The following is a 61791-nucleotide window of genomic DNA, read 5'->3' as shown; positions in this document are numbered from 1 at the left end:
CTTAATTAATAGGTTCTTTTACTCGTCAGAAAATGGCTTCATCTCTCTACTTGAAATATGACCAACAGTGTAGGTAGCAATACCATCGAATCATTTTGTGGTCTCATTTGGTAAATATTCCAATAGATCCTCCAATCACTGGGCATAGTTTAATCTTTTATTTGCGACTCAAAGCCAAGAATGCCGTCATATTTTTTATAATGTCATTTTTTATGTTGTTGTTTTAATAAAGAGCCAAATTTTCTTTATAAAATAAATATTATTATTATTATTATTATTATGTTATTAAGTAAAGATATCCTCACTTTTCCTGGTAGATTCTACAGTCAGAGTTGCAATTCATAAACACACCAATGTTAAAAATCATGATATTAAACCATCAGAGAAAAAGTGAGTGCTCAAGCGTAGGTAAAGTTACATTTTGTGTGTGTTTTGGAGGGAGATTTCTGCACTTAGTACCGAAGTCTCGGGCCAAATTAGACCCGCATCTTGGGCATCACTGGGTTGGATGATGTGCTATCAGCACAATCATTACAGTATAATTGAACAGTCCATACTAACGGATAACACTATGAATGATTATCGCTTATTGTTTACTCATACTATTTATTTTATTTGTCTAAAATAGTGTATACGTACCGTAATGAAAGAAAATATAAGACCAAAGTAAAAACAACCATATTTGTATAATAACAACTATAAGACCACTTTTACATTGCTTACAAATAATATAAATAATAATAATAATAATAATAATGAAAATAGTATTAAAACATGTAAAATTTAAATAAAACATTGCATTGACAAAGTTACAAGTTTATCTTCCCTTAATAGATTTCATAATACATTAATAGATTTAACTTCGACTAGCTACTTTACTTGTTCACTACAGGTGTTATTTAATACGAATATAACTAGACGGATATGACCTGCGGCCTGCGAACCTTAGTTTTGGTATTACTGATTTACTGGTTTGAATTTAGATCTATGTTAAACATATATCTTATCTTATCTTATATAATGCAGACGTTACTTCAAAAAAAAAAGATGATTATGTCCTACGCGTCATGCATTTAGTCATGCATATTAGCCACTGGCCTACATTCTGCCAAGTCTCTGGTTTTCCTAGCTAGCTTAGGCAACCCATTTCATGCTCTAATAGCACTAGGGAAGAAGGAGCATATATATATACTATAATAATAATATATATATATATAATAACTAGCGTTATACACGTTAGGTCCGTTGACTAATTCCCAGACTATATACTGTTTTTTTTTCCGAATTTATAACAAACACGGGAAGGCCCACATGTATAAGCTCACCCACTCCGCTCTTTTTTGCATTGCTTTGGCACGAGAATTCTACTCACTATTTAGTTGGATTGGAAAAGTACGTACATTTAAATTACAGCTCCTCCCCCCCCCTCGCCCGCTTTATGACCCGATATAGGTTTTTTTTTATAAACTCTTCTTCTTCCCTTACGTCTAAAGGCCTCTGTCAACTAGATGATAATTCAATCTTAACACGGGTAACGGTCCCTTAGGCTTAATCGACACTGTGATGGATGTTTAACTCTTTCTCTCCGTACTTATTTTTACACGATTCATTTTGCTCATTGCTATTTCACTGCACTGTTATGATTAAGCTTCAATACCTTTGTTGTTAGTAATCCGAAAATGTTTTATTTGGTATAGAATTAAAAGGGAAACGCATGCTCTTTTTATGTAACACAAAATAAAGTTTATAAAATTATGTAATAATTTAGTATAATGAGGTCAAATCAACGATGGTATCGTCAATTAGGAGAGAAAGAGTTAATCTGTATTGCTGTCAACTATATGACAAATTACTCAGCAAATGTTTGAGATTCTTGTTCGCGTGTATTCCAGTGCAGTAGACTAACAGCACAAATTAACACCACCGATTTTAACGAGAGAAAAGATGTGGTCAATACTGATGGACAGTGAATATAATGTTTAATCCAAGAAAAAGGCCACAGTCAAGGTCTCTGTCAAATAAAACACGTCTTTACAATAGAGAATCCTATTGCTAACTGATTTTCCAATCTCTAACCCAAAATATCCCAAGCGTCACTAGTCCCGTTCAATATACGTCTTCTATGGTGCGTCTCTAACTAACTAATAATATAAACTAAGTGCCTAACAGATTCCTCCTTAAGCAGATGCCGGAGGCCGAGCCCACGAGGCGAAAAGCTTAAAAATTACTATACTTTATCATCAACGCCCGTACGGTCTTAAGTGGGAAACCCGACTAGAGCAGAAATATGTTCACTGAGCGCTTTAAAGCAGCATTGCGTCACGGAAACTTCTCCCAGATACTCCCTCCTCCACTGGTCCTCAAAATATATTGGACAAACTATTTTTCGAAACCCCAGCACCCCATTGTTTTATATCGAACTTTCAATAATAATGCTCCCTCTTTTGGTCAGTAAAATCTTGTGCTACGTTGACTCGGTGCGGCTGGCAAACACAAAAGACTTCGAGCCTGTGAATTTTAGAATCATTTCTCTCTCTCTCTCCCCCCTTTCAAGAACACACAGAATCTTCACACGCATTCCTTCCTACGCTGAAGGCATTCAATAATAGTCTATTACGAAATACCAGAAAGCGGCATCGGAACAGTTATGGTCAGGGTCGGATCTTAGTATATGGAGGCTCCAGGTAAAAAAAATCTTTGTGGAAACCCCTGACACTTTCGAAACCTTTAATACAAATGTACTTATTGATAATAATACTGTTATGGCACGCTTAGGAATCTGGCGGGAAAAGTTATTAGTTTCATAAATAGGGCAAGTTTTGACTTAGAGACAATGGCGCGAAAAGTAAAAAAACGAGACGAGGATTTAAGGAAGAAAAGCGAAAAGTGGAATGCCAGCAGACGACTTTTGACGGCTTTAGAGAGAGGCAGGTTTTAGGAAGCGTAGAGATTTCGCTCGACTGTTTCTTTGCGTTATTACTTCCCTTCATGTTTGACATTCGCTCTCGGCGTGGACTATTTTATACTAAGTTGGCCTTTCGCCTGTGTTATTAGATTTTTTATTTGAGTGTTACTTCCCTGCCTCCGGTTGATTTATCTGCATAGGAGCGGGAGCGCCTAACAAAACTAATATCTGTCACAGTCTCGGTTGACATTGCCTATTGTATGTTCAATTCGGGTCAAGAGAATCATCTGACATAGAAAGAGAAAGTAAGAATGACTAAATTGACGTTTTTTTTTTAATTTTCATTCTCAAACACCCTTACTTTCTCTGTGTACTGATAGCAATATATATTTTTTTATCTGCTTTGTTTTTCATTACTGTCTTGGATCCTATTTCATCTAGGAATATCATATATTGATATTCCATTTTAAATACTCAAATCAATTACAGTTAACGCATTCTAAGTAGATTTCATGATGAAGCGGTTAAGCACCTGGTTTCCGAATTTGAGGACTCGGTCTCGAACCCCGGATAAAAGAGGGATTCCTTATCTTGGGTGCCATTCTGTCCACCCAGCTCCAATGGGTACCTGACATTAGTGGGGGAAAAATAAATGCGGTTGGTCCTTGTGCTGGCCGCATGACACCATCATTCACCTTGGACCACAGAAACAGATGACCTTTACATTTTTTATCCTGAGGTGTAAGATATTCAGATTTTTTTTCCCCAAGCAAGGACGAGGTCACTCTGTCTCTGACAGTTCAGAGTATGGAAAATGATATCACTTAAAGACTTGCACAAAACGTGTGGATAGGAAAGGTGCACAAAACTAGGTGATACGAAAGGTGCACACAACTAGGTGATACGAAAGGTGCACAAAACTAGGTGATACGAAAGGTGCACAAAACTAGGTGACATGAAAGGTGCACAAAACTAGGTGACACGAAAGGTGCACAAAACTAGGTGACACGAAAGGTGCACACAACTAGGTGACACGAAAGGTGCACAAAACTAGGTGATACGAAAGGTGCACAAAACTAGGTGATACGAAAGGTGCACAAAACTAGGTGATACGAAAGGTGCACAAAACTAGGTGATACGAAAGGTGCACAAAACTAGGTGGCACGAAAGGTGCACAAAACTACGTGATACGAAAGGTGCACAAAACTAGGTGATACGAAAGGTGCACAAAACTAGGTGATACGAAAGGTGCACAAAACTAGGTGGCATGAAAGGTGCACAAAACTAGGTGATACGAAAGGTGCACAAAACTAGGTGATACAAAAGGTGCATAAAACTAGGTGATATGAAAGGTGCACAAAACTAGGTGATACGAAAGGTGCACAAAACTAGGTGATACGAAAGGTGCACAAAACTAGGTGATACGAAAGGTGCACAAAACTAGGTGATACGAAAGGTGCACAAAACTAGGTGATACGAAAGGTGCACAAAACTAGGTGATACAAAAGGTGCATAAAACTAGGTGATATGAAAGGTGCACAAAACTAGGTGATACGAAAGGTGCACAAAACTAGGTGATACGAAAGGTGCACAAAACTAGGTGATACGAAAGGTGCACAAAACTAGATGACATGAAAGGTGCACAAAACTAGGTGATACGAAAGGTGCACAAAACTAGGTGACATGAAAGGTGCACACAACTAGGTGATACAAAAGGTGTACAAAACTTGGTGATACGAAAGGTGCACAAAACTAGGTGATACGAAAGGTGCACAAAACTAGGTGATACGAAAGGTGCACAAAACTAGGTGACACGAAAGGTGCACAAAACTAGGTGATACGAAAGGTGCACAAAACTAGGTGATACAAAAGGTGCATAAAACTAGGTGATACGAAAGGTGCACAAAACTAGGTGACAAGAAAGGTGCACAAAACTAGGTGATACGAAAGGTGCACAAAACTAGGTGACATGAAAGGTGCACAAAACTAGGTGATACGAAAGGTGCCCAAAACTAGGTGATACGAAAGGTGCACAAAACTAGGTGATACGAAAGGTGCACAAAACTAGGTGACATGAAAGGTGCACACAACTAGGTAACACGAAAGGTGCACAAAACTAGGTGATACAAAAGGTGCACAAAACTAGGTGATACGAAAGGTGCACAAAACATGGTGATACGAAAGATGCACAAAACTAGATGTCACGAAAGGTGCACAAAACTAGGTGACACGAAAGGTGCACAAAACTAGGTGATACGAAAGGTGCACAAAACTAGGTGATACGAAAGGTGCACAAAACTTGGTGATACGAAAGGTGCACAAAACTTGGTGATACAAAAGGTGCACAAAACTAGGTGACACGAAAGGTGTACAAAACTAGGTGATACATAAGGTGCACAAAACTAGATGATACGAAAGGTGCACAAAACTAGATGTTTTCATCAATGAGGATGGAGGGTGATGTTGTAGCAGGTAGCCCCATAACGTTTGTTTTCTACGTGCTAATATGTAGCTTTTGTTTTGACACTTAATTTGGTCATATTCAAAAGTTCGACATGGAATCTGGAATCAATGTACAGAACGGGGGGCGTAGCTAGGAATTTCCCATCGTTTGGGTGCCCGGGGAGCTTGACTCATCGTGGGCCCCTGCATTTTGCGTAATATTTAATTTCAAATGTGAAAAACACTTATTAAGAGGGCCCGCTTAAGTGGGTGCCTGGGGGGGGGATTTTCAAAAATTTCCCCTCTCCTCCCCCCACCCTAGAAACGCCACTGGTACAGAGGCGACCTTAGTAGTGCTTAGTAGTGCTTGCGGCACTGAGAGAGTGTTAGTCATATCAGGGCTACGAATATGATGGGCTTACGGACTGTGACGGTGAAAAAAAGATTCTCTTTATAAAGGCCTCCCCCCCCCTGAGGCGTGGGGCCTGGGGTGTTTGTCCCACTTGCCACTCCTAAAGCCGCCTCTGGGAAATGGATGTATCATTTTATAATATTACTAAAGTGTACTACATTTATTTTATTTTATCACAAATTGAATTTGTCTATATTATAATTAAAGTTATATTTAATATTGTCCACAAAGAAGTTATTTACGTTAACATATGATACGCTCACTGCGGTTTAGTTGTCTACCAGCAGTTGGAAACAACAAGTATTAACAATACAATTGCGATACATTATGGTTAATGTATTCCATTCGCTATCGTTTGATTAGAATTGTCTTAGGCTGTTAAGCTGCCAACAATTATTTACGACAGGTGCTCATGTTTATATTTATGTAGAGATGAGTGTTCAGACTATAAGAGACTAAACATACTAAACATTATTCATCTTAACATAGAGATGACCTAGTCATAATTAACTAAACATACACTTCCGCAGAAAATTTCATTAAAATATAAAAGAAGTGTGAAATGTGTTTAAATTTTTTATTTTTGAAACAATATGACAAAAAATTTGATAATTTGTTATATTAATAATTACAGATAACCCACCGAAATCAATGCAGTTACTTCCCGTTTTTAGTATCCTTTTTTTTAGCTTTAATGGGAATTAGTAATGCAATTATAGGTTTTGTGAGGTCTTTCTAACGTTCTAAACCAGTGTTGCCCCAAATACGACCCGCGGGCATGATTCCATACGGTCCCCCGAAATGTAGGCACAGTGTAGAAAATTCCCCCCCCCTCCATTTTTTTTTTTTTTGCACTAAAAAAAAAGATGGCTGCCTGGTCGTGCGGTTTTGTACGCTGGACTGTCGTTCGGATTTATCGACGGTCGAGGGTTCAAACCCTGCCCGCTCCCATCCCCCGTCGTCCTGCGGGAGGTTTGGACTAGGAAGTAAACTATCTTCAACTCTGAAGGAACATCCGAAACATGTCAAACATTTTACAAACAAACATTTTACAAGGTTGAAAAATGTATCTTTATCTACGTTAGGGGGTTAGAGCCCTCAATGTTTCTCTGATGGATTGGTGCCATGACATTTAGCATTTGTGCGTTTATAAAATGGGACTCTGAATGTAGACTCTACGCTTTCTACAAGGACAAATGAACGGATCTTTACTTATTTTGTGGTACATGATAATAAGCCAACATATTTGATTTGTGAAGAAAGTGGGGCTTTAAAACACAACAACAATATATATATAAGAAATATGACAACGTCCTTGGTTTGAGACGCGAATAAAAGATTGTTAAAGTACGCCAAGAGATTGGAAGATTGATGGGAATATTGACCCAAAAAACACAAGAAAATAATTCGGTTGTAAAGCTAACTACAATGTTGCTCATATTTGAAGTAGAGAAATGAAATCATTTTTTTTCACGCGTCAAAAAAAAATGAATTTCAAATATCCGATTGATAAATGAATCACTGGATCCACGGGTTTTGAATCAAATAGTTTCAGGTCAATTTCATTTCGTTTTTGTAGGCCAACGTTTTCGTTGAAGTGGCCCGTGACACGAGTGTTGAAGATTAAAATGGCCCGCAAGTCGAATTAGGCTGGGCATCACTGTTCTAAACATCTCCCTATCTTTTTATCTCTCCCTCCCACTCTTTCTCTTTCTTCCTCTCTTTCTTTCTCCATCTTATTCAGCTTCTGTTTTTTTTAAATTCCTCTCTTACTTTTGTTTGTTTCTCTTTCTGTCAATCTTTTATCTTAATAGTAATATCTGTACTGTAAACCAACGAAAAAGCATTTATTGAAAATGTTTTAATTCTTGTGTTGTATTTAAAATACTTTTTAGCGCGCTAAAATGGACGGAATGTTAACGCGACATTAAAAGTGACGTAATTTTAATAGCAAAGTCTAGATAATTATAGTAACATACAAGACAGACTAGAACTGTCATGGAGGTAATCAGCACCACAGACCTACATATTATGGCTGCCTGGTCGTGCGGTTTGCTCGCTGGACTGTCGTTCGGATTTATCGACGGTCGAGGGTTCAAACCCTGCCCGCTCCCATCCCCCGTCGTCCTGCGGGAGGTTTGGACTAGGGAGTAAACTATCTTCAACTCTGAAGGAACATCCGAATTATGTAAAACATTTTATTTTTATATCTAGACTAGACATGGAGATCTCTTTTAACACTACAAATAATGCGAATTTATTTTTATTAAACCCGAGTTGATGTGTGTTTTTTATAGGTTGCACCACTCGGTGTTTAGGAGTAACATCCCCTGTAACAGTGGTTGTCAACCAAGATCATGGATGGCATACCAGCTGATTTTGGTGTGTTTAGCTTTAGGCACTTTAGCTTATAAAATCTTAGATCTAGATCTAGAATCTATCTTTTTTTCACGCGCTGTCTCACGAAGATTTAAAATAATTATTAGATCTAGAACTTGTTGATGCAAATAAAGCAGCGTTCCTTTCAATGTGTCAGTTTATTTCTAGACTCCAAACTTAAACTTATTATAATAATTATTCATATTGTTTTTGTTTAGTTCTAATTCATTGACATTGAGTCACATTACTACACTTAAAGAGACAAATAAAAATGCAGTTTTTTGGATTATGGGTGATTTCAACCTACCTGATATAAATTGGAAAACACTAACCATAGATAAACACCAAAACCTTAAGGACATAAATGAGCTTTTCATAGAAACTTTACACAACCTAAGTTTAGATCAAATCATTAAAAAGCCAACTAGATTAAACAACACATTAGATCTCTTCTTAACCAACAGACCTGGATTAGTAGTTGATTATGATATTATCCCTGGTCTATCAGACCATGAGATCATAAAAATACACAGTCAGATAAAAGCAGTAGCCAATACAAAACCCAAAAGAAAAATATTACTCTGGAATAAATGTAACCTAACACAACTACACCAAGCTGCATTAAACTTTCAACAAACATTCTTATTAGAAAAAGACATTAACCAACCAGTCGATGACCTCTGGAATTTCATTAAAAACCATCTTAAAAGCATTATAGAAAATCATATACCAACTAAATACACATCAAACAAAATAAATAAATGCTGGTTTAATAATAGACTAAAGAAGCTTTGTAAACAGAAGGAAAACCTATATAGAAAATTTAAAGAAACTAATGCAGAAAGAGTTTACAAAAAGTATATAAAAATTAAACACTTAACCCAAAAAGTAAGCAGACAGCTGCAGAGTGAATACATAAACAATGTAATATCTAAAGATAACAACAAAAACCTATGGTCATACATTAAGTCTAAGAAAATGGAAACAACAGGCGTAGCGCCATTAAAAGATGAACATAACATAATACATAATGATAATGAAACTAAAGCAAACATCCTAAACAAATACTTTGCATCAGCATTCTCAGCCCCAGGAGACAAAGACATATTACTGAATTTGAACCAAGTAGACAACATAGAAGATATAGTAGTACAAGAAAATGGAATTCAAAAACTATTAGCCAACACCAAACCAAATAAAGCTTCTGGACCTGATGGTATTCCAGCTAGATTACTCAAAGAACTAAGTAATGAGCTAGCCCCAGTGTTCAAAATACTCTTTCAGGCTTCTCTTAACCAGGGCAGAGTACCAAAGGACTGGAAAGAAGCTAATGTCACCCCCCTATTTAAAAAAGGAGAAAAATCTGACCCAGGAAACTACAGACCAGTATCACTTACCAGCATCACATGTAAAATCCTAGAACACATAATATGTAGCAACATCATAAACCACTTAGACAAACATAATGTCCTCACACCATACCAACATGGCTTTAGGAAATATAGATCATGTGAAACACAACTAATAGGACTAATTGATGATTTTTCAAAAGGTTTAGATAATAGTGAACAAATAGATGCTATCTTACTAGATTTTTCTAAGGCTTTTGACAAAGTTCACCACCATAGTTTGCTTAAAAAATTAAAATATTTCGGCATTAATGGTCCACTGCATCAGTGGATTAAAGATTTTCTGATAGGGAGAGAACAAACTGTAATAATAAATGGCTCTAAATCAACACCGATAACAGTAAACTCAGGTGTACCTCAAGGAACAGTCTTGGGTCCTCTACTATTTTTAATTTACATAAATGATTTACCAAATTGCATTAGTTCAGGAACAAAAGTCAGATTATTTGCAGACGATTGCATAATATATAGAACAATAAAAACAACACAAGACACAGATATTTTACAAAGAGAATTAGATGAATTACAGAAATGGGAATCAAATTGGAGCATGTCTTTCCACCCAGAAAAATGTCAGTTGTTAAGAGTAACAAAAAAACTAAAACAAATTAATTCCACTTATCTTATTCATGGCAAACCAGTAACACAGACTAAAAACGCAAAATACCTAGGTGTTATAATAAATGAAAAACTGTCATGGAATCCACATATTGATGAAACTACAAAAAAATCAAACAAAGCATTAGGATTTATTAAAAGAAATTTCTATAAATCAAATAAGAACATAAAACTAAAATGTTATTTAACCTTGGTTAGGCCAATAATAGAATATGCATCCTCTGTTTGGGACCCCTCAACTCAAGAAAACATTAAGAAACTAGAACAGACACAAAATAGAGCAGTGCGATTCATAACAAACGAATATTCACATTTGACTAGAGTAACACCTTTAGTAAAATCACTAAATTTAGAAAGCCTTCAGGACAGAAGGCTCAAAAGTAAAGTAGCAATCATACATAAAACACTGAACCATAATCTTCAAATACAAAAACAAAATTTAATAAAATACTCTGAAAGACACAAAGATAAAGGCACATTCCTCGTCCCATATGCTAGGACAAATTTGTACAAATACTCCTTCTTTCCTAGTGCTATTAGAGCATGGAATGGGTTGCCTGAGCTAGCCAGGAAAACCAGTGACTTGGCAGAATTTAAGTCATTGGTTAATATGCATGACTAAATGCATGACGCGTAGGACGTAATCATCTTCTTTTTTGAAGTAACGTCTGTATTATATAAGATAAGATAAGACATTCGTGACATTGGCATTGGTCTTCAGTAGACAGTCATAAGTGATAGACATAGATCTAGTATATATACACATCTGATCATATCTAGATATAGAAAACAAGACTAGATTCTAATGCAGATTTACATAAATTTGTGGTATCTGACAATTCAGACATGCTCTCATGATGACTCATCTCTCTTGTTCCATGTCAACCGATGTTAGGTCAAAACCCCACAAAAAAAAAAAATCATAACTTTCTGTTAAACTTACAGTCATAATTTATACACCATTGGAAAGTTCTGTTAAAGTATTTTAAATGTACTAACGAAAAATTGTTTTTTTCAAAGATAATTTTTTTATTTCTCATCCCTACTATTAGTGTCACTCTATCAGAAGCTTCTTTTATGTCATACCATACATCCTAATGCTCCCCTCCCCAAGCCATGAATTTTAGTATCCCATGCCTCCACCTGCAACAAAATTTTAAAGCCCTACAATGGACTACATACATTTCATTTTGTTTTTAATAATTAGTTATGAGTCAGTGGTATATGGTATATATAATATATATACAATCTAAAATTCTTGGTCCTGACCACAAATGCATTCACTCATTAAATCAATAATTCTCACACTTGCAGTGGATGATAAAATACAAATATTTAACCTATTCTTTTTAACTGAAGCCTTAGACAACTAAGCTATTGTCTAGATCGAAACTGCAGGGGCTAAATTTACCATTAAAATTTTATTTGCAATTTCTACAAGCTTATCTATAGCCAATTTTAGAGCCAGCATTTTAAACTTTTTTTTGTTTTGTTTTTTAATCTGTATGAAAGCATGTGTGTGTGTAAAAAAAACTTTTTTATGACTAGAAGTAGATCTACTTTATTCTAAAGCAAAAATTTAAAGTCCTAAAAATTGTCACAGTGAATATAAGGGCCTGTTAAAAGTGTAAGTGTGTATGTGTTTGGTAGGTGGTGGTATAACACAGTTTGTAAAGATGGGTTATTCTAAATAAGGTGCCTCTCTAGATCCATATCTATGACAAAATAAAAATCAATAAGTAAAGAGTTGACTAAGTAGCAAATCAAGAAATGATTGCAGTACTGGCTGTTCCACTGAATATACAAGGGCCAAAAAGTGTAGTGTTGGGGAAGGGGGTGTTTCTTTAAAAATATCATATGTGTGTTGGGGAGCATTTTAATGTAGGTAGATAAGACTACTACTGATGAACCTAAGAAGAGTTTGTGCATATTCCATAATATGGGTTTTCAGGCCATTCGATTGAATGATCAAAGAGACAAAAAATAAAGGTGGCTTATAAATCTGAGGGCTAGAAAATTGTGTTAGTTGTGGGGTAGCATTTTTATGCAGGCTTTTTTATTGATGGATTCAAAAGTGTTGAAAGGGATATACATATGTAGCAACTATTTTAACAGTAGCGCAGCATGCGTATTAGATATAGCTATGTGTTTCTAGAATTTGAGGACAGCTATTTCATAAGATTATCTACAATGGCCAAACTGATAGGCCTAACAAGTGTTAGTGTTTTTGTTTGTAAAAAATAATAGTAGTTAAGTAGTGAATAAATTTTTTTTTTTTTTTTTTTATTGTAATAGGGAAAAAATGAGCAGGCCAAATCTACACTTATCTTGTAGTTAGTTAAGCACCACTAGTGATCTACTGAGTAGTTCTATTAATTTCTTTTATATTCCAGCCATCTCCCCTCATTGTTAGCCATCCATTCTTGAAATTCTTTTGTTTTGATCTCTTGCTTTGTCACTTCCTGAAAGTATCACAGATCTCCAGTGGCTAGGAAGTGGAGCTCAGGGAGCTGTATTTCTTGGCAAACTCTGTAATGAAGAAGTAGCAGTCAAGAAGGTCAGAGATGTTAAAGAGACAGACATTTGGAACTTAAGGAAACTGAATCACCCAAACATTATAGCCTTCAAGTAGGTTCTATTGTAGTATTTTTGCATTTTCCATTGTCTTTTAACTCATTGACTGCAGTGTTTTTTTTTTGTTGTTGTTTTTTTGTAAAGACACTTTTTTAGAAAATGTTTTTTCCTAACATGACTAAAACAAAAATTTGTAATATAAGTACTAGCAATAACAATCGACACCAGTACTAAATCTGTCAGACTTCTTTTTTTATTTAAAACAATAAGTTTTAGACATTCCTGCTAAAAAACAAACATTATTGTTCCCTGGATGTGATCAGTGACAGCTGGGTTTAAAGTCAATTTAAAATTTATCTTTTTAAAAATGTATGCAAAGCAGCAAGTTATAATTTTCATTATATATTAAAAAATCTCTAAGCTGTATATTTATCTCTGTATATCATCCTCACCTGTCCCTTGCCTTGAATAGAATCTTTTCAGTGACAGACCCATCCATTCTTTAATGTTGTCTTCCCATCACTTTCTCCTTCTGCCTCTTCCTTTTTTCTGGTGCTGTTCCTTGAAGAGAGAGTCTTTGCAAACCCTGAGAACCTTGTAATTGGTCATTAAGTTTTAGTACCCATTTTTTGACTGTAGTCAGCAGGTCATTGTGAGTGTGATCCAGTTTTGAATCTTCTCATAGAAAATAGTTGTTTTTTTTAATTGTGTTATAAACCAAGGGAGGTGATGGGGTAGACAGGAAATTAGGAAAAATAACTGTACTGGATAGACACAAGACAACATATTTCCTTCTGCATCAGTAAACATTGTCAGATGTCAAATGAGAATATTTTACTTTCTGAAGTTTTGAGTAATTAAGCAGCAGTAAGGACCCACATAAGATTGGAATCTTGATTAGATTGTATCACATTCTTAGCTGTATGGTTGGATAATTTTATTTGCACAACTATACATGCTATGTTTTTTTTATCTTAATCCTCTAAATCTGTTTATTTGAATCTATCTCCAAACCTCTATATTATATTATAAAAGATGTCATAGTAATAGCAATAAGTTTCCTATGCTGAAAGCTAAGTTTATTTTGTTACAAAAACATATTGTTATATTAATTGTCCTATGCAGGAACTTAACAGATTATATTCTACAGTAGCTATGTTCCTTTGTCAGAGATTTTCATTCATACTTGAAAGTGCAGAGAGAAACATCCTTCTTGTTTTAGAAATTCTTTAAATTCTTTAATGATGTAGTGGTAAATTGTTTACGTTTTACCTGAAACTGGGTTTTTCTCTTAGTGCAATTAGCTAGAACTAATATGTGTGTTTCTACCTACTTTTGGAATGCTCTCTCTACCAACCTCTCAGCAATCATTTTGTGATTATGTTTAAAAAGAATTATTTCAAAAATTGTTTTGTTTCGTTTTGTCTGCAGTGTTCTTGTGGCATCCAATGATATTGTCAGGAACCAGCCGAGAGTGGAATGAAAAAAAAAAGCACTAAAATGTCATTTGCTGGCACTGTGACCTGAATGGCATCAGAAGTCATTTGAAATAAATAAAATGTGCAGTGAAATGAAAAAGTAGACATTTGGTAAGTAGCCTGGTGCGATTTCTCCTGCCTAAAAAAAATAATTTACCTGTATTTTATGATATGACTTTATGGTCTTAGGTGTCCACACTCATAATCACAACAAATTTCCGTACGGATCAATAAAGCAGATATGATTCCTTAAGTTTTCATCATTTTTTGTGTGTTGTTGCTGTAATTTCTTTTTTTCGATAAAGATGTATATATAATTTCAATGACATTGTTATAAAGCCAGTCAGAATAAACATTATAATTGACATTTTAGAACTAAAAATGAGAAATAAGATGTTTAAGATGACCCAAAAATTTAACCAGCGACACAGCTGTACATTAGTTTTCATGTCTGAAATCTTTATCATGTGTGATACTTTTATGCAAACAAGGTTTACTACTATTAATTGACTAAAATATATGCAATATTTACCACACTCTCTATATAAATGAAATTTATAAAATCATCAACACACTCCTTAAAAAAAAAAGACCATCACCAAAGAATAGTAAATATCTTTCTCTTTTTTCAGGAGTGCAAAGCTCAAAAATAGACCATCATTTAGACAAATTCTCATGCACCTTGAGATTGCCTCTGCTAAATTACTTTGGTTCAGTCAGGAGGACTTTTCTGAATCTCAATGAAGTCCTTAACTGAAAGACACAGAGTCTGTCATTATCATCAAGATATTCTAAGAAAGGATCTGAGGTATTCTCATTTTCTAATTACAATATATGGATAAAAAACCTGCAAACAACAACACCGCCTATCGATAACATACTAACCTCTAGACCATCGGAATGTCCAAAAAACATTCTTTTGGTCCAGAGTCATTCGCCTTTTTGCAAATTACCACCCCAGTGGTCAATTGTCACTGGTTCGAGCCTTGGTCGGGGCAGTCCCTTATTTTCATCGCATTTAATTCACTACTTTCTCTCATTTAAAAACTTGGTCCCATGTGCTGCTGTTTATTTATTTATCTATCATTAAATGTATCCAAATAAGTGTTTCTCAAATTTTTGTAATAACAAATTTTTGCACATAGGAAAAATTTAGCTTAACATTTATCTTATTTTTAAAGGTAGAATGTTCCTCACATGTAAAATATATTTTTTGAAACACATTTTCTATTTAGTATTACAATTTATGTTTAGCATAAAATTTGTTGTTATAATCAAAATATTGAAAAAAATGACTTTATCACTTTGGGTCCTTGAAGTGCATACCCGGTATCTTATTTAAATTAGACCCAGCAGTGGTAAGTTCAATGCTAACAAATGGATTTTGAACCCAAGAACCCAAGTTATGTGAAATAATTTTGGATCTTTTCACCTGTTCATTCATAAGTTTAAATACCCCCTGAACCTGACCCTGACTTATTTATGATGTTGACGTTTTATTTTCTGTATGATTATTTTGTATCATGGCAAACATTCAATTTTAATAATGAATTTTTTTTATCAGGTGAGAACAATTACTAACTATGTACAATAACAGTAGTAAGAGTATAATTCATCCAATCATAAAAGTTCTAGAAAAGCTAGATCGACTTGGTAAAAAAACTGACACATAGGTCAGATTCTGAAGTCACCATGTAAGTAAATTTTCTTGTTGTGTGAGTGTATCTTTATTTCCACAATCTACAGCTCACACTCCACTATCATACCATAAGGGATCCTTGGCCATGTAGACATAAAAAGAAATGAAAAGATAGACTTACAAAAGGAAATAAAGAGGCGGACATTTAGGCTAAAGGGAAATGACAAGGTAGACATAATGTCAAAGTAAGGGTCCTCAATTGAGGAACTGATAAGACTTGTAATTTACTACACTGTTAAGTAAATATTAACTAGCAATCGTAAAGAAAATCTTTATCCATCCATCCATCCCAGTGGCGCTACAGCCCATGGAGGGCTCTGGCCTGCTTCAACACATCCTTCCATTCAGATCTCTTCTGGGCTTTTTGTCTCCATGCCCTGACCCCAAGCTGCTTCAGATCTGCTTCTACATCATCAATCCATCGCATTCGGGGTCTGCCTTTAAGTTGCCTGCCTTTTGGTTTTTGTCTGTAAACGATTTTCGCTCCTCTGTTATCTGACATTCTTTCAAGGTGACCTGCCCAACGTAGTCTATTCTTTTTTATTTCTGTCACTATTGGTGGGTCTTAATACAATTGATATATCTCATGGTTAGTGCGTGTCCTCCACCCTGTTTCATCCTGTATGGCACCATAGATTTTCCTAAGAATTTTCCTTTCCCAAGTATTAAGTAAATTTTCAGATGTTTTAGTCAGTGTCCAGGTCTCACTTCCATACATTGCTGCTGGTCTTATTATGGTTTTGTATATTATTTTATTGGTTTTCCTTGAAATTGTTTTGCTCTTAAGTAAATGGTGGGTGCTATAAAATGCCCTGTTGCCTCCTGCTATTCTTTCCTTTATTTCTATTAGTAGGTCATTTTTGAAATTAATAGTACTTCCTAGATATTTGAAAGTTTGGACGTTTTCAAATTTGTGGTCTTTGATTTTGATATGCTGTCTGTTTGATTGTCTCTTGTCATTGCGATGTACTTGGTTTTACTGTCATTGACCTTAAGTCCTGCTGGTAAAGATGCTTCTTCTAGCTGTGTGAAGGCTCTAGCGATGTCAGAGGTTTCTTTACTCAATAAGGCAATGTCATCGGCATAAGCAAGGTATTGTAGAGGTTGGCTGTATATCGTCCCTGTTGGTTGTGGACCCGTGTTTTCTCTCCTGAAGTAGTTAGTGATAGTTCCCCTCATGTGTATGTGTATATTTCTTATAACTCTCTCCAGTGTCAAATTGAAAAGCATGCAGGAAAGTGTGTCTCCTTGTCTTAATCCTTGTTTAATCCTAAATTCCTGTGAGTGTTCTCCTTGTATTATGACTTTGCTTTTTGAGTTGTTTAATGTCATATGTATAAGTCTTGTCAGCTTGTTGGGTATTCCAAAATCCTGTAGAGTGTCATATAGGTATTTCCTTCTGATACTGTCATAAGCCATTTTATAGTCTATAAAGAGTTGGTGGATTGGTATGTTGTATTCATGACATTTTTCTAGTATACATCTTAGTGTGAAGATGTGATCGGTTGTGGATTTGTTGGGTCTGAAACCACATTGGTAGTCAACTAAGATTTCTTCTGAATATTTTCCAAGCCTCTTAGTTATAAGCCTAGACAGTATGTTATAAGCCACATTTAGTAAAGAGATTCCTCTGTAACTACAGCACTTTAGCTTGGATCCTTTTTTGTGTATTGGGGTTATAAGAGCCATCTCCCATTCTGTTGGTATTACTTCTTCTTCCCAAATTCTTGATATTAGTCTGTGTATTTGGGAATGTAAGTCTTTCCCTCCATATTTAATTAGTTCTGCTGTGATTTGGTCCTCTCCTGGTGCTTTGTGATTCTTCATGGTCCTAATTATTTCTGATGTTTCAATGAGTGTTGGAGGGTTCACTAAGGGATCTGGTCCCCCATGTGGTAGTTCATATTCTCCATTGTCTCCATCTTCAGTGGTATTCAGGATCTCCTCAAAGTATTCAGTCCATCTTTCAATTACCCTGCTGTTTTCTATAATAAGCTGACCATCTTTGTTCTCACACATGTGTGATCTAGCTTGAAATCCGTTCTTTTCATCTTTAATTTTCATATACATTCCTCTCATGTCTCCCTCCTTTGCTAGTTCCTCAATTGAATAATCTTGGACTTTTCCCATTCCTGTTTATTCTTTCTCACAACTTTTGTGGCCCTTCTTCTTGCTTCATTGTATTGCTGTCTAGTGTTTCTGGTTTCTCTCTGTAGCATTATCATCAGAGCGTTGTTTTTCTCTTCTATAATTTGTCTGCATTCATCATCATACCACCCCATTCTCTCGTTCTTTCATTTAAATCCAACCACCTCTTCTGCTGTTGTTTTGATAGCATGCTTTATTATTTCCCAATGCTCATTTATGTTATTTTTGCTGTCCTTTTCTAATGTTGTTAGTTGCATTTGGAGTGCCATTCTATAAGTTTCTGCAACAAGTGGATCCTTTGTCAGTTTTTGACTATCATATTGCTGTGCTCTCTGTCTTTGGTAATTGTGTATGGTACTTATTCTTTGTCTAAGTTTAGCTTTTACTATTAGGTGGTCTGAGTCAGCATTTACTCCTCTGAAACTTCTTACATCTAGTATGTCTGATCCATGTCTTCTATCTATGAGTATATGATCTATTTGATTCTGGGTGTTGCCATCAGGTGAGATCCAGGTAACCTTATGAATATTCTTATGTTGGAATTTTGTGCTGCTGATAGACATTCCTTTTCCTGATGCAAAATTCACTAATCTTATGCCATTATTGTTGGACTATTCATGTAAGCTTGCTTTGCCAATTGTTGGTCTGTATGCTGGTTCCTTTCCAATTTTTGCATTGAAATCTCCTAGGACTATTTTGATGTCATGCTTTGGTGCTTCATCATAAATTCTTTCCAGTCCATCATAGAAGGCTTCTTTTGTATTATCATCTGCATCTTCAGTAGGGGTATGGACATTGATAAATGATATGTTGAAGAATTTTCTTCTCAAACGTAGTGAGCAAAGTCTATCACTTACAGGTTTAAATCCAATGACATTACCTACCATTTCCTTTTTAACAGCAAAACCTGTACCTAAGTTGTTAGTGCTTCCACCACTATAAAATATAGTATACTCCTTGGTTCTGAGAATGTTTGAGTCTTTCCACCTGATTTCATGTAGGGCTACAAGGGGTATCCTATATTTCTTTAACACTTCAGTAAGTTGGGCTAGCGCACCTGCTCTATAAAGGCTTTGCACGTTCCATGTTGCAAAACAAAAATCATGTCCTTTTCCAGGCCTAGGTCGTTTTCAGTTGAGATCTGTCTGGGTTTTCTTGTGTGTATTAGCTTTCGTAACAGTATTTTTTATATGACAGAGTTGTTAGCCCTGTGCATAACCATCTGGGGGGCTGCCCCTTTCAGCTCTCTGGATAGCTGCCTTTATTTTTGGGTAAGGTGCCCTAGCCTTTGTGGATCCCTCCACTTCCTACAAGGCAGCAGGTTTGATTTTGGTCCACCACAGGTATTTTATTTCCCCTGTACCCACCATATCTGGACGGCATTCCCCTATCTGCCACCTGGGGAGGCGCTTGATGGGAGATAAAAAAAACTCCACACGAGAAGGAAAATCTTCACCAAATGGTATTAAGATGCACAGGCTGAGTTATGTACAGATAAATGGCCTGCCATTAGACTTAAATGTTTGACTTATTAAATATGTATGTGACAAAATATAAAAATGGTATTCCTTTACCAATCCCTTAGTCTGTTGGATCATTGGGGCACCAAGCAAGACTTTTTGATGTCTTTCTCCATTCCTCCCTGTCTTTTGCCTTCTTTAAAACCTCTTTCAATGGTAGGCCTGTCCATTCTTTTATGTTGTCCTCCCATCGCTTTCTCTGTCTGCCTCTTCTTCTTTTTCCTGGTACTGTTCCCTGAAGGAAGGTCTTTGCAAGCCCCATAGATCTTGTTATATGGCCATAGATTTTAAGCTTGCGTTTTTTTTACAATAGTTAGCAGGTCATCATGGGGTCCGATCGCTGCAGTAACCCTGTCTCAAATCTCGTGGTTTGTGATGTGGTCTTTGAATGTGATACCTAGGATCCTTCTGTCTCATCTCAGTTTCATTGCTAGGATCCTCCTCTCTAGCTCTGCAGTCAGTGTCCAAGACTCGCAAGCATATAAAAATGTGGCCATTACCAGAGAGCGCATCAGTCTGATTTTGGTGCCGAGGGCTAAGTCCTTGTTTTTCCATATTATTTGAAGTTTTGAAAGGGCTGCTGTGAACTGTGCTATTAGGACCAATAGTTTGGTATTCAGAAAAAGAAAAAAAGAAATGAATTTTAGAATGTTATACATCTAGTTTTTTTTTGAAGAGATAGAGATGAGACAACAAAAATAAAGACACTTTTTTTTTCTCTTTTGACTTTAGGCCTGATTATAGAAAACACAGAAGGGAGCATGACAACCAGGTCTTAGCTGGTACCACCACCTCCTACGAAAATGCATGCCAGGAAGTCTCGTCATCGTCGCAATAACAGCAGAGGGTCTATGAAAGACAATACCTCTCCGCTCAAATCTCAATCTACATATGAAGCTTCACTGGACACCCAAACATCAGACAAACTAAACTAAAGGTGAAGCTGATGGGCAAGAGACTAGGTTAACAACATTAAAAAACGTCAAGTTCGTTGTAGCAAAACACATCCACTTCTGCCGCTAGGCACTCGCCAATCTCAAAACATTCTCTTGTAAGTAAAAGCAGAACTCATCCTATCAAGACAATAACTTTAATGATGTTTGCTTTGGCTGTGATGGTGGCTGCAGTGATGCTACTTGTAGCAGCAAATGCTCATCCCAGGTCAGTGCTGATGTGGAGAACATATGTGACCTATCCCCTCTGCCCAGCGCAAAACAGAACTTGGAAACTATGAGTGAAACATCCTCTCCGGATATTGACCTCTCATCCTGACCTGAAACCTTTATTTCAATGCTGACATAACAAACAGATGGTTTGTTTTTGTTGTATTTCAAAAACACGAATGTCTACCAAACTTGAGGCCCACTTTCTTCAATTCTTTACAAAGGTAACCTGCTAATCATAAATATGTTAAAAGATGAAGTTTGTGATAGGCTTCTTCAAAAGTTGGTTCCAATAAAATTAAACTGAGTTAATTCATAAGTATCAATTTTAACCAGGTGTATTTCAAATGTCTAATAAGTCCACTTGGGCATTATTTGTTTATTGGGAGCACTGTTTGGTTAGCCAGTGCACTAGGAGTTTTGTCTCTTTCATAAAAATGAGCATTTTTAAAAATCTCCTTAAAACTTAAAGATGACTCTATTTTAAAAGCTTATTGCATTCAAGATTTGGGTGGCAGAGTGGCATAGCCAATACACAAGGAACTACTGCATCTTGGTTATAAGCTAATGCACAGGAAAATAGTATTTATTGACTATTGCTAACAACCAATATAAAAAGGATTTTCAGCTAGTTCATGTTTTCAAGAGGGGAAAAGTTCTCTTAAATAAATACAATGATTTTGTTGTCAGTTTTCTTTGCTTCTTTTCTCCTCATTTTCATCTTTGCTAATGATACATCTATTTGTTTAGCTCAAGTTTATTTATTTAATGATAATATTTTATCAAATCTTTGAAATAAAAAAAAAAAAATTAAAACTAACATATCACATTTTTTAACTCTTTCTCTCCATAATTATTTACCACATTCTGGTGGAATCAACGCTGGTATTGTCAGTTAGGAGAGAATAAGAGTTAAAACTGTTTTGTTATGTATCTTAGAACATGGTAACCACTATTGGCATTCCGAGATAATAATAAAAATAGATGCACATTTTTTCATGTCTTTTTTTTGCATTCTTAAAAAGAATGTATGCAGCCAAAACAGTGTTACCCAACTTAGAGCCTGCAGGCCATATCTGACCCATGATGCAGTGCAGTTTGGCTTTTGAAGCTTCTGCTCATGGTGCAGAGACTAATTTCATTGGACTTGCCTTTTTTTATGTGGCCCATGACATGTACAAGAAATTCAGCCTTCAGGCTGGAAAAGGTTGGGCAGCACTGACCTAAATCATCCCTTTTGAGTTTTGTCCACATCAATACATGATTTTATTTCCTGTCCAATTTTTCATAGACCTAAAAAACTTGTAGGATTTTTTAAATGTTGATAGAACAGAAAGAAAAAAAAAGTTTTCTTTTTCAGGGTGGGGTGCTCTGTAACCTTAAGTTTTTGGACTAGTATTTAAAAATAGTATTCAGTCCTACAAAAAGATTAGTTTATTGAGACTTAAAATTGTTTTGTTGTTTTATAAGGTCCATTTTTAAAATGTCATCACCTCCAACTTGAATTATTCTCAATATGAAAAACAAAGTGTGAATTATTTTGTCATAGAAACACTTATTACAACATAAACTGAAAAAAAAAGTTAAATATTATATAAATATTGTATATTACAATAGCTCATGATTTTTACTAATGAGTTTCACTTCAGTTTCTCTCTGGCTAATTACTCTTATTTCATACATTTATAATATATTTGTTTGTATAGAGATCTTTATTTATTTTAACACATATCTTCTTTTCTCTAGAACTGTTCTTAAAGTTTACCAGTGACATTTGTATTAGATGTCCAGATGATACTTGTTTTTATTTGACCAAATAAATTTGTCATTATTCCATTCATTAGACAAACTTGCTTCATCAAAACATTGGTTTTGCTGGCTGGACTATCACCTTGATTCTACCGTTTATTGAAAAGAGTTCATCTTAGTTTATGCTTTTGTTTAACTTTTGCACTCTCAAATCTACTAAACGTTAATCATAGAAAAGTACTGAAACATTTTGTTTTTCTTAGCCATGTCTACTACCATTGTTAAAATAGATACAATTGTGAGGGAGTTTTAAAAATGTAATTAGCTAGATTACTAGCACACAGCCACTCATTGAATGTCATTTTAGTGGAAAGGGGAGGGGGGGGGTTAAGTGTTTTCTATGTTGTTTTGTTGTATGCTTTATTGTAATTGACATTTATTTTCTCTTGCTATTCATTCTCTAAGTACCAGTATGAAGAAACCAAACAAGCTGCTGAGGGAACATCTGATTAATATTTTTTATATATATAAATTGTATTTGGTAGCATTTTTTTAGTTGTTTTTTTCTAAAGCCTTTATTGTTGACTTAATTTGAAATATTCTTTTATCTCAGATTTGTGATTAGTACATTAAAACAAAAAAAAACAACAGTTTTGTAATATGATATATTATTCATCATCACTGTTACTAATCCATATTTTTTTTTTACATTTAAACACCTTGTATATTGACAGAAGAACTCTTTTGTGTTCTGATTCCTACAATCATTCTAGTGGCAGCCATTTTATTTCTTGTTATTTGTAGAACTTTGATTCAGTTGTTATTGTTGTCAATTAGTCCTGCCAATGGTTATTTATGTATTTATATGGTTTAACATTTTTTAAAAATTATTGTAAAGACAATCTAAATAATGCCTGTCCTGTCAGGACTTTATTTATGATTAGATTTTTAAATGTCTTGGTAATAAAGTAAAATTTTAATTGCACTATGTGTGTGTATTAAAGAATAATTGTTATCTTTTGCTTGATGATTATACATAGTCGCGAAGTTTAGCCTAACAGACATACCATACACACTCAGCTTGTTCATAAAATAATAAACAATATGTATGATAAGTTAAAATAAAATATGAATTTAATAGAAAAATATTTATACAAATATATCGAAAGGAATAATGTGAATGATAATTTTTCACAAATAAATATAAAGATAAAAAGTCATAAATTCATAGTAAGTAATAACTTAAAAAAGCATAAATAAAGTAAGCACCAATATGTTGCTTGAAAACGCTGACTTCAACATCACAGTTTCATATCGTATGCCAAAGATTCGTCTCTGTAATAAGTTCTGTATAAACTGCCAACGGACATCAATCATGATAGCAGCATATTAGAACTGTCATTAACTTCTGACCAACAATACAAAGATGATGACGACAATGTCCAGGGTAATACCAAAAACCCACAGCATTGAATCAACAATGAAATAATTAACTGAAACCCTATAAAAATAACAGACAATCTCTAAAACTAGAAATACGAACAAATCTGTTTAAAGAATATCATTACAATATAAAATACAACTCACCCTAAACAGAGGTCAAATAGTCCTAACAAGAATTAATCCAAGGCAATATGGTAAGGCTGACCAGTAGTATAAAACCAAGATTCATTCAGGACCTCAAAAAGTACATCTTGTCTATCAATTACAATAAGGCGAAAATGCCCCCAAAATAAGAGATGATAAATTACGTCACTCATGACAATAGGACAAGGAATAAAATGTTGCACAAAATATAAATACCATGAATGACGTCATCGCCTACAGAAGAAAGTGGCGCTATTTGATAGTGTACATTTTTACAAATATACTCAACAACATTACTAACTGCGACAAGCTTAATTTGGGCAGTCTTAACTACATTGAATCACATATGTGTATGTACAAATGTACATAAGTGTTTAAAGTGTATATGGTCTTATCAAGTAGATCTGTAATGAAACTTGTAGACTCCTGGCTCCACTAACACAAATGTTATCAGTAGGTTCTATACTTCTTCTTCGTTCTCATTTTATGTTAAAGTGTTCAGACGACTAAACCAATACATGAGATGAACTGCGCAGTGGTTTCCAAATCAGGGAGCTTTCCGTATAGTTTTCTTTCTATTGAGGTGTTTTGGGGCCAGTGTCTAGTACGGGCCTCTTGGTAAAGAGAGCAGTTTTGGAGGACATGGTCGGCATTATCTGGTGACACTCCACATGGGCAGATTTCACTGGTTCCAATTTTGAGCTTCCGGGCTCTATGTTTTTATTCTAGACATTTGTATTGTGCTAGCATTTTAAACATTATTTTATTGTGCATTAATGTTTATGTAAGAAACATTTTCCTTATTATTGATTTTATTATGGATAAATATTTGTACAAAGTTAAAAGAATAAGATCGAACTGTAGGCATACAGTTGAATAATTATATCTAGGCCTATATAGGTCAAATTCAACCCCCCCCCCCCTTTGCAATACAAAAGTTATGAAAAGTTTGTTTGGTTAACTATATTTTGAAATTCATGATAAAATTTTAGTTTAACTACTTTATTTTAGTTGAAAACTTTAGTGCAATCAAACTCATTTTGTTATAATAAAAATTTAACTATTTTGTTTTTAAAGCCATAATTCAAATAATATTCTCAGCCTGTAACCAATTCATAATTTGAAAAAACTGGAATTCTTAACATTCATAATCATTGGCTGTACAGATAAAAGCAACAAGGGTGAGGTACAATTCAGTATTTAATCACAGTATTAAGTTACAAAATTTCAAATCTAGAATTAACAGAATTCACTGATCTTAATGACAATTGAAGAAAGCCACAATACAAAGTTGACACTGTGAAAAGTCTTCTAAGAAAAAACTGTCATGCTGTGAAAACTCACGCTTTTTCATATTGGCTGAAAGAAAAAAAAAAAAGAAATAATTGTATTTAGCTTTTTTTATTTTAAACATTAGACTACATTGAATACCAAAGCACGCTATAGCTGGAGTATATTAAATGAAGATGTGATGCTCTTTTGAGTTTATAAAAGTTTAGGGCTAGTAGCGGATTCTTTGTCCTCACATGAAATGTATCATGTAATGATAATGCAAAGGACAATCAAAGTTGTAATTTGTACACTGTAATTTAAAGAAATTTAACAAGATTTTTTTTAAAATACCGCAGGTTATAAGATGCTGTCTTTTCCAAACAGAATGAGAATTTGTAATCAAAAGTATGTTAAGAACTTACATAATAATTTGTATCAAATCAAATCATATACTATCAAATATCTTAGTTTATGAGAACTGATCTGGTTTTCGAAGTTGACTATAACAATAGCCCCACTAGCTACCCCCTAAGGCCACTACTGCTTTAACTGAATGTATTGAAATATAGCCGATAAGAATTATCTTCATTTACATGAGACATTGCCAAATATTTATAAAGATATTTAAAATTAGTTTTAATTTATTTGTATTTTTATATGTATATATTGTGGACACACCTGATTTCTGTATGTGTCCGCAGACCGCATATTCTGACGGGCCGCATGTGGCCTGCAGCCCATAATTTGCTAACCCTGCTATAGACTATAGTCTAGGTCTAATATTTAATTTAAGTCATTGGTTAATATGCATGACTGAATGCAAGACGCATGGGATGTAATCTTCTTCTTTTTTGAAGTAACGTCTGTATTATAGAAGAAGAAGAAGAGCAATCCCTTTTCTCCATTTCAAGACTTGTCTGTTTCAACCACAAGTGAATATTGTTACAGAAAAAAAAAACAAGCACTGATCTAGAACAAAAAAGTGCTAAAAAGAAAGTGTTAGGCAAGATAATTACCGCTCCAGTACACTTTTGAGTCTCTGGGAAAAAAAAAAGGTTTTTAATCTTCTTTCTCTCTCTGACACCTTTAAGAAAAAAAAATGTATTGTCTAAAAATTTTCATAGCTTTTTTTATTCTTACCTGGATTTCTTTGTCTTTCTGTCTGGTTATGTAGTTGTATTTCTGAAGAGAAAAACAAATATTTGTTAATCAGATTCATTTTCTTATTCTATTCTTATCACAATTTTACTTACAGACCTTGTATCAAATAAAAAGGTAACTAGATCCTACACCTTTCAAACTAGTCATGCATGTTAATCAATGACTTTTTGCTAAGTTGTTGGTTTTCCTGGATGATTTGAGCAACCCTTTCCATTTTCTAATGGCACTAGGGAAGAAGGAGAACTTGCAGGAATTTGTTTAAACATATGGAATAAGGGGTGGTGGTGGATGAGGGGTTAAGCGCTTGGCTTCTGAAACTGGGGTCCTGGGTTGGAATCTTAGTTAAGACTGGGAATTTAAATTTCGGGATTTTTAGGGCGCCCCCGAGTCCACCCAACTCTAATGGGTACCTGACTTTAGTTGGGCAAAGTGAAGGTGGTTGGTCATTGTGCTGGCCACATGGCATCCTGCTATTTGACCGTTGGCAATAGAAACAGATGGCCTTAACATCATCTGCGCCATAGATCTCAAGGTCTGAAAGGGAAACTTCACTTTTTTTTTCTGTATGGTCCTTAAGATCAATTTTGATTGTAAAAAGATATAACTTACTGATCTAAATTGTGTCAGCTGTTTCACTAGCATGATTTTTTCATGCTCCACATCCTGAAATGAGAGCAATTTAAAATATAGACAAATTGTCTTGAAAGATATAAGCTACATCCTAATAGCATTTCTCAAGACAAAATTTTAAATCAATTTCTCTAAGACTGATAAATTTGAAGAAATTAAAGAGTTTACCAAAAATTAACCATTTGATATTGAACATTGTATAAACCCACTACGTCCTACCCCCGATTACCTTTATAATCTTAAGCAAAGAGAAGTAGGTCACATTTTTGTATTTAATATAAAAATACAAACTACAGCTAGAAAAATAGAGATTATAACTGAAAATAAGGTATAAAGATTCTTCCTTTTAATGAAAAATAAAATCAGTTTTCTCCAAAATGATTTGTAATTAACCTAGCAATGAGACTGAAGAAATATTTAATTTAAAAAGTTTCAAATATTGAAAAGGGGTTTTAGGAACATCTAATAAAAACAGTATAGGACTAAAACGTTCTGGACAGCAGAAGTGGCTAATGGGTTTAAATGTTGTTTTGTTTGTTTATTGATAAAAAAAAACCTGTTATGTAAGGTCATCTGTTTCTGTGGCCAAAGGTTAACAAAGGTGTCATGTGGCCAGCACAACAAACAACCACCTTTACTTATCCTCAACTAATGCTAGGTACACATTCAACTTGGGTGGACTCAGTGTCCTAGAAATCACAAAAATTAAAATCCATCTTCATCAGGACTTGAACCCATGACCCTTTGGTTCAGAAGTCAAGTCCTTTACCACCCAGCCACTATGTTATTTGTTCACCTTGGGTCAAAAAGGTGATAGCATGAGAAAAACCTCAAAGAAGAAGAGGAAGTGATAATTACTAAACTCAATTTAAGTCAGTTGTCTTTGGTACTCGGAGCAGTACACATGTATTGAAGTGGCCAGTTGTTACCCACTATGATGGCTAAGTACGTGAGCAAACATGGCTCTCAGTGAGCTACCACTGTATGCTCTAGCGAGTGTACCTGAGTGTACCTTCACGTGGTGGGGATGTGAGAAAGGCTTGCTAACCAGTTCAAAACCCACCGCTGTTACCCCTATGGGTGGTGAAGGTCCCCTCATGGGTGCGGGTTAGGGTACTAATTGATTAATTTTTTAAATTGATTCTTGTGTTTTCAGGTAACAGAAATAATTGTGCAAATTTCAGCTTAAGATTGGGTGTCAGAGAAATATTGTGTACAAACTTTTGGCCAGACAGACAGACAGAGTGAGTTGATATAAGTTTGTAAATACTTACTATCAACCTTGACTTTATGTTACTAACTTCATTGCTTGTGTTTCTCAAGTTCTCTTCACTCCTAGCTATAACATAGAGATGTAGTTTTATTAAATCTTTTTCTAAGGCAACAAAAATTACAACATTTTAGCTTATTAAGCACTTTGCCTGTATTTCATCAAACAGGAAAAAGTAACAGTTTTTCATCAGCGTGTCATTATTCAAGAAGAAACCCAAAGGTGTCCAAATGGTTTTCCAGACTTTGAATTTGTCCTTCATTTCCATATGAAGTCAACTTTTTTTCCAATTCACCCCAGAGATGGGCCAAACTGAAAGAAGCTGGAGCCTGGAGTTTAAAAAAGGACAGTAATACAAGGTGGTCTGCAAGAGAGAAAACTACGTGGGCAGTTTCTTTGCAGCTTGACCAAATCATCAAGCTGTTGAAGAAACTCTCTGAATCAGCAACTGTAGGATGGACACTAGAAGCAGCGCACAGAATGAAATCTCTTCAGCACTACTTCTCTTATTAAGAGACATTTTCACTACTTCAATTGCTGTATCTTTGTATGAATCATCTGACTAGTGATACTTTTCTTCAACACGTTCATGGTCTCCTTTGTTTTCAGTGCTCTTAAACTACCCTTTATACAAAGTTACTTCCTGAGAGTAACATGGCACTAGTCAGCGCTATGGAAGTTAATCCTTGAAATTGAGAATGACCCCGCATGGAAAGAGTTAATACTCTGTGTGGAATACATGCAACAGGGTCACTAACTGATATAACAATGTGAAAGGCGGGATTACATGAAAGTGACGTAACATTTAATTTATTTAAAAACAAATTTCAGACACTCAATTTGGGTGAATCTTCAAATTCTCCCCCTCTCCTCTCCTCACCCGAGCTACGCCACTGGCTTCAGGGCATTTTTCTTAACTTTTGGAAATTGAATTATCAAAAATTTATAAGCAGAGCTTATACAAGTTTGATAGGCGATATTATAAAAAAAAAAAAAAGAGATACTTCATGAAACAAAGATTTTACATACACAACAACCTTGAGCTTTTTCTAAGTACCGCTTGTTTTTCTGGTCTTGAACCTTTTTTCTTTTGCAACAAAAAAAAAAAAAAAGAGTTTGTTTAGAAACATAAGAAAAAGATCATGTCAAATACAAACGGAAATAAAGGCCAACAAAACAAAATAAAATAATGAAACAAAATCAAAATAGTAGGACAGGTTCAGTTCAAAATAATCAAAGAACCAGCATCACAGAGGCACAATAGTGTCTCATCTCAAAAACCAAAACAATGGTTTACAATAATATAATAAATGTCATAATCAAATGACAACATCCATGAGACACACTACTGTCTCATATCAAAACAAAAGATGTCTTTTACAAAAAAAAACCATACATACTATTTACATAAACGAACTTATTACTAACAAATAAATAAAGTCGAAGCAGGACGTTTTGGCGCCGCTGTTTTGGCGCGAAGGACGTTTTGGCGCGAGCCGTTTTGGCGACGGGACGTTTTGGCGCGAAATACATTATGTACGTTTATTGTATTATTTCTTTTAAAAGAATTATTCATATCTATGTTTTGCATGAGTGTTTGTGTTAAGACATATTTTTCACGAACTAAATGTAAATGTGTGTTTGATTTTCACATCATTTTCTTTAATAAACATTTTGGCTTGTGTATGTGTGTTTATTAAGAGGCACATATTTATTTTCAAAAAAGTTTTTTAAGATATTACTTTAAAATTAAAAACAAAATGAAACGATGATAGACAAAAAATAGATGCAATTATTTGTTTACATTAACATTGGTTTATTTAATGACTGTATGGTATCTCCAGCTATACATACCAAACACTTGCTAATAATAAGTAAAAAAATTATACATGTACCATGTTTCTCAAAATACTTTAAGTTAAGTATACATAGACACCATGGTTATTTGCCTAAGTCGCTGGAATTCAAGGGTTCATTAAAAAAAAACTACGTGCTTATTAAATTATCGTCAAATGATATCTCGCGCCAAAACCTCCCCTCGCCAAAACGGCTCGTGCCAAAACGTCCCGTCGCCAAAACGGCGTCGCCAAAACGTCACGTACCGAAATAAAGTCTACTTAGTTCGTTAACGAAACACTCTTCCCATAATAGTGGCACACTCCTCTTGAGTAACACAGTCAGAGCACAACAACACAAGTATTAGTTAAACATTATGGATGGAGATTTCGTTCAAAATGCACTGGTCAGTTCAAGAGAGAGTGGCTATTGTAAACAGTTAACCGAGAATTAAATAGTATATTAAAGGGAGCTAACTCTTACTGAAAATAAAGTAGCTACCCTTATTGTCCCCTTGTCACAACACACAAGAACAGATCAGTTCACAATACACAACAAGAACATAAATACACAACAAACACTATTTTAAAAAATTTAAATAAACATTTAGAAATTACACTGTGACAACACTATGGAGAAAATTTTTTTAAAAATCATTTTTTTCCGGCTGGGCAGTCTGGGATTCTATCAGGTTAGTATCTCTGCCCCTGCCTCTTACTTTTTTATGAGCTAATCATGTTTTAAAAAAACAAAAACAAATAATTACTAACAGAAAATTCAGCGATGGCTACAAATAACTAAAGACCAGTATAATAGTGTCTCTCTACATATGCATACATATTTATATATATGACTGCTTGTCTTGACCATTACTTCTTGTTTTTTTTTTCAAAAATATTTCAAGATAAGTATAAATGAATAATTCAATAAATGATGGCTTACACGGAATGGCTGCTTGGTTGTTCATGGTCTATTGGCTGCAATCCCACGTCTTCCTGCAGGAAAATTGAACTGTCTCTTGTAAAATATTAAATGTGCAAAGAAGTTACTGATTTATCCATTCAAGATTTAAAAAAAAATAATAATAATTCTAATTGTTTAGCTTTATTTATTTTCTTTCTGAATTCAGTAAGCTTAAATTGCTTTTTTTCCTTTTGTTGTTTCAGAGTGTGAGTAAATATAAACAAAAAGATACACCATACAAGTAATGCTAGAGCAGACAATGTACAGAACATAGGGTAATAAAAAGACTGGAATATACCAGTCAGCTCTGCTTCATGTAATTTCACAAAGTTGAGAAACAAAATAATATATTTGATAAAATACTTGTAATATTAATCAACACTCACAGATCTATTTCAGTGCTGTCAGAGTCGCTCAAATGTTCACATTGTTTGTTTTGCTCTTTGACCTGTGCAAAAAACAACATATGTTATGTGCTAAGTTGGAAAGCATTATCAGAGTCAGAATTGGAATATGTTTTTTTTTGTAAAATGTTTTACATCAGAGTTGAAGATAATTTACTTCCTAGTCCAGACCTCCTGCAGAATGATGGGGTATTATAGGGGGTGTTCATTTTGCAGCTCAATGTATTTCTAAAATACCAACAGGAGCCATAATAATTTTTAAAAATAAATTTCAAAGACAGTTTCTGTTTTCACATAAGCTCAGAGGGAGCCCTCCACTAGATCCACCTATGCAGGTAAAAAAGAAATATCAATAGGTATAAACTATCAACAACCACAATGTTTCATGTTCCCTGATCAATGAGTGGTGGTGATAGTCTGACCGAGTGAAGTATGAATGAGTTTTTGTACCACTCCGTTCTTGTTTTGATTGACAGCAGTCGCCCACTTCGCGACGACCTGACATAGTTCTGATGGAGCGGGTGGCCGTTGTCTTCCAAGATTTTTTCGATTTTTCTTAGGCACTTTTGTTCAAAAAGCTCCTTTAAATGTGGTAATGTTGTGAGTGTAATTTTTGATGCTTTTTTAATGATGTTTTCTAGACGTCGCACCTTGCCAACAAGTTATTCCGTATGTTAGCAGATTTTGTATAGTCGCGCCGTAAAAAGTCTCAAGGATCTTCTTGTTTAGTTTAAAGCTATTGAGTTTGTATAGAAAAAAGAGTCGCTGGGCTGTTTTCTTTGTCAGAGTTCCAAGGTGGTCTTCCCATGAAAGCTTGTTGTTGATGATAACGCCTAGATATTTATATGCCTTTACTTGCTCTATAGATGTAGTGTTTATTTGCAGTTCACGTATAGTTTGTTTTTTCTTTCTAAAATCTATTATAAGTTCTTTAATTTTTGTGACATTCAGTTCTAGAAAGTTGTAGGTGCACCAGTTTGTAAACTCTTCTATTGAGATTCGATACTGAGTTTCGACTCCTGAAATAAGACCGACTATGGCAGTATCATCAGCGAATTTAATTAGTTTAACTGAGTCATAGATGCTTCTTATGTCATTAGTGTAAAGAGTGTATAGTACAGGAGAAAGTACACAACCTTGAGGAGCACCCGTACATAGTACTCGAGTTGACGATTTGGTGTTGTTGACTTTAACATACTGGGAGCGTTGGGTTAAAAAGTTTAGAACCCATGCTTGTAAGTAAGGGCTTACATTTAAGTTACTCAGTTTGTTTATCATTAGATGTGGCTGTATGGTATTGAAAGCGGAGGAGAAATCTACGAAGAGGACTCGTGCGTATGTTTTTGGGTATATCGAGATGCTTATAAAGCTGGTCCAAAAGCAATAGAATGGCATCCTCAGTTTCTCTAGCTGCTTTGAATGCAAATTGGTGAGGGTCTAGGCTGTTATTGACTTTTGCTACAAGTTGTTTAAGCATATATTTTTCAAAACATTTCATAACAATAGGTGTTAGGCCCAGTACCTAGTGAATTTGTATGATGAATGCATGTATATATTGTTAAATACATCTATTCAAGCAGAACCTGACCCCTAATTGTGGTGTTTTTTCCCCGCTAAATTGTAGAATATGAAGGCCCCTTGAGATGCTGGGCTTCTGGCCTTGTAATGGCAGGGGTAACTGAGCATTGATCACACAATACAGATAATTAAATGATCATCTATTGTTGATGGTTGACCTTCTAACCAAGAAGCTGATGAATGGCCAAACTCTCATTCCTGACTTCTGGAAAAAGTCCTTTCCTTGGATACAATTGAAATGGCCACTGGCTAAGCTTACTGATTATAGAAGCTGGTAATAAATAACACTAAAAGATGCCTTGATTAAAAACATGAATAAATATAGGTGCTTACAACTAGAATATGCATTCTTAAAAAAAAAAAATATTTTTGGTAAACTTTACTAACCCATATAACAGAAAACACATTAATTATATATATATATATTTAGAGAGAGAGAGAGAGGGATGTGATAGGCCCTATATATATAGATAGACAGATAGATATAACTTCATTTTGATATGTAAAAAATGTGAGATGATTACAATGAACATAAATGTCAATTCTGGTTTTTAGATCTTCAAACTCTTTCCTGCAGGGTTCACTGTCGCCGCCTCTGTCTTCACTTTCCAATAACAAACCAACAGGAATGTCATCCACTCACTAGAACACCCTTACCACAGTTTTCCTAGGCAAAAACTTCCTGACTAGACAACCCACACAAAGAACCTTGCTGAACCATTACTCTAGGGGGATCAAGCCAAGTTCTCGTCTAAAATATTATATTCTTCCTTTTCCACTTAGATGGAATTCCAGTTGCTCCAGTTCATATACAGTGATCTAATAGTGCACTGTTGCGCCTTGTGCATGCAGAATGACAACAATACATAATTTTGAAAACAAAATGGTGCGCTTGCTTTCAGAACAGAAAATGTAGCCTTTGCAAAATATCATGAAATGGGATTTTCAATAGCTTTTCAAATTTTAAGACCTACATATGATAGACAGACCACATTAAACTAATAGTATCCTTAAAACAAGGCTTTTTGATGCAGTAGTCATTTTGGCGCTAAGTATTGTCGACAGATATTTTATTACCTAATCCATGTGCTGCGCTATACTTGAAATAGTTGTTACTATATGTTTATTTATCCTTTAAATTGAAGACAGGAGTAATACAAGGCTGTCCCTACACAATAAAATCTGAAAGCAGTTCTTTGGCACAAAGACTTGGACAATAACAACTAAGAACACAGACAAGCTCCAGATATTTACCAATGAATGATGTTTATAATGATCTAGAAGGGTAGGATAAGAAAGTAAAATTCTTTAAAAAAAAAAAAAAAAAACTAACATGCTGATGGGTATTGTTAAAAATGTTCAAAATAAGTTTCTGGCATTGGTGCTTTTATCAAAATAAAAATCAAAGCACTCACTTTAAAAAATAAATTAATAAAAATCTACATATAAAAAAAAAAATCTATCAGTGAATATGAATATCATTTGACATGCACTTCTCATTATTGCTTTTATTACAAGAGAAATTAAGGTGTCAAGTGTCAATAAACTATACCTTTATTGGCTCATTGTTTTCTTGATTTTTCTTGTCACAGCTGGATTTTCTGGTTGGTATTTGTGTGATCAATAATACGATTGCTTTCTTCCACTAGTTGGGCATTTAGCTCCTCAAGAGCAGCAAGTTCCTGGCATTGAAACATAAAACTGATCAATGCAATACCAATTTTATAGAATGACATCAGTTCAATTTATATATTATAAGATAAGATAATTTTATTGATCCAATCAAATAGAAATTCAGTTTGACTACAATTGACAACATCAGCATAACTACTATACAATAACAGTATAGATAAAGAATTCGAACAACATTCACACACGAAACACATACACATTCCCAACCAGCACTTTATGAATTTGAACTTCTAAGTACTTCTCAATGACGACAGCTGATCTTGTAACACTCTGACCGAAAGTGGAATAAAGGAGTTTTTAAATCTTTCTGTTTTAGTCCTAATGGAAAGGAGACGACCACTTCGTTCAGATTTTATGTAACAGTGGTTTAATGGGTGCAGGTTGTCCTTAAGAAGCGAGAGTGTTTTGGAAAGGCATCTTTCATGAAAAAGCTCTTCAAGAGATGGTAGCTTTATTTGAGTGATGTGAGATGCTTTTTTAATTAGTCTATTTAGTCTAAGTCTTTGTGCCAGTGACGTGTTACCATACCAGCAGGTGATGGCAAAGTTAATTAGACTGCTGATGGTTACTGTATAAAAAAGTAAAATAATGGTTTTGTTGATGTTAAATTTTATCTTTCTAAGGTAGAAGAGTCGCTGGTGAATTTTTGTGTAGAGGTTTTGACAGTGTTCACTCCATTTCAGTTTGTTGTTGTTAGTTGTTCCTAGATATTTATATTCTTGTATTTGTTCTATGGTTTGATAGTTCATCTGAATTTCTGCAATATGGCCTTAATTTTTCCTAAAGTCAATAATTATTTCTTTAGTTTTCTGAACATTTAAAATTAGAAAGTTGTCTATACACCATTGGTAAAAGGTGTCAATTATTGAATTGTACAGATTTTTGTCACCTGAAATAAGGCCAATGATTGCTTTGTCGTCAGCAAATTTTATGATGGGAGTGTCAGCTGATAGGCTCTGAATGTCATTTGTGTATATGGTATACAATACTGGTGACAGGATGCAGCGCTCCAGTGCTAAGCTCTCTTGTGCCTTACACATGCCATTCACATTTACATATTGTGGGCGTTTGATAAGAAAGTTTAGAATCCAAGCTTGTATGTTTTTGCTAACGTTCAGTTCAGATAGTTTTTGTATCATGCGATGTGGTTGGATAGTGTTAAATGCAGATGAAAAATCTAAGAATAATACTCTGGCATAGTGTCTCTGAGTATCAAGATGATGGTATAGACCAGTGATGCTCAAACTACGGCCCACGGGCCAGATCCAGGGGACGTGGTTTGGACCGGCCCGCCAAAACATCTACACAAAATGTAGGGAAAAAAAGGTTGAAAAATGAATTTTTTTCTGTTAGGACTAGCTTTTTCTTCGATGGACTTCATTCTATTTTCTTGTACTATTCATGTTGATTTGTTTTCTATAAGAACACTAGTTGTTTTTTTCGGCGACAAGAATTGACAGTTGTTTTAGAGTCTTGGACAATACTGCGGCTGTATAGAGCTAGCCGTGTTCTTGAAATCTCATGTGTGTAACACTGCACATCTTTTCTGCATCATTTTGGTTCGTGTACTTTTGACAGCAACATGATTGGTGCCGTATCGTATAACATTTGCACATTAATGAAATGGGAGAGTTGAAGAAATGAAAATTGGATGTTGAAACTTTCAGGTAAAGTTGACAGATCTTTTTTTTTGTTGGTGGAACATAATAAGCCAACATGTTTGATCTGTAAAATGTGTTTTAAGGAACATAGCATAAACAGCATTCTAAAACAAACCATTACAAAAATATGGTGGCATTGTTGGTTTGAGTCACCAAGAAAAGATCGCAAAGTTACGTCTAGAGTTGAGTGATTGACAAAAATATTTACCAAGAAGTCAAGAAATGAGTATACTGTAATGGAGGCTACAGAGTTGCTCACATTAACAAGAGAAATGAAGCATAAAAAGGTGCTTGCTAGCGCTAGCAGTGATGGAATAAAATCGGCCTGAAAAAAAAATGAAGCTGTCAGCCTTTCTGGCATGACAATAGCAAAGTGAGTCGATTAGACGGTGTTGGTGAAAATCTCTTCAAAACTAAATGACAGAGCAGCAGATTTTGAAATAATTACTATTGCCGCTGAGGAGTTGTAAAATGTTTTACATGTTTCGGATGTTCCTTCAGAGTTGAAGATAGTTTACTTCCTAGTCCAAACCTCCCGCAGGACGACGGGGGATGGGAGCGGGCAGGGTTTGAACCCTGGACCGTCGATAAATCAGAACGACAGTCCAGCACGCAAACCGCACGACCAGGCAGCCATCCAGTGACGCCAACTGGAACTGATTGACTAACAAATCCAGATTTCCAGCTTGAGAAATTTCGAACAATAAGGACAATAGATTTCTACGCCGTGTTGTCTACATAAGCCTTGCACATTTCCGAACAAAAATTGATGGTATGATCACAATGTTTACAAGTACTTATTTTAGTAGAAAACTTTTTCAGGTATAAGACAACTGAAACCCTTGTTACGTAACTTAATTATGGTGTAAGTAGGCCCATTGGAGCCACAAATTTGTAATATTTCTATTTAAAATGGTTTATTCTCTATTTCATTTTTTGGTATCTTTTTGTTAATGTGGCCCGCGACACGAGTGTTAGAAATTAAAATGGCCCACAGGCCGTATAAGGTTGGGCATCACTGGTATAGACAATTCAGCATGAATAGTATTGCATCTTCTATACTTCTTGACAGTTTGTAAGCGAACTGGTGCGGCGGTCAAGACCTGTTTCGACTTCTTTCAGTAGATGTTTTAAAATCATTTTCTCCAGGCACTTCATTGGCATTGATGTAAGTGCTACTGGACGTAGGTCGATGTTGGAAACAATGATCTTCTTTTTAGGTACTGGAATTATTTCAGATATCTTCCAAATGGAAGACATTTTGTGCATTTGCCAGGACTTGTTGAATATAGCACAAAAGATATAAGCCAGTTATTCCGCACATAGCTTTACAAGTTTGCCACTTACTTTGTCGGGTCCCGAGGCTTTGGCGGTGTTTACTTGTTTAAATATCTTTAGTCACTTCTTGTTTATTGAACAGTTCTTGAGACTGGTTTTTTATTACTGTTTTCAAATCATGCCAATAAATCATGGTGGTCTTTCTCAAGCAGTCAAATCGGCAGTAGAAATCATTTAATTCATTGAAAAAATTTGTTATTGTCAGCGACGCACATTGGTTTGCGCTTGGGTACATAGCCAGTAATTTGTTTCAAGCCACTCCAACAAGCTTTAGAGTTATTTTTCTTGAAAGAGCTTTCAATTTTTTCCTTGAATCTCTCTTTTCCTTCAAATAATTTCTTTTTAAGGGCTCTTTTGGCTGAGATGAATTCAGAAGAACTGCTCTTGAACATTCTTTTTTTGTATAGAATTGCTTCCTTTATTTCTTTGGTCATCCAGGGTCAATTATTACTGAATGTTTTAATTTTCTTCTTTGGTACAATCTTGTTTTCACAAAACTGGATATACGAATTAACGGTTGTGGTAAGTTCATCTATGTCAGGACAGTTGTTTACAAACATGTCCCAATCTTTTTGCTCCAGACAACTTTGTAGCTGTAAAACAGCGTCGTCAGACCATGACTGGATGGACTGTACTACGGGTTTTGTTGTTGTTAAAACTGGTTTGTACTTGGGTGTAAGATGGATCATTGTGTGGTCCAACCCACCGAGAAATAACTATCGAGATGTGTAGGCCATTTTTATGTTGCTATAACACATGTCCAAGGTTTTATCGAGCCTTGTAGGACAATTAACATATTGACATGTTGTTTTTTTTATAACAATAAGCTATAATGTCAGTAGTCATAGATTTGACAAAGACAAAGAAATAAATGTTATTTCTAGTTTACTAAATTCTTACATCTTTGAGGGTTTTTTTTCTCTTCTTGAAGACTTTTAATCTTAGAACTCAACTCTGACTTCTCTGTGTAATGATTATCAAGTATTTTTTGAAGCCTGAAAGTAAAGAAAGGTTAACATTCCTAGTGAATCACTAGAGTTATAAAAATCTAGATCCATCATCAACTTTTTTTTTTCACTCTTTTATATAATAAACACACTTCTATCATGCAAACATTTTGGGAATTATGTAACAAGGATTCAACTGCCTTGTTTTCATTGATCCTTTACATAATGTTAAGTTATACTTTACAATCAATATAGTAATATAGTATTGTCTCTGAAAGATTATGTTGGAGTGTGGTTTTATATGTGGTTACACATACCAGTGATGGGAATAGACTTTACAAAAATTTTAGGAAATTTTGGTCCAATCTCCCCCCCCCCCCCCCCCCCCCCCCTTGTAAACTGGCCTGTAGCAGTGACTTAAAATAAGATGTTGCAGAAATTTAAAATATTTTCCTCGCATGTAACTAATGTTCTTATATATATAAGTTACTGCAGAGTTCAGCGACAATGAAAACATTTCCAACTACAGCTGACAATCCCTCAAGGCCAATCTAGAATCAGTCCTCTTCAAAGTGAATTTGTTTCAACCTAAGTTCATCAAAAAATAATGAGAACACTCACTGAGCTTCAATACTTTCTTTCTCCTGGAGTAGATTCTTAAATTTGGCATCCAGCTCTCTGTTTCTCTGCTGCTCCTGTTTCACCTCATGCTCTTTTTCTTTCAATGAACTTTCTAGAGACTTGACCCTGAGATCAAGAAAAAAAATTGAAACTAAATAGAAACTTCTGATGCCTACGCAATAAACTTTTAGTTGACATTTCTGGCAAAGCCTATTACAGTTGAAATATAGGGTTGGGACGTACTGGTTTCATTTTAAACATTGTCAATCAAAAAAATGAATTAGAAATAAAGTGTTTAGTTGAATCATTTAGAAAACTGAAATGAAACTATCCAAAAGTGAATGTTGACTAAATTTTTTTTTCTTTTTTTTCAAAGTTAAAAAAAAAACAGCTTCTGAGATCAACACAGATACACAAATAAGACAAATGTCCTCAAGCATAAAAAAGACTATTAATGTTAAGGCATGATCGCAAAAGTGGAGAGAATTTCAACCACTCAGACATAAAGTCACATTTGCGGAGTTACTTTGAAATGTCTTCATCCGGTCACATCTCATGAAACAGTATACATTTTTAAAAGGTCCTTCTAAAAAGATGAAGGATGCCTTTTATTTAAAATATTTTGATTTATTGAAGCAATGGTAAGAATGACATTTGTGTGTGTGTGTGTGTGGTAATATTCAAACATGGAGTGATAACTTTAATGACATTCAAACTTTTATTTTGCTTCTAAAATTTTATTGACTGCTCCATCCCCCTTTGTCAGGACCTTTAAGCCCCTCTCCCTTTCCCCAGTATGAGAAACACTGGAATTTAAATATAGAAATGTGGTGGTTGTACTTTTCTCAGCTCTCCTTCACCTACAAAACTCTCTCTACTGATTGTCCATATCTTGTCAAAATATTTAACAAAAATCTAATTTTTCTATTGTTGCAGTTTCTTCTAGGACATTTTCATAGGCATTAAAAAGATCATGAGTTGGTCTCACTCTTGACTAAGGGTGTATATGTTTATAGTAGGCTAATGCTAATCTTTTTCTAGTATCTTCAACCTTTTCTACTAAAGCTGACAATAATTGGATTATCTGATAAGCTTTTTTTTTTATAGTCTGTCTGAATAAGTCAATAAATGAAAGCCTACATTTTTTTGATGAGTGTGCTAAGAGGATATATACTGACTTTACCATTAAAAAAATATTTGCCAAAATGTTTTGCTTTATATATTATGATGTTCCTTACATTGTTTTCATAATACATTCACTAAGTTGATTGTTTTTTTTTTCCTTTTACTGTTTCAGAATGAGAGTAAATATTTAAAAAGCTTTATTCTTGTTTTTAGCTAATTCTAGGATATTATTTTGTACATAACAATGTCTAACAGTGTCATCCATTGGTATTAGTAGGAAAAATGGCAACTCTTAAGTTTAGTAAGTTATCTTATTTAGACATCCTATTATAATTTATGTCCAAAATGCACATTAGCTGGGGCAATGTAATTTTAAATCTTAAAGTAGACAATGTACAGAACAAAAAGGGGGTAATAAAAAGGCTCTTTAATTAAGATATTGTTCTATTCATATAGAATTGAGAACCCTGTTTTATTTGTCTCACATTTTAAGTAAGAAAAAAACATATTCATATTTTTAATAAAAACATGGTAAAAAAATAAGTAAATAAATATATTTTTCAAGACTCACAGATTGTCAGCTGTTATATCCAGTTCCTTTACTTCACGCATTCTCTTCCTAAAGTTTTCTTTAGTTCTTTTTTGCTCCTCTAGTTCAACCTGTCAAAACAAACAGCAACTACTACTCTCGAATGAACTTAAGAAAAAAAAAGTGTAATTTAGACTTTCTCTCCTAATTAAGAATAACATAGTTGATTCAAGTGAAAGAATACAATGAGCCCTGCATTCTAAAGTTCAAGCATCAGAAAATGGTGACAAAGTTTTTTACAAGCGTGAAGGCAAAGAAAGATGGTTGGGACCTGGTCTTTCAAGATGGAAAAGTTTTTTGTGAGACATGGCGGTGTATTTGTCCGAGTGGCACTAAACGGACTTTATAAAGCGAGCCTGGGTGAGGAAGAGAGTACAGAAGATAATGAGGAGAACACAGAAACGATTGAAGACGTCGTCAAGAGTGGTGTAAGTGAAATATTTGATGGAGATCGTGAACTTATTAGAGATGAAAGTAACACAAGGACAGACATTCATTCTGTAGATTGTTTGAAGCCAAATGAAAAAACAGAATACAGAATAGCCTTTTAGAAAACAAAAAAGTTTTGTGAATACAATGAACAGTTGAAAATCTGGGCAGAGACCAGTAACATTCTGTACAATCATAGCTCAAGTATGAAGAAAACAATTTTTGTCATGGTACAGGAAATAATGTTAAGTGCCTTAATTCCAAGAATAAGTTAACTAGTCAAGTGGGCTAAAAGTGGAGTGTGTGAGTGAACGACTAGGTAAATAGGTCATTCTTTTATATGACCTTGAAGAGATGTTTAGGTAAACATGCATGAGTAGTCAGGAATAGGTAGAAGACTAAGAATTATGTAGCAAGAAAGGCCAGGCAACACGAAGCTTCCTAGATGAGTCATTGTTCAGTGGTCATTATTCGACTAGTAGTTTATGTACTTCAGTTATTTGACAATATTGTAAGATAGCCAGCTATTTCATAAAAGTGATTCATGTTCATTTTTGTATTGTTGGATAGCTTATTTGATTTTGAATCAAGTTTGAAGAAATTAAACTCAAGAAAGATATATTCTAATTAGATTTCTTCAGTGTGATTGAATAGAGACAATACTACTCTGCAAAAGAGCTCATGACAGTGAGGACAAATACAATATATGCTTGAATCTTACATCAAATTTTTCTATTGCAGATTCCAATAGATGAATATGGTTTGTGTTGTTATCAACTACTTCTTCAAATAAATTGTCAGCTCTTAAGTGGGTGCACTGCACTTGATAGGTCTCTTACAGCTGGCGGTATCTTTGGTGGGTTGACAGGAGTAGGTCTGTAAAGAAGCTCTTGGAAATGATCGACCAGTCTCTTCTTTTGTCCTCTTCATCTGTTATCAAGTCACCATTTTTGTCCTTTACTGGCCTCTCTGACATGGCAAATTTTCCAGTTAAGTTTTTGATGACTGGTTATGGTTCTTTGGTACTGTTCTGAAGAGCTGCTTCTTTTGCTAGTGCTTCAATGTAGTTTCGCCTGTCTGTTCTGATGCTATACTTGATACTCCTATCTATTTTAACTTATTCTTTTTTGTGCTTTTCCTTTTGCTGCTCTTGTTTTGCTGTTGTTCACGCCTGCTTTTTTCTCTCTTCTTTCCTTGATCTTCTGAAGAGTTTCTGCTGAACTCCACTGCTTGTGGGTGTATGACTTGAGACCCAGTACTTCTTGGCATGTGAAGGTTACTGGTTTTTTTTTTCAGTTTCTGCCATGTCTGTTCTACTGTCTCCTCTTCTAGGAGCTGGAACTTGTTTGATAAGGTGATCTTCAACTCTTCCTGTTTTGTGCAGTCTTTCAGTGCAATGGTATTATAATGTTGAAATTGGCTGGGCTCACTTGTTCAAGTCTTCTTCAGCTAGCATATTGACCTCCAGCTTTTTGCCTTCATTCCGAACCTGGTGAGTCAGGTACAGTGGCTACTAAGCTTGCCATATTTCCAACAAGCTGGGACAGAGCTGCATGGCTATTTTACATTGGTCGTGGCCATGAAACCACAACCAAAAAAAAAAACCAGCTCTTCTTGACCACCCCAGGGCAACCACAATGAGGTGGGGGCTGGAATCACACTAACCAGAAGTGTGTATAAATTCCATACTAATATACTAAATATCTCTACCATTCTACAAAAGTCTATAAAGTATATATTAAACACAGAATACAGCTAGAAACTAATCTAGATTACTACTACTAGACTAAATTAGATAGTCTCCATGATAGAATATAGAGACTCTGACCAAGTTAAGATCTAAATTCAGAGTAGTTCTTATAGTATTGGATCTTCTTATAGTTTTAGATCTTACCTAGATTCTAAAAATCTTTATCAATTTTTATATCATCTACTCTGTCACTATGTAAAGTCTAAATCTAGAGTAATCTAGATTTTCCAGATCTAGACATCTAGCGTAATAGTGACGCTAGTCTAGATGACTAGATCTAAATTAATGATAGAATGATTAGATCCTAAAATTTACTAGATTTAGTAATTAGTATAAAATTTAGATTAAATTATAATCTAATATTTGTTGATCTAGAACAGTGATGGCAAATGGGGTTGTTCCAAATTTCTTCTGAGTCACATGGTTATGTTTACATCACATGGTTGTGTTTACTTTTGTTAATTTATAGTGGGAAGCTGAAGCGTTTTAGAACAATAATTGGTGGTTTTAATTAATTAATTAGTGCCAAACTATAATTTGTTAATAATAGGAGAACTTAGATGTTTATCTTTTTTATAGTTTCAACTTAAAACAGACAGTTAAACATTTGACAGATGGTTCGGAAGCGTTGGCCTATATAATAGATTCTATAGTCTGCAGTACTGAGATCTAGATTTCTTGACTTACACATTTACAGTTATCTGCTCAGAGCATCTGGGTAATCAACCCTAGAAAAAAAAAAGTAACACTTTCATCTACACCCCTCCCTCTCTGCCCTAAAATAAACAGGCTAGAACACTAAATGTTGGACAGTAGACCATAAATGTGTGTTGAATTTGTCAGATAGGTCTAGTGATTCTAGTCTAGTCGATTATTTGCTTTAAATGATGAAAAGACTGCCAGGTGTTTTTCCTTGTGTATAATAGGGTTGAGTTGTCTAGCAAACAAATAACACATCTGATAGTCAAGGATAAATCTAGATATACTTTTACACAGTTCATATGTGTTTTATCCAGGACTAGATTTGGGAAGTAGAGCAAAAGGTTAATAGAAGACTTTTTTGCAGCTCTTGAGTCAGGTCGGCTTTAGTTTCTGAAGTAGTAGATGTTTAGATAATACAACATTCAACAGTTCCCTTCATTACGTATTAAACTTCTTGTTCGACATTGTTCATCAGCGTTAACTGCCTTAATATTTTTGGCCTTACACCTGTGTTATTTCCTTATTATAGTGTTACCTCTGATTAGACTTATCTATACAAGACAAAGAGAAGAGGTGCCTAGAAATTAAGATGCAGTCCTTAATATAAGAATTACATTCTATAATTTAGCACATCATATGTGTTAGCTACCTTGGGTATTAAAAGAGGGTAAAGCTCTTCGCTCACATGAAAATCAATAGAAAAATCAAGAAAAAGAATTGAATGAAGGCCTACAAGCGAAAGGTCATAGGAAAACCTGTGATAGTATGTGAATGTGTTTTGAGTGGCTGGTAGTGCAGTGTGTGTGCCTGTGTAAGAAATGACCAGTTGATCTTCATTGTAAATGGTTGAGTGAACAGCAAAGAAAGTGTGTAAGTCAGGACTGTGTGTAAAAGTGGGTCAGACTCATAACAAGATGCTGGAGTAAAGGAGACGAATGGAAGACTAAAAAAATTCAATGTGTTAATTGAGACTCTTGTTGTTATAGTCTATTACAAAACCTTTCACCTTTCACAAAGTAAAAGACCCTCTTCTTGAATTCATAGCAATGTAATAGATAGCCTATAGGGGTGCACCGGATAGTCGCTCCGGCTTCTGTCGAATATTTGGCCTTTTTTGCCATTCTGCCATATTTGGCTCTGGTCGAATATCACTGCCAGGTAGTTGGCCAAATAGTAAAAAGTACACCTATTTAATATGCACAAAGTGGACCTCCTTCCATCAATGTCTGTTATAGAATGTATTAATGTTAATATTAAAACATAATAATGTGCTTAAAAATAGAGCCTACATAAATATATGTACCAAACATCAAATATTATAAAGACAAGGTGTGTTAATATAAATAGAAATGAAACTGTACATTACATATGTGTTTTACATATAGAGCAACAATGGTATGCAATTTCATTTTGTCTTGACTGTTGAGCGGGTTAGTTAGCATGTTAAGATATTATATCCCTTGACTACGTCATGCTGTCTAGCTGTGCGGGTATATCTCCAGATGTAGAAATGAACAACTCCCACCCCTCTCTTTATTTGTTTAGTCCATCACATTGAGTCTATTGATAGACAGGTGACAACAATTCAAATACGATGGATGTAGGTTTAATGCCAGCATATTGACACTCTCTAGAGGTCACACCTTACGAGAGAGTTTGTTTACTTGGTAGTAAATCATTAGTAGGGGGGTGGACTTCAAGCCACACCTCTATACGGGTAACCAGGTATATCTTCAGGGGTAGAGATGAAAAACTCCCACTCCCTTTTATTTTAGTCCATCACATTGAGTTCAATGATTGACAGGTGACCACAAGTCAGATACCATGGAAAGGGGCACACGGGGGAACTGAGTTTGTTTACTTGGTAGTAAATCTTAATTAGGGAGCCACACCTCTACACGGGTAACTGGACAATAAGTTTGCTGATTTGTAGAAAAATCTCAATCATGTGACTGTACTAGTGGCCACACCTCTTCCTGTATGCCTAGTTACTTGGATATAAATCTCAATTAGTTAGCTGGAATAACTGAATGAGTGACCTTTTGCTACACAGAACAAACTCAAAGCATAGCCCAGTTATCCAGTAACTAATTATTTTGTAGAAAAAGTACAAGTCTCAGATTAGTGTATATTGGCGTAAAAGACACGACCAGGCCTATTTTATTTCACTCAATTTACTGATAGAGATTGACCATTTTTAAGCCAGAATGGAAAAACACGATGTGCTAAGGAAGCATACTATACTGTAAATAAATATTACGGTTGATCTAATTTTCCTAACACCTATAGGCTTATTACCATGCCATTTTGTTACAGTTACAGAAACCACAATAAAATCAGAAATAATTAAGGAAGATGTGTTTTTTTTACATAGGCATAGGTTCTTTGCACAATAAAATAAAACAAAGATGTGCATGTGAAGAAGGTTCATTTCATTGTTTAATTCTATTGAATTATTTTATGCTGGAAAAGCTTACAGTAAAGTTTAAAATCACATAAAAGAAATTGATCTACGGCACGCAATTAAATCTAGCAAAGAAATAAAAAAATTAAACTGGAGTGTTAAGAAATACTTAACCCCTGTAATTAGTGTACGGGTATACTAAGTCTACATGCTTGATTGACCAGGCCAATCCTTTTGCCTGACGACCACTCAACACTGTTGCATATGCCCAAGGTAAAAAAACGTGTGATGGTCAACACCATCAACAATACAAACTACACTAGGACTATATGTGTAAGCCCACTACATCTATCTGACCAGGTTGTTACAATCAGTCAAACATACAGTCTATTTATGGGTTTTTTTTGGTAGGGAGGGTGTGGAAGAGTTTTTTTTTCTTCTATATTTGGTTTTCCTAAAGCTCTTAGACCTATACAACTGTAGATCTAAACAGATCTCAATAATAGGCCTAAAGACTACAATTAAAACTATGTTTCGGCACCATCTAAGGTTCAAGCTATAAATAGGTATTATTGATGCTCCCGCTGTTAACCTAATATCATTTACATCAAATGGATTAATCTAAAACAATAAATATTGACCTACAACGCTTCAGAGTCCAACCAACGCTTCAGATTCCAACTATTAACTAACAGCTATTATCAGTATAAATCCCTTGAAACCAGAACCAGAAGCGGTCTTTGGACTTTAAATTTAAAGTCTGATGATCAGCTGTTGGTCTACATTCATGAATACATACATCTACCCACTATACAAGCCAGATTTTACTTTTGAAAAATTTACATTAGTAACTAGTTACATATTTTCATTGACCCTCCCACACACACCCTCTACATCAACACAAGGTATTTACAAGACATGTAGGTATCCAGATTCGGACGAATATCATATTTTACTATTCGGCAATATTCAGCTCCGGCCAAATATAAAAAAGTACTATCCGGTGCACCCCTAGAAATAGACCATATGATGTATTCTTAGCAAGCCTTACATCTGATAACAGAATATATTTGTAAATGGAAAAAAAAAAAAGGATTACCTCGTTTCCATCGCCTCTGTTTCCTTCATCTATTTCAGCAGTTCCTTTCGTTCAGTATAATTTTTCATCCACTATAGGAAACATAAAGATGTTAAGAGGTGGCTTAGTAAAGCATTCTGGATTAAAATACAACTACATTCTTGATTCTGAAATCAAGAAATATCAATTTTAATATTTAAAAAAAAAAGATATGTTGTATGCATAGTAATTTGCTTGTTTCATAATCTAGAACTTGTCCAAAAAAAAACACACAAAAAAACAATTAATCAGTTTCAATAATAATACATTCTGAAGTGGATGTTGTCATCTGTGGAGAGCTGATGTGTTCCTCATGTTCGTCCAAGATCCTCTGACTTTTATAGCCTTTTGGGACATGAAAGAAGGAAAAAATTTCAGAATAAAAAAAATAAATTTTGCACTAGTTTATTTTGTCTCTTAATTCAGTCTTTAAAAATCTGATCAGCTCAAATCAGACTTAATGATGGATACTGGTGCCTAAACTGTTTTAATATTATGTATTAATCCCATATTATTATTATTTACAAGCACATTTCAGTTTGAACATTTGTCCAATGGCTACTTTTTTATACATTCTATAAGTTGCAGATATTACATTTTGGATTAAAAACAAATCACAATTGTGAGTGGTCAAACTGTAATGTACCAGGTCATGGAGTCTCACATAATCTCAACAGATTGTGAGTGGTCAAACTGTAATGTACCAGGTCATGGAGTCTCACATAATCTCAACAGATTGTGAGTGGTCAAACTGTAATGTACCAGGTCATGGAGTCTCACATAATCTCAACAGATTGTGAGTGGTCAAACTGTAATGTACCAGGTCATGGAGTCTCACATAATCTCAACAGATAATGCCTTAGGCCTGGCAATACACTTATCAATCTAAAAAATGTTTTTATATCAAACTTTTTTTTTTTAAATCAACTTAAATACTACTAAAATCAAACATAAACTTTTCAAGAATGCACATCATTTAAGAGGAAAATGACAATGCTGTAAACATATAAGACAGACTCATGCCAAAGGGAAAGACAAAACAACTTAAATGCACCTTAAATGTAGGTCCATGTCCTGGTATGATAAAGTCAGACATTTCCAATATGGTATATCTTGATTGCACCTGGAGATGTTGTCGCTCACTATTTTTTAGCCAAAGGGAGGGGGAGAAAAGGTCACCTTCACAATAAAATAAATCCGCTGTGAAAAACAAAATTGAAAAAACATTAAACATCAGTTTGAAAATAAACATGAGGCCCAATGGCTGAACAGTAAAGCCCTTGGCTTCCGAACCAGGGGGCCACAGAAACATATGACCTTTACATCATCTTGCGTTTGATTGCAAGGTTGGAAAGGGAACTTTAACCATACTTTTTAAAGCTGGATAGTACAATCCTTCAACATATTTTTCTGTGTCAAGCAAAAGGTTGTACTTTTCTTACACCACCTAACAACAACAAAAAAAAAAACTAACCAACCCCTGCTAATACTCCAAGATTAGCCTTCTTCACCACCACCGACACATCATTTCCTGTATGACCAGGTGTTGGCCATATTTCTACATCCTCATCTATGTTGAAGGGCATCCCCTGCAGGAAGAACAAATAAGACCTGCAGTATCAAGAATAAATAAAGAAAAGTTTATCCATAATGTGCAGTGACGCAGGGTAGGACTCAGAAAGATATTTGTAAAATAGTAAACATGAGATATTCACTTAACTGATGGCTTCTTCAAGCTATTTCAAGATTGAAATGATGTTTTTATTCAAACAAAATGATTTGTATTTTTATTTATTAAGAAATTAATTTGTTCTGATTTTTTATACTAAGTTCTATTTTTTTTATACTAAGAAATTAGCACATAGAAAGGATCTGACATATAAATTCATCATACTCTGTGTTGCCCCGGAACTTAAAGGAAAGGATAATGATGACATTCTAGGTAGTTCAGCAGGCAAAGATATTTAAAGAAATTAAACATTGTATGCAATTATTAATGACAAATGAAAAGTAGTTGATAAAACAAGCCAATTGCTTTATTTACTAACAAATGAAGGAAATAGGGAAAAATTACTTAGCTATATTTAAACAGTCAGTGTAACAATGAAGTTTTCTATTTCTTATCTTGTTTTACACAAAAATAACTCAAGGATATAAGAAGTAAACATCATCAATACAAATACATAAACATGTTCAAAACGCAAGCCAGTCAACAAACAAAACTTCAACTTCAGCATGTCAAAAACTAAAAATGTCTAAATCAGGCTCAGTGGCGTAGCTACCAATGTGCGGGTGGTGCAGGCCGCAAAGGGCACCAAGTGGAGAGGGGCACCAAAATTCTCCAAGTGTGTATTAATTTCCGTGAGATTTTCAGTAAAAACGACTAATTGTATGGACACGAACAAACATAAACTACTGTATTTTAAACATGAACTAACGATTTATCAACTAGTCATGTCGCTATTTTGTTTCATCTCCTTGACTATTTCTTCCATACAATGTAGGCTATAGAACAGTTTGAATCTAATTTACTAGATTTATTTCGGACACATGGTACATGTTGTTACTACACTGATCGATGCTTTGTAATATAAAGAAGAAGAAGAAGATAGGCCAACCTTTTTTTACTTCATTGTTTAGTCCATTGGTTTAATCTAGATATTGAGTTTACACATATATTTCTAAACTCTAGCTCTAAACAATTGTTTTAGTTTATTCATTTCTGTATGATTCTTTATAGTTTAATTTTGGAAATAATTCTATTGTAATGTCAATATTTTAAAATAAGCTAACCTTTGTTTTCTACGAGGTTTTTTTTAAACTAACTAATTAATTGTAATACTGTAACAAAAACAAATTGATGAACAATGCTCAAGACTGACTAGTCTGGCTGGCGCCTCAAAACCTTTTAAGCTCAGCGCCTCAAAACCTTTTAAGCTCAGACGGAGAAATCGGCATCTCTGGTTCTGTCCGGTCTGGGTAGACTATAAGGGCCCCATACCCAGATCTATCGGGGTCCCTCATTACCGACCCATCGGTATAACAGAAAATAGCATCTGATGGGTAGGACTTTAGTGTAGATGATGCCAAGTTTTGGAGTATGGCAGGTGTTAATCGCCTCTTGGTGGCTCCCTCTTGCCCTAAAAGGGACATGCTTATTTGTGGGGCCGGCTTCTCCTCCACGGAGGGCAAGTACTAATTATTCTAATTGGGATTCTGTCAGTGGAGAGCCCAGCTGATTTAGACAAATTGGCCGCAATGTGGAGGAATGATCGCATTTTATGCGGTTCCTCTCTCTCCAGTCGCACTAATATTGAGGTGGGTAGCCTATAGTCGCCCCTTTTATAGCGCTCGTAGGCCGTAAGTACCGCCCTCTCCCTCCTTAAATGTAAAGGGGCCACGTTTGTTAAGATTTCAGCAGCGTTTGTTGGGCTTGTCCAAAAGGTGCCACAAATGAACCTTGTACTCGGTCGAGTGATTCGAGGGCAGTTTTACTAGAATATACTTGAGCTGTACTCAATTTGTGATCTGACTGCCCCTAAGTACAATGTGCGTAGCATGTAAGCTTTGGCACCCCACTTTGTGCTGTCCAGCTTTCTTAGTAACACTAACTTCTCCGAGGCTTTTCTTTCAACTTCCTGGACGTGCTGGAGCATTGACAACTACCCCTAGATATTTTGGCGTGTTTTCACGTTGGAGTCGCAGCCCACCGAGTTGAAGCTCGAATAGAGCCTTAAGAATGTCGATCCCTAAGCTGAACAGGGACCAGGTCGTTTTGGCAACGTTTATCTGAATCTGTCATTTGTCGCAATACGAGGAGATGGTTTGGAGGTCTGCTTGTAATGCCCCCTGTATTTGGTCAGCTTTCTTGTCGGTTGACCAGAGGACAATGTGATCCGCATAAATCAGTTTCTTTGACCGCAGTGAGGTGCGTTTCTTAAATTTCTTAAGTCTAAAGAAGCATCGAGACAATTTCAAGTCACATCATTGCCAGAGTCCACCAACTATAGGCGAGCTGTTAATGGGTATGAATTAACTGAACAATTAAAAGCAACAAAGCAAGATGAGACGGTTGTCATTGAATCAAAAAAAAAATGATGAGGCCGACATCGTGAAAAGAAGAAAATACTTCAATACCGCAGGTTCTAGAGACTAAAGGACAGCACACAAGCATGTCCTCAAAAATTCATACTGAAGAAGCTGAACCATCAGACAGTGTAAACAATACAGAAATAAACTCTAGACTGAACGACATTGGAGATTGGCCTGATGTCATCACAGATAATATTCGCATACACCTTGTCACTCAAGGATCTGAAAAAGTTCAGCGTATGGACAGTCAATTCAGAGAGGCGTATAAACATCAAGAATCTGCAAAAGGAAAGGCTAGAAAGCTTTCAAAGGCTTGGTTTTTCCGGCAAATGTCAAACGGCGAGAAAGTTCTTAAAAAGTGGACGTGTTATTCGCAAAAAAAAAAAAAAAGAATCCTTATTTTGCTTCCCCTGCACACTCTTTTCAACAAGATCAAGTACCAAATCTTCATTTAAATCCAAAGATGGATTCAATGAGTGGTGGAGGTTATCCCCAAAAATAGAAAAACATGAGACCAGCAGAGCTCACATTCAGTCATCACTTGCTTGGAGGGAACTTGAAGTTCACCTGAGAGTAGGGAACAATATTGACAACAAGGCCCAAGATTTGATTATACAAGAGACAAAAACCTGGAGAGTTAGTAAAATTACTATCAAAGTACGATCCTCTCTTGAGGGAGCATGTGCTTCGAACTAATCTTTGTTCCAGACCGAACAAATACAAAATGAATTTATTACAATACTGGGGGATCACGCTAAAAAACAAATCATACAGCAAGTAAAACAAGCCAAATATTTCTCTATTATTTTTGACAGTACACCTGACATCTCAAAGCTGAATCCAATTTCCCAAATTTTACGGTATGTTGTCATGGACAATGATGGGGTGCAGGTTCGTGAGTCTTTTGTTGACTTCATCGACACAAAGGACACGCATGCTGCTGGAATCGCTGAGATGATTCTAGAGAAATTGCCTTTGGATGGCTTAGACATAATGGACTGCAGGGGTCAAGGCTATGATAATGCTGCGGTCATGAAAGGTCATTAAGGTCATGAAAGAATTAACAATATTTGATTAATGAATACATATTATTTTGAAAAAAAAGTAAGGTTTTGCAATGTTATTAATTAGTTAGTTGTTGTTTTTTTATTGGGGGGGGGGGGGCATCAAGATGAGGTACCGCACCAGGCATCATATACTCTAGCTACGCCACTGATCAGGCTACATCGTAATGCCATGGTATAGCAGAAGAGGAATTTAAATGGAATGTGATGAGTTGGATAGTTCGATTCTGTTTGAGAATAGCCTTAAGATTTGAGAACATTTATGAATGTTTGAGTGTTTAAGAATAAATTTGTAGAATAATCACATTTTCTGTCTACATTAAGATGTCTGTCCAATCTTCCCATAGAAAAGTTACATTTAAGACCTGATTAGAATAATCTCTGAGTTTGACAAAGAGCTCTTCAAATGGCCCAGCGACTGATGAACTTTTACTTCACCAGCTATATGGATATTAAGATAGCAAAGGGAAGCTTCGCTAGTTGCATTATTATGTCTACAAAATTTTTATCTATGCAACTATCGTAGGGGAGCAAAACACTAAAAACAAACAAAAAATATTAGTCTGTAGATACCTCTTTCAACTCATGCAGTAAGTACTGATCATGTCGACAAATATCATAGCCTACACATTGGACAGCTCCAGAGAAGAGGTTGAGGTTGCCAATCTGTTCTATGTGTCCATTTAAGCAAATAACATAGTGGATGTCTTCAGGTTTCAAACCCTCGTCACTCAAAGCTGCAGAGCATACACAGATTCTAAATAGTAAAAAAAGATCTTAACTCTTATTTTATGTAAGTCAGATCTTATGTATGTGAATTATGTTGGAGAAAGTTATTTTAGGTTGTCAAAATGCAGGCCAGATGACTAGTCGCAAGAAAATGATGTACTGGAATTGTCTCATGAATGGCTTGGCCTCAAAGAGAAGAGTACTTGTCTTAAACTAAAGAGTACTTGGCCTAAAAAGAAAAGGGTACTTGACCTTAAAGAAAAAAAAGTATGTGGCCTCAAAGAGAAGAGTACAGTATTTAAATGTTTTAAAGTAGTAACAATATGAAGACAAATATAAATTGTGTCTAAACATCTGTTTTAGTTAAAAAAAACAAAACATTATTTGTACTGTGACAAGTGTTTTGAAGTTGATTCCTTCTCATGGTGCCCTATTGACTACCGATAAAACCATAAACAATGTATGGTCATGTTACAACATCATTTGTCCTTCATCTGGTGAATTATAAAGGGGAAAGAATCAAGCAAGGAGTGGACAGAACTGACTCTGTGACTGTCATTCTGAGTGCAGAGAGGGATGCAAGCAACTAGTCAACAGAAGAGATGGCTGCCTAGTTATTTTGGTATGTGTTTTAGAATGTCACCACTATGGTCCAAAGTTAGAACCAGACTGCTTCTATCCCTGAAAGAGGTTTTGACTAGGACAGTATTTCTCAAACTGTTGGGAGTGACAATTTGAAAAAATGTGAAAAGGGGGCGGAAGAAAAACAGCGAGTCAATGAACATTTAATACCAATACATAAATTTGGATTCTATACATATTGTAAATATTTATGATAAATAAAATCAGAATATTGTTTTATAATAATATGTCTTCTTTTTCATTACATTCTAAAAGCCTTCATTGTAAAAGCCTACAGCGCTAAAAAATTCTCCAGCCAACTTAAGGCAGCACAAATGAAATTCTTATTGTTTTCAACCAGCAAATATTTGAGAAATACTTGGTTTGGAGATGAAAACTGATCTTAAAGGCTAAGCAAGAATTCTAGTGTGACCCACAGTCCCAAGAAGAAATAGGTAGGGTACCTAACTTTAGTAGGGAAAAGTAAAGGCAGTTGGTCATTGTGCTGGCCACATAATCATCTGCACAATAGATTGCAAGGTTCAAAACAGGAACTAGTGAAAGATTAAAGCATGTTAATCATTTTTTCAAATTATGGTCTAATACTTTAAGTGCCTTTCTTTCTGAGAAATAGTTCAAATAGACATAAAATATCTGTCTGAATCAGCCAAAATGAAAAACTAAACATCTGTAAAAATGTTAAGAAATGCATGAGTCCAAGTACCAGTATTATATAAGAAAAGATTTTACTGGATGAAAGACAGATTTATAGACAATTAGCAATACAAAGCTATTTAGATGGAAAATATTGGATCTAAGCAATCCTACATGTATTCAGTAGGTGACCAAAGAAGTTCGGATACAAATCTAGTCTGGCCTATATAAGGTTCAGATACAAATCTATTCACAAAGATGTGCAGATCATCTAGAGGTAAATATATCCTAAAAAAAGGGAAAATAAAAAATGAAAAGTAAAATTAAAGTTTACCTTTGAGAAGTAAGTCCCTTTCCCAAGGGTTCCCGGTATTAACAATAATGTTGCGGTGGGGACCTTTTAGTAGTGTGATGGTGCTACATGATCTAACAGTTCCTTCAAAGTAAACGATATATTAATATCATTGTAGATTTTGAAAAAAAAAATATGTATACAGCAAATTTCATAATATTAAAGTAGGAGAATAAATTGGTCTAAAATTTTATAAATCAAAGGAATGAATATTTTCTTATTCATTGGTTGTTTTTTTTTTTTTGTTTGTTTTTTTAATGCTGCTCTAGTATAAAAAAAAAATATGTTACCACATCTTTTCAAATTGAATCAAATTATGAACTTTATTTATGATGAAGCCTTTTAAAAGTAGATTATAGAATACAATAGCACTAATTATCAATAATAACACCATTTGTATGCAATTATAATGATTTGACATCTAGCTTAATTACAATAGCTTATGTGAAGATTTGGGGGGGGGGGTCAAATCAAACCCAGAATAAATCATTGAAGTCATTATATCACATATAAATCTTGCAGTTAGATCTAGATCAACTAGGACAGAGAGAGAGAGAGAGAGAGAGAGAGTGCATGTATAGGTCCCAATAGTATGTCAGAATATGTAAGGATAGATAACTGCCAACTTATTGAGCTGAGAAGCCATGGTCCCTAAATTAAAAGTTTTACCATCTATTGGAAAATACAGAATAGGTTTTAAAAAAAAACAACAAAAAAAAATACAGAACCTTTAAAGCCCAGGGTCTCAGTAATATTTAAACATTAAAAAAATGTCAATGGGTTAAAAGTTATAAATGATTAATACCATTATGTCCTTAAGTATTCTTGAATTTAAAAAAAAATGATTTAAAAAAAAACAAAGAAGAAAAATAAAGTCTATACCTTGTGAGTCCAGCTGGGTGTAACCTTCTGTTAGAACATAATGTCAAACATTTTACAGTATTTCTATATTTATTTATACAGAATGATTTTAAAGTCAACAAGCTGATTCAAAGATCTGTAGGTAGAGAAAACAAAACATTAATAAATAACAGCCATTTCATAACAAAAACATTTTAGACCAGTCACTTGCAGAGTAAGACTCAGCCAAAAATTGGAGTATACGTTAAAAATTATTAGAGTAGTTTATGCTATTTGGACACCTACAGGCCAAAATTTCAAAGTTTGACTTTGACAGCGCATTATTTGATAATTGTTTGACATAGAAACGAAAATGAAGTACCAAAATGTTCTTTAATTTAAGAAGAAAAGGTTGTCTACTTATACTTATTTTGTACCCCTATCCTATATTTTTTATTATATTTAAGGTCAAAGAGACCATGTGTCATTATTTAATTCGGACAGATTTGTCACAGTTTATTTGATTTCGGACAACATAATTTATTTCAGGCTTCAATAAACTCAGAATTTAATTTTATATTAATATTAACTAAATTCTAAGATACCCCATGCATTTCCTATAAGACAATATAGATTTATTTTTAATTTCAAAGTAGTTTTGTCATACTAAAATCAGTATGACTGAATAGAGTTAAATGATGAAGATTGTAGCCTATATTAATTTGTAGTTTATTTTATGTTTGCATGTTTTATTGAGAGCTTTACTTAAATTTGGACTTTTTATTTTATGTTGTGTGTATTAATTTTTCACTATTCTTATTAATATATAATTTTAAATTAGGTTTTATTTTTTTTATTTTTGTTTAGTGGTTTCTGAACATGAACATGTTATTAATATTATTTACTTTCACCAAAAAGTAAAAAAAAAAAAAAAAATTAAAGAAAAAAAAACAAAGATTTTTTTACAGGCTTAGAAAGATTTATATACAGCTGTATTCACATTTATATATTTACAATTTCAATATTATTCACAATTGGTGAAAATAAATAAAAATAAAATTAAAGTGACCATCTTTAACTTTTTAACAATAATAACACTATAACAATAATTATGAATGCTATAATATAGCATGAAATAATGAAAGTATTTAATATAGAAATGTAAAGAGTTAAATAAATATGTATGATAACATTTTTTTAAAAAGTTTAATGTGAACTAACGATATTGATCGGGGCAACAGGCGGAACACAGAAGGTTGAATTTTTCTAATCCTTCTTCTGCATTCTGAGGGACTGTTGTGCAACAAGTGTGCCACCACTGATCGCATTGTTCACATAGAACCTAAAGAGTGCCTTTGTTTCTTGTAAGGCAACCAGCAGGACAATCTTTCATTTGTTTACATAGAACCTAAAGAGTGCCTTTGTTTCTTGTAAGGCAACCAGCAGGACAATCTTTCATTTGTTTACATAGAACCTAAAGAGTGCCTTTGTTTCTTGTAAGGCAACCAGCAGGACAATCTTCATTTGTTTACATAGAACCTAAAGAGTGCCTTTGTTTCTTGTAAGGCAATCAGCAGGACAATCTTCATTTGTTTACATAGAACCTAAAGAGTGCCTTTGTTTCTTGTAAGGCAACCAGCAGGACAATCTTCATTTGTTCACATAGAACCTAAAGAGTGCCTTTGTTTCTTGTAAGGCAACCAGCAGGACAATCTTTCATTTGTTTACATAGAACCTAAAGAGTGCCTTTGTTTCTTGTAAGGCAACCAGCAGGACAATCTTCATTTGTTCACATAGAACCTAAAGAGTGCCTTTGTTTCTTGTAAGGCAACCAGCAGGACAATCTTTCATTTGTTTACATAGAACCTAAAGAGTGCCTTTGTTTCTTGTAAGGCAACCAGCAGGACAATCTTCATTTGTTCACATAGAACCTAAAGAGTGCCTTTGTTTCTTGTAAGGCAACCAGCAGGACAATCTTTCATTTGTTCACATAGAACCTAAAGAGTGCCTTTGTTTCTTGTAAGGCAACCAGCAGGACAATCTTTCATTTGTTCACATAGAACCTAAAGAGTGCCTTTGTTTCTTGTAAGGCAATCAGCAGGACAATCTTCATTCCCTACTCAACAAGGCTGTCAGAAACTTTATCACCACTTTCATTGTCACATTTTTTCTGTTCAGCCTCCTTCAGTTTCTCTACCCCAGAGTCATCATTCCTGTCTTCATTTGTCTTTCTTCTTGGCAAAACATTTTTTCTCTTTTTTCTTCCTTGCATCATCTTTCTTCTATTGTCTCTCTACCTTCTTCTTTTCTCTCAAGACTTTTCTTTGCAGTGCATCTTCATCTTTTTGTCTCATCTTTGTCTACCTTCCTACATATTTTAATCTTTTCTTGCTCATCTTTTTCTGTAATCTTGCACTTAAAGGCTTGCCAAAATTCCTCGCTGCTTACAAGAATTGGGAGAGTTGGGGTTAATTTTTTTTGGTTTAGCACTACTTTTGTCCTTGCTCTTAAAGTAGGGTATCTTTAAAATGTCCTCAGAGAGGGAAAGTTCACTAAATTTTTCAAATATAATTTTGTCATGAGGTTTGGAAAACTCTGTGTTAGGAGATTAGCCAATATTGAAAAAAACTTCCATATGAGGTGGAAGGTAAAGGTGAATCAGGTGATGTTGCTGGTAGAGTTGAGAAACAAGAGCCAGATGGAAGAGGTGGGTTATCATGGGAGGTTGAAGGAAGATGTAGAATATCATTGGAAAAGGAAGCAAAAGGTGAGACATCATGAGTGATGGCAGGACTATGGGAGGCAGAATCAAAGAGTTAAGACATCGTGGGAGGTGGGAGAAATAGGTAGGGCATCATGGAGTGGGGAAGCAAGAGGTGAGACATCATGAGTGATGGCAGGACTATGGGAGGCAGAATCAAGAGTTAAGACATCGTGGGAGGTGGGAGAAATAGGTAGGGCATCATGGAGTGGGGAAGCAAAAGGTGAGACATCATGAGTGATGGCAGGACTATGGAGGCAGAATCAAGAGTTAAGACATCGTGGGAGGTGGGAGAAATAGGTAGGGCATCGTGGAGTGGGGAAGCAAGAGGTGAGACATCACAGGAGGTGGAAGAAAGAGTTTGCACAGCCAGTGAGGCAGATGACGATGTTTGTGGTCTGTACAGTAAACTGGGACCCAACTTTCCAGCTTTGATTTAACTGTTTCTGGACTGAAAGGGTATATCCTTGCAGCCATAAAGCCTTGCTTGACTAACTCAATTTTAGCACATTTTTCCCATGTAGGCTTAAAAACATTAGCAAATGTTTCTATGGACACACCATCACCAGTTGATGCCACGTGCTATCTTAATGCATCCTTCCAAGCATTCTTAATGGCAGCAAAAAATGCCTGATCAAGGGGCTGCATCAGGCTTGGGGAAGAGGACAATTCAAAATGATTTGGTAATCAAAACAAAGTTGGGATGTTTCAATGAGGGAAGTGTGAGAGGTGTACAGCCCATCAATAATCAGAAGAATGGGTTTGGGGAAATGGCTAGCTAATGGGATGAAGGTATCATGGAGCGAGGAGTAAAAAATGGGTGCCATTGGAAGAAATTTGAATCAGTGCTTCTGGAAAACCTTCTAAAAGATTTTTGGTTGGTATTCTTTTATAAGGATAAAATTATCTTATAAATAGACTATATTTGATATATATTTATTCAATTCAATTCTATTTAAAATAATCTGGAGTTAAATCTAAAAATTGAATAGAATCTGTAGTCTAGAATTAATTGATCTAGTCTATAATCAAAAAGAATTGTTTAAAAAATAAAAAGCAAAGAAGAGTGAAAAAAATATTATAGGCTAAGACTAGATTAGAAATAGGGAAAAAAATTATTTAGTAACTAGAAAAATCTCATAGACTATCAAAAGAAAATAGACTAGGTCTGGTCCATAGAAGCATACAAAAAAATATTAATTTTGGCTATTTTTTTGGGTCATTTTTATTCTTGGAGAGTTGTCCGAAATAAATTTTCCATCGCTTTTTAAAATCTGAATCCCAACACCCCTTTAAGATTTTAATGACACATCTTTGAAGCACAGTCAATGTAACAAGTGATGCTCTGTCTATAAATGAAGCACAGTCAATGTAACAACTGATGCTCTGTCTATAAATGAAGCACAGTCAATGTAACAAGTGATGCTCTGTCTATAAATGAAGCACAGTCAATGTAACAAGTGATGCTCTGTCTATAAATGAAGCACAGTCAATGTAACAAATGATGCTCTGTCTATAAATGAAGCACAGTCAATGTAACAAGTGATGCTCTGTCTATAAATGAAGCACAGTCAATGTAACAAGTGATGCCCTGTCTATAAATGAAGCACAGTCAATGTAACAAGTGATGCTCTGTCTATAAATGAAGCACAGTCAATGTAACAAGTGATGCTCTGTCTATAAATGAAGCACAGTCAATGTAACAAGTGATGCTCTGTCTATAAATGAAGCACAGTCAATGTAACAAGTGATGCTCTGTCTATAAATGAAGCACAGTCAATGTAACAAGTGATGCTCTGTCTATAAATGAAGCACAGTCAATGTAACAAGTGATGCTCTGTCTATAAATGAAGCACAGTCAATGTAACAAGTGATGCTCTGTCTATAAATGAAGCACAGTCAATGTAACAAGTGATGCTCTGTCTATAAATGAAGCACAGTCAATGTAACAAGTGATGCTCTGTCTATAAATGAAGCACAGTCAATGTAACAAGTGATGCTCTGTCTATTAATGAAGCACAGTCAATGTAACAACTGATGCTCTGTCTATAAATGAACGTAATTATCAATTTTGAAAGTGCACAACATTTAACAGGAACCAAAAAAAACTTTTAATCCGGAAGCTAGCTAAGTTTATCCAGGTGACAGAAATAAAAATGGCTTACCATGCAACTTTAAAAATGATGTGTATACTGTCTGGAAAATATTGAAAACGAATGAAAGTGACATAGAATTGATTGAAAATGGACATGCACAGTGCACAATTCCTCACTTTTGCAAATAAATCAAAACGAGGTAAAATCAACACTTCAAGTTGTCCAAATTCATATAATGTCCGGAATAAATAAACTACTCTATCTAAAGTTCAATAAGCACTACTAGATTTAAATATTGTAACATCTGTCTATATTTAGACACAAATAAATACTCTACACAATGCATCATTGAGAACTCAAAGAGCTTGAGAAGTCATGGCTCCAAATAATGTGTCAAAGTAACTAATGACTAATAAATCACAGCCAATACTGTACCACAGACAACATGTAACAATGAATGTACAAATGCTTCAAAGTAGATAACCATACTGATGTACCAAACTCTACTGGCCTCTCCACCTCATCCCAGGCTCGAACTGGATTCAACTCTTCTGTACCACCTTCACACTGGACTCACTGTACTGAACTTGACTTTGTCTCGTACTTGTGAAGTGTCCTCACTTTGAATCCAAACCAAACCATTTTGACTGTCACCTTCTCTCTTTACATAGGTTCCCTGAAAGCCTTCTCAAAACCGATAGAGCTTCACTTGTCCTTTCTGGATGTCACCTAACCCATCCTATGTGACTGGCCTCAGTACTATTTACAACACAAATCTATGCGGAATGGTTGCCAAGCACTCGCCACTGTTATCTGTGTCAGCTGATTACACACACACAATTCCCCTATCTGCATTGCCTCCACAGTTATAACAATATCAAGACTTCAAAATTAGATCTCTAGGCCAAAAGCATGTATACTATATAATATATATCATATATATATATCTAAAAAGACACTTCCTGGCATTGACGCCTTGATCTTAATATTTAATTTTTTTTTTGCTTTAG

General features: G+C 34.9%; 2 protein-coding genes and 1 long non-coding RNA gene across 13 annotated transcripts; 1 reads left to right on the top strand and 2 right to left on the bottom strand.

Moving 5' to 3' along the window:
* Positions 1-12634: 12634 nt before the first annotated feature.
* LOC129924191 (uncharacterized) lies at positions 12635-15297 on the top strand. The gene is made up of 3 exons (XR_008776178.1): positions 12635-12793; positions 14171-14328; positions 14850-15297. It is a non-coding gene; the product is annotated as an uncharacterized LOC129924191 (long non-coding RNA).
* Positions 15298-25270: 9973 nt separating this feature from the next.
* Positions 25271-48305, bottom strand: LOC129924190 (uncharacterized). 11 transcript variants are annotated; one of them, XR_008776171.1, is made up of 12 exons: positions 47840-48267; positions 47555-47700; positions 41153-41241; positions 39457-39582; positions 38789-38883; positions 34750-34879; positions 31602-31663; positions 31195-31269; positions 29446-29503; positions 28421-28485; positions 27126-27179; positions 26497-26537 (listed from the first exon to the last, which is right to left on the bottom strand). XR_008776171.1 is itself a non-coding variant. In XM_056017998.1 (9 exons), the coding sequence occupies exons 1-9, from the start codon at positions 33728-33730 to the stop codon at positions 25424-25426; spliced, it is 399 nt and encodes a 132-aa protein (XP_055873973.1). In that variant the 5' UTR covers positions 33731-34419; the 3' UTR covers positions 25271-25423. The 11 variants fall into 11 exon arrangements, 4 of the variants coding, with proteins under 4 accessions (XP_055873973.1, XP_055873975.1, XP_055873976.1 ...); XR_008776175.1 differs by lacking the exon at positions 38789-38883 and having other exon boundaries at positions 47840-48305; XR_008776174.1 differs by lacking the exon at positions 29446-29503 and having other exon boundaries at positions 31195-31247; positions 47840-48266.
* A 736-nt stretch (positions 48306-49041) lies between these two features.
* On the bottom strand, positions 49042-58199 carry LOC129924205 (metallo-beta-lactamase domain-containing protein 1-like). Its single transcript, XM_056018019.1, has 5 exons — positions 58073-58199; positions 55967-55993; positions 55067-55168; positions 53302-53465; positions 49042-49161 (listed from the first exon to the last, which is right to left on the bottom strand). The coding sequence occupies exons 1-5, from the start codon at positions 58197-58199 to the stop codon at positions 49042-49044; spliced, it is 540 nt and encodes a 179-aa protein (XP_055873994.1).
* Between the last annotated feature and the right edge of the window lie 3592 nt (positions 58200-61791).

This window comes from Biomphalaria glabrata, unplaced genomic scaffold (assembly GCF_947242115.1).
Source record: "Biomphalaria glabrata unplaced genomic scaffold, xgBioGlab47.1 scaffold_19, whole genome shotgun sequence".
Lineage (NCBI taxonomy): Eukaryota > Metazoa > Mollusca > Gastropoda > Planorbidae > Biomphalaria > Biomphalaria glabrata.
The sequence above is the reverse complement of the archived record's forward strand: the minus strand, read 5'-3'. Positions and strand labels throughout refer to the sequence as shown.

Coding starts and splice junctions, on each gene's coding strand:
- LOC129924190 (XM_056017998.1), bottom strand. Junction 28,486..29,453: donor GTACTTAGAAAAAGCTCAAG/GTTGTTGTGTAT, acceptor TCTATGTTATAG/CTAGGAGTGAAGAGAACTTG. Junction 27,180..28,420: donor ACATAAAGTCAAGGTTGATA/GTAAGTATTTAC, acceptor CTCTCATTTCAG/GATGTGGAGCATGAAAAAAT.
- LOC129924205 (XM_056018019.1), bottom strand. CDS start 58,199: ATGATGCAAGGAAGAAAAAAGAGAAAAAATGTTTTGCCAAGAAGAAAG. Junction 53,466..55,066: donor AAGGGACTTACTTCTCAAAG/GTAAACTTTAAT, acceptor TATGCTCTGCAG/CTTTGAGTGACGAGGGTTTG. Junction 49,162..53,301: donor TACTGCATGAGTTGAAAGAG/GTATCTACAGAC, acceptor TTCTTCCTGCAG/GGGATGCCCTTCAACATAGA.